Source organism: Marmota flaviventris, chromosome 6 (genome assembly GCF_047511675.1).
Source record: "Marmota flaviventris isolate mMarFla1 chromosome 6, mMarFla1.hap1, whole genome shotgun sequence".
Taxonomy (NCBI): Eukaryota; Metazoa; Chordata; class Mammalia; order Rodentia; family Sciuridae; genus Marmota; species Marmota flaviventris.
In genome coordinates this window covers 120,610,286-120,682,374 of record NC_092503.1, presented here as the reverse complement: position 1 = coordinate 120,682,374, position 72,089 = coordinate 120,610,286, and the positions used below count along the sequence as shown (strand labels likewise).

At 36.2% G+C, this 72,089-nt stretch overlaps 1 protein-coding gene across 1 annotated transcript; it reads right to left on the bottom strand.

Annotated features, from left to right (window-relative positions):
* Positions 1-43,924: 43,924 nt before the first annotated feature.
* LOC114099283 (butyrophilin-like protein 1) lies at positions 43,925-52,849 on the bottom strand. The gene is made up of 9 exons (XM_027943547.2): positions 52,771-52,849; positions 50,111-50,461; positions 49,279-49,560; positions 48,961-49,161; positions 47,477-47,497; positions 47,359-47,385; positions 46,954-46,980; positions 45,055-45,081; positions 43,925-44,442 (listed from the first exon to the last, which is right to left on the bottom strand). Exons 1-9 carry the CDS (start codon positions 52,847-52,849, stop codon positions 43,925-43,927), a joined length of 1,533 nt encoding a protein of 510 aa, XP_027799348.2.
* Positions 52,850-72,089: the final 19,240 nt, after the last annotated feature.

The window sequence follows — 72,089 nt, the reverse complement described above, 5'->3', positions numbered from 1 at the left end:
CACAAGTCCATGTAGTCTTTTAAGTGTTTGGTTATGTGAAAAAAATCTCCTGCAATTTGACCTAAAGATTTATTCCTGATGCACCTCTAAATGGAATAGTAAATATTCAGTCTGGCTTCTATCTTTAAAATCAGTTTGTTTGTTTGTTTGTTTGTTTTTTTTTGACTAATGTGACTTTTCCCTTAGGGGATAAAGCAATAGCTAGATTTTGAACTCAATTAAGTCTTCACATAGTAATACCTCCTTTGAAATTCTCTGGCTAAAAGGCAGTCCACCTTAGAAGATGAATCCACTCCACATTTTTTATGAGGAAAACAAGAGGAAGTCCCTATTTATCATAGTTGAGGCAAATCATAAAGTGAACAGTAGTACACAAAGGGTAATAATAGGCTAAGGAGTTTTTCCAGTGCTATGGAGGACGTTTATTTTCTTAGATCAGTTCAAATTCTAGAAACCAAAGAAGAAACCATTTCTATCACTCTACAGCAGAGTTGACCATGGGCTGTTTTCCCCCATATTCCTAGAGGAATCAATGAAAATGAAATAATGGATACTGAACTTGAAAGGAGAACAGGCGAGGACTGTAAATCAGTTGTATTAACGTCTCTAAGAAAAGGTTTCTGAGCAAGTGTTAAAGAAACATCAGAGAGGAAGGTGGTTCATACCCAAGGCTGCCATTTTCCTGGTATTGTCTTCAGTGGGTTCCAAGTCATCTGGATTCCTTTGTCAGAGGCAGATTAAGAGAAAATGAACAACTTAAAGTCACTGTTTCTGAGTAGTATAAACTTGGCTGTCAGGGATGTCCTTATAGACAAAGATACAGGGGATCTCTGAGGAATTGTGTGGCTCAGGTTAATCAGACCTAAGCAGGCTATGTGAGTGTGATCTATGAAGATTCCAGAATCTATGTCATAAGAAAGCATTAGAACTTCAGAGAGTTAAAAGGAAAGGGAGAGGAACAGAAGGCTGAGAAGACGTAAAAATACTTTGGTGAATCTTGGAACTTATATAATCCTATATAAGTTGGAAGAGAACTCATTCTACTGGGCTCTAGAATAATTCCTAAGTTTTTGGAGATTTTGAGTCCAGAGAGTATGTCTTATTCAATGTTGAAAACCTTTCATAGGATAGGAACTTTTTAAATGTTTGATGATTAAAGTGAAAAAAAATTCCTGTATTTAAAAATAAAGGCTTTGAAATAAATGAGAGTGAACCGAAGAAGCAAAGGACTTAGAGTTTGATGACAAGAGGTAAGAGTCTGCGATGCAAAAGAGTGAGTCAGTGAATGGGATTCATAAGACTATGTAATAAAGAGAAATAGATACTTTTTATTGAGTGTATATTGACAACAAAGCTCTGTAGTAGGTAATTCATAAGCACAAACACAACATAATCCTCAATATCTTTATAATGAAATTTTTTCAAGATGGAGACACCTGAAGTCAACCATATAACAAATAGCAGAGTTTCTGAATCCAAAGCTCATACCATATGCACAAAGCTATATTTTGTTTCAGTGTTGGAACAGCTCTAGATTATTTTGTTTTTTAAAATCAACCTTGATGGTTATAAATTCTTATTTTGTCTAGTTTTATAATTTAGGTTGATGAGAGAGGAGCCATTTAAAATTTTACATTGAATTTTAAATTACTAGGGTTTCAATAATCATTACATATTTTAATTTTATTAAAATTTATCTATTGACACAAATTCATTCTTTTTTTTGTTTGGTACTAGGGATTGAACCCAGTGGTCCTTTACCATTGAGCTATACCACTAGCCCTTCTTATTATTATTTTTTTTTAATTTTGAAACAGGGTCTCACTAAGTTGCAGAGGCTGATATTGAACTTAAATCTTCCAGCCTCAGCTTTCTAAATTTCAGGGATTATAGGTGTACACCACCACACGAAGGTACAGATTCCTTCTTTTATTAAAAAAATACTTTTATTGGTATATTAAAATTATACATAGTGATGGGATTTATTGTGGTATATTAAAATATGCACATAACATAATTTGGTCATTTTCATCCCCCAGTACCTCCCCTTCCCCTTTATTCCTCTTTCCCTCTGATCTCCATCCTCTGCTTTCTGGTCTCACTTCTATTTTTATGAGAGCTCCTATTTTTTTTCTCTAATTCTACATATGAGAGAAAATGTATGACCCTTGACTTTTGAGGTTTTTGCTTAACTTGACATTATCCAGTTCCATACATTTTTCTGCAAATGTCATAGTTTCATTTCTCTTTATGACTAGTACTCCATTGTGTGTGTGTATGTGTATGTGTGTATGTATCTGTGTGTGTGTGTGTGTGTATATATATATATATATATATATATATATATATATATATATATATATATAATTTTCTCTATCCATTCATCTGTTGATGAATACCTAAACTGGTTCCATTACTTGGCTAATGTGAATTGAGTTGTTACAAACGTGGATATTCATATAAGTCTACAGTATTCTGCCTTTAGTTTTATATCACTGAGGAATGATATAGCTGAGTCATATTGTGGTTCCTTTCTAGTATTTTGAAGAACCTCCATACTGATTTTTAAGTGGTTTTACTAATTGATAAAATCTCAGTGTAGTTTGATGTGCATTTCCTTGACTGCTAAAGATGTTGAACATTTTTCATATATTTGTTGGCTATTTGTTCTTCTGATTCTAAACTTAGAAGATACCAAAAACTATACCAGAAGACATCTAGAGCTGGAAAACAAATTCAGCAAAGAAATAAGATAAAAAAATTTGGCAGTTACTCCTCTAACAGAGAATTAATATCCAGAATATTATATCCAGAAATATCTTATCTCGATGTTAGTTTTGGTGGACCCTGCATGAATTCTGGAGACTATGACCTTCTATTTGTACCAACATTGGTCCTCATGGTTTGATATAGAATATCTGGTTTTGACCAGTGAATAAAACAATAATAGAATGATATTATCAGGGTTCTGTTGTGAAAATTTATTTCTTTACAAACATTACAAAAACCTGTCTAAAATTTTTTGGTACTATTCAGAACTCTAGTGCCAAAAATATTTAGAACTGTGACTTCACCTGTTAACCTTTTTTTTTTACATTTTTTAAAAATTAATTTTATAAAAAAATGACAGTGAAATGCATTACAATTCTTATTACACATATACAGCATATTTTTTTAATATCTCTGGTTGTATATAAAGTATGTTGACACCAATTCATGTCTTCATACATGTACTTTGGATAATAATATCTATCATATTCCACCATCCTTGCTAGTCCCCTGCCGCTTCCTTTTTCCTCCTTCCCCTCTGCCCAAATTGAATTCATCTATTCCTCCCATGTTCTTCCTCCCTACCCCACTATGAGTCAACCTCCTTATATCAGAGAAAACATTTGTTTTGGGAGATTGGCTAAATTCACTTAGCATTATCTTCTCCAACGCCATCCATTTACCAGCAAATGTTATGATTTTATTTTCTTTTACTGCTGTGTAAAATTCCACTGTGTATATATTCCACATTTTTTTATCCATCATCCACTGGAGGGCATCGAGGTTGGCTCCACAATTTAGCTATTGTGAATTGTGCTGCTATAAATATTGATGTTGCAGTGTTTCTATAGAATGCAGTTTTTAAGTTTTTTGGGTATAGACCAAGGAGAGTGATAGCTGGGTCAAATGTTGGTTCCACTCCCAGATTTACAAGGAATCTCCATAGTGCTTTCCATATTGGCTGCAACAATTTGCAGTCCCACCAGAAATATATAAGTGTGCCTTCTCCCCCACATCCTCGCCAACACTTATTGTAGTTTGTATGCATAATAGCTGCCATTCTGACTGGAGTGAGATGATACCTTAAAGTAGTTTTGATTTGCATTTCTCTAATTGATAGAGATTATGAGCATTTTTTTTCATTTATTTGTTGATTGATTGTGTATCCTCTTCTGAGAAGTGTCTGTTCAGGTCCTTGGCCCATTTATTATTGGGTTGTTTGTTTTTTCAGTGCTTAGCTTTTTTTTTTTTTTTTTTTTGAAAATATTTAAAATTTTTATTTTGAAATAATCTCAAATTACAAAAAATAATACAACTACAGTCTAAATAACATTTTTCATGAATTAGAGTGATTTTTTTGACATGGTACCCATTATTCCTAAATACTTGAACAAACAGGGACATTTTCCTTTATAACTGAAGCATAACTACAAATATCAGAAAATTAGCATTGATACAACATTATCATATTGTCCTCAGGTCCGATTCAAATTTTTCCACTTGTCCCAGAGATTCTTTATAGCAAAAGAATCCAGTCTAGCATTGTATAGACTTATCACACATCTTTAGTCTTTCAATCTAGAATATTTCCTTAGTTTTTCCATATTTTTCATGACTCTAACACCTTTGAAGATTAGGAGTTATTTGTAAGATGCTCCTTCTTTCTAGGTTTTTCTCTGGCATTCTCATTATTAGACTCAGGTTATTTATTTTTGGTAGAAAAATTGCAAAAATGATTCATTGAATTGCATTCTATCAAGTGAAACATTGCTTCTGATGTCAATGTTGATTAAGGTAATCACTGTAAAATAGCTCTTTTTCCATCTTTTTAAAAGTATTTGGGGGCAAGTTCATTAACTTTATATTTATTTCTTTTTTATTTTATTTTTTATTTATTTTTTATTGGTTGTTCAAAACATTACAAAGCTCTTGACATATCATATTTCATACATTTGATTCAGGTGGGTTTTGAACTCCCAATTTTACCCCAAATACAGATTGCAGAATCACGTCGGTTACACATCTACATTTTTACATAAAGCACTATTAGTAACTGTTGTATTCTGCTACCTTTCCTATCCTCTACTATCTCCCCTCCCCTCCCCTCCCATCTTCTCTCTCTACCCCATCTACTGTAATTCACTTCTCTCCTTGTTTATTTTCCCATTCCCCTCACAACCTCTTATATGTAATTTTGTATAACAATGAGGATCTCCCTCCATTACCATGCAATTTCCCTTTTCTCTCCCTTTCCCTCCCACCTCATGTATCTGTTTAATGTTAATCTTTTCTTCCTGCTCTTCCTCCCTGCTTTGTTCTTAGTTGCTCTCATTATATCAAAGAAGACATTTGGTATTTGTTTTTTAGGGATTGGCTAGCTTCACTAAGCATAATCTGCTCTAGTGCCATCCATTTCCCTGCAAATTCCATGATTTTGTCATTTTTTAGTGCTGTATAATACTCCATTGTGTATAAATGCCACATTTTTTTATCCATTCATCTATTGAAGGGCATCTGGGTTGGTTCCACAGTCTAGCGATTGTGAATTGTGCTGCTATGAACATTGATGTAGCAGTATCCCTGTAGTACGCTCTTTTAAGGTCTTCAAGGAATAGTCTGAGAAGGGCAATAGCTGGGTCAAATGATGGTTCCATTCCCAGCTTTCCCAGGAATCTCCATACTGCTTTCCAAATTGACCGCACCAGTTTGCAGTCCCACCAGCAATGTACAAGAGTACCCTTTTCCCCACATCCTCTCCAGCACTTGTTGTTGTTTGACTTCATAATGGCTGCCAATCTTACTGGAGTGAGATGGTATCTTAGGGTGGTTTTGATTTGCATTTCTCTGACTGCTAGTGATGGTGAGCATTTTTTCATGTACTTGTTGATTGATTGTATGTCCTCCTCTGAGAAGTGTCTGTTCAGGTCCTTGGCCCATTTGTTGATTGGGTTATTTGTTTTCTTATTGTTTAATTTTTTGAGTTCTTTGTATACTCTGGATATTAGGGCTCTATCTGAAGTGTGAGGAGTAAAAATTTGTTCCCATGATGTAGGCTCCCTATGTACCTCTCTTATTGTTTCTCTTGCTGAGAAAAAACTTTTCAGTTTAAATAGGTCCCATTTGTTGATTCTTGTTATTAACTTTTGTGCTATGGGTGTCCTATTAAGGAATTTGGAGCCCGACCCCACAATATGTAGATCAGAGCCAACTTTTTCTTCTATCAGACGTAGAGTCTCTGATTTGATATCTAGCTCCTTGATCCACTTTGAGTTAACTCTTGTGCATGGCGAGAGGAGGGGATTCAGTTTCATTTTGTTGCATATGGATTTCCAGTTTTCCCAACACCATTTGTTGAAGATGCTATCCTTCCTCCATTGCATGCTTTTAGCTCCTTTATCAAATATAAGATAGCTGTAGCTTTGTGGATTAGTCTCTGTGTCCTCTATTCTGTACCATTGGTCCACCCGCCTGTTTTGGTACCAGTACCATGCTGTTTGTGTTACTATTGCTCTGTAATATAGCTTTAAATCCGGTATCGCTATACCACCTGATTCACACTTTCTGCTTAGAATTGCTTTTACTATTCTTGGTCTTTTATTTTTCCATATGAATTTCATGATTGCTTTCTCTATTTCTACAAGAAATGCCATTGGGATTTTGATTGGCATTGCATTAAACCTATAGAGAACTTTTGGTAATATCGCCATTTTGATGATGTTAGTTCTGCCTATCCATGAACAAGGTATATTTTTCCATCTTCTAATATCTTCTTCTACTTCTCTTTTTAGGGGTTTGTAGTTTTCATTGTATAAGTCCTTCACCTCTTTTGTTAGGTTGATTCCCAAGTATTTTTTTTTTTTGAGGATATTGTGAATGGAGTGTTTTTCCTCATTTCCGTTTCAGAAGTTTTGTCGCTGATATACAGAAATGTCTTTGATTTATGCGTGTTGATTTTATATCCTGCCACTTTGCTGAATTCATTTATTAGTTCTAGTAGTTTTTTTGTAGACCCTTTTGGGTCTTCTAGGTATAGAATCATGTCATCTGCAAATAGTGATAATTTAAGTTCTTCCTTTCCTATTTTTATGCTTTTAATTTCTTTCGTCTGTCTAATTGCTCTGGCCAGTGTTTCGAGAAATACATTGAATAGAAGTGGTGATAGAGGGCATCCCTGTCTTGTTCCAGATTTTAGGGGGAATGCCTTCAATTTTTCTCCATTGAGAATGATGCTAGCCTGAGGCTTAGCATAGATAGCTTTTACTATGTCGAGGTAAGTTCCTGTTATTCCTAGTTTTTCTAGTGTTTTGAACATAAAGGGATGCTGTACTTTGTCGAATGCTTTTTCTGCGTCTATTCAGATGATCATATGGTTCTTATCTTTAAGTCTATTGATGTGGTGAATAACATTTATTGATTTCCGTATATTGAACCATCCTTGCATCCCAGGGATGAATCCTACTTGATCATGGTGCACAATTTTTTTGATGTGCCTTTGTATCCGATTCGCCAGAATTTTATTGAGGATTTTTGCATCTAGGTTCATCAGAGATATTGGTCTGTAGTTTTCTTTCTTTGAGGTGTCTTTGTCTGGTTTCGGAATCAGGGTGATGTTGGCCTCATAGAATGAATTTGGAAGAGCTCCCTCTTTTTCTATTTCCTGAAATAGCTTGAAAAGTATTGGTATTAATTCTTCCTTAAAGGTTTTGTAAAACTCCGCTGTATACCCATCCGGTCCTGGGCTTTTCTTGGTTGGAAGTCTTTTGATTGCTTCTTCTATTTCATCTATTGATATTGGTCTGTTTAAGTTGTGAGTATCCTCCTGACTCAGTCTGGGCAAATCATATGACTTAAGGAATTTATCGATGTCTTCACTATCTTCTATTTTATTGGAATATAGGTTTTCAAAATAATTTCTAATTGTCTTCTGTATTTCTGTAGCGTCTGTTGTGATATTGCCTTTTTCATCCCGTATGTTAGTAATTTGAATTCTCTCTCTTCTTCTCTTCGTTAGCATGGCTAAGGGTCTGTCGATCTTATTTATTTTTTCAAAGAACCAACTTTTAGTTTTGTTAATTTTTTCAATAGTTTCTTTTGTTTCAATTTCATTGATTTCCGCTCTGATTTTAATTATTTCTTGCCTTCTGCTACATTTGCTGTTGTTTTGCTCTTCCTTTTCTAGGGCTTTGAGATGAAGTGTGAGCTCATTTATTTGTTGGTTTTTCCTTTATTTGAGGAATGACCTCCAGGCGATGAATTTCCCTCTTAAAACTGCTTTCATTGTGTCCCATAGATTCCGATATGTTGTGTCTGTATTTTCATTTATCTCTAAGAATTTTTTGATTTCCTCCTTTATGTCTTCTGTAACCCATTGATAATTCAGTAACATATTGTTCATTTTCCATGTGATGTAGAATTTTTCCTTCCTTCTTTTATCATTGATTTCCAGTTTCATTCCATTATGATCAGATAAAATGCATGGGATTATCTCCACCCCTGTATATTTACTGAGTGTTGCCCTATGGTATAATATATGGTCTATTTTTGAGAAGGATCCATGTGCTGCTGAGAAAAAAAGTATATCCACTTGATGATGGTTGATATATTCTATATATGTCAGTTAAGTCTAGGTTGTTGATTGTGATATAGAGTTCTATAGGTTCTTTATTCAACTTTTGTTTGGAGGATCTGTCCAATGGTGAGAGAGGTGTGTTGAAGTCACCCATAATTATTGTGTTGTGGTCTATTTGATTCTTGAACTTGAGGAGAATTTGTTTTATGAATGTCTCAGCACCATTATTTGGTGCATAAATATTGATAATTGTTATGTCTTGTTGGTGAATGGTTTCTTTTAACAGTATATAATGTCCTTCCTTATCCCTTTTGATTAACTTAGTCTTGAAGTCGATTTTATTCTATATGAGGATGGCCACCCCTGCTTGCTTACGAGGACCGTGTGCGTGGTATATTTTTTCCCAACCTTTCACCTTCAGCCTGTGTATGTCTTTTGCAATCAGATGGGTCTCCTGGAGGCAGCATATTGTTGGATTTGTTTTTTTAATCCATGTTACCAGCCTATGTCGCTTTATTGGAGAGTTTAAGCCATTAACGTTTAGAGTTACTATTGATATATGGTTTGTACTTCCAGCCATGTTTGATTATTTATCTTCTTTTTTTTTATTTAATTTAGTTTGTTTCTCCATGGTTAGCTTTCCCCCTGCCCTCTGTTTTTATAGAGGCACTTCCCACTGATGGTTTTGGTTATTGTTTTTCATTGCTTCCTCGTGTAGTGTTTTGCTCAAGATGCTTTGCAATGATGGTTTTCTGGCTGCAAATTCTTTTAGCTTTTGTTTATCATGAAAGATTTTTATTTCGTTGTCGTACCTGAAGCTTAATTTTGCTGGATACAGAATTCTTGGTTGGCATCCATTGTCTTTCAGTATTTGAAATACGTTGTTCCAGGATCTTCTCGCTTTCAGCGTCTGTGATGAAAAATCCGTTGTTAACCTTATTGGTTTACCCCTGAATGTAATCTGCCTCCTTTCTCTTGTAGCTTTTAATATTTTCTCTTTGTTCTCTATATTGGATATCTTCATAACAATGTGTCTTGGCGTTGGTCTACTGTGATTTTGTGTGCTCGGTGTCCTGTATGCATCTACAATTTGTATATCTGTTCCCTTTTTTATTTCTGGAAAGTTTTCTGTAATTATTTCATTCAGCAGGCTACTCATTCCCTTGGTTTGAATCTCTGTACCTTCTTCTATCCCGATGACTCGTAGGTTTGTTTTTTTTATGTTATCCCATATCTCTTGGATGTTTCTCTCGTGGTTTTTAACCAGCCTTTCTGAGTTGGCTAAGCTCTTTTCAAGATGATATATTTTGTCTTCATTCATTATCTGACGTTCTGGCTTCTACTTGCTCCACTCTGTTAGTGATACTCTCAATTGAGTTTTTAATTTGGTTTATCGTTTCCTTCATTTCTAGAATTATTGTTTGATTTTTTTTATAATCTCTATCTCCTGATAAAGATGCTTAACTTCTTCTTTTATCTGTTTATGTAATTGATTTTCAAAGTGTTCTTTCACTGTTTGGATTTGCTGTCTCGTATCCTCTTCAAGGTTCCATTCCATCTGTCTAAGGTGTTCCTTGAGTTCTTTATATGACCATTTTTCTGCTGACTCTAGGTCCTCCTGAATATTTAGGCTGTCCTTCATTGTTTGTACCCCTTTTCTTCCTTGCTTTTTTATGCTGCTCATGTTACTTCTTGTTCTGCTTGACTGCTGAGTTACTGTTTACTCTTATAAATTTATTTGATGCTTGAGAAGAAAGATATTAGAAGGGAAGGGAAGAAATCACTAAAGAGAATGAGAGTAGGCAGGTAGAATTCAAGGAAGGGGGAATAAGAAAATTGAAAAGAAATGAAAAGACAAAAGAAACAAAAACAAAACACACACAAAAAAGTTAGAAAATAAAGAAAGAAAAGAAAAAATTCTTTTTTACAAAAATAATAATGATAATAAAAATAATGAAAATTAAAATTAAAAAAATATAATAATTAAAAAATTTAAAAAAATTAGAAACATTAAAAAAAGTTAAAGAACAACAATAAAAAATTGAAAATGAAAGAAAAAAAGAAAAAGAAAAAAAATGATAATAATAATAATAATAATAATAATAATAATAATAATAATAATAAATGCAGTCATAGAGTTTGATTAATTTCTCTTCCAGTAGGTGGAACTGTGCCCACTGGGTCAAGCTTCTCCTCTCACTAAGTGGGAACCAATCACTGTGTAGCAGCTCTTCTTCACAGACTGGGCGGGTCTCCAATCCTGAGTGCCTAGGGCCTTCTCTTGTGTTTCCTCAAGCCAGGCCGCGCTCACCTGTGACGCTCACCACAATACTGGCTACACGCCATGTCTGCTGCTCCTGGGAGCCCTGTTGCTCTGGTTTCAATGCAGTTATCTCCTCCGCCCGTGACGTCAGTTCTCTGCCAAGTTGGTATCACATGTAAATGGTGACCGTTCGTTCCCTTTGCCGGGTGACCAGTGCAACGGGTGGGTCCTGACTGTCTCTCCCAATCCCCGTTTCAATCCTATGGCCACTGCCTATGAAGGCTTGGTTGGTTTTTACCTCTGAAAGTTCCTAAGGGCCAACCAGTTATTTCAGCGGGATTGTTAGTGCTGAGTCACGAGAAGCAGGCGAACTGGAGCTTGGATGCAGCCGATCCGGGCTCAGTGTGTGTGTTCTGAGGGGCCCAGACTGTACACCCCAGATCCACGTCAGTTCAGCATTGCCTAGTTATCCTGGGCAAACAGCATTTTTACAGTTTACAGCTCCCTATGCCCGCGCAGTTGAAGAGGTCAGAGACTTGATCTCTCCCCGCCCGCTGCCATGTTAGATCTCCTCAATGATATTCATGTTTCCCTTACAGCTTCCTGGCATAAGCAAGTTCTTGGGATTACACAAACTGCTGCTTCTGTTTCTAGTCCAGATTTCTAGAAATTAAACCCTGCCGCCCTCGCCTCTTCCCCGGGGCCACGCTCAGGGGCGCCGAGCTCGTCCGCGACCGTAGCTGCGCCAAAGAACCGGTGCCCAGCCCCCAGGGCCCAAGCGGCTGCCGCTGCGGCTCTCCGGCTCCCTCCTATGAAGCACGGGTCCCCTCGCAGGGGCATGCAGAACGACCCCAGGGCAGGCTCTGCCCGAGGGTGCAGCAGCGAACAGGCGACCCAGGCGCTCAAGGCTGCGGTCCAGCCTTTGGAGGACAGGGCTCGGCACGCAGCCCAGCTCCAACCTCTAGGTGCGGCTGCCGGACAATGTAGCCATAGCCATCAAGACAGCTGGCAGAAAGCAAATGGCGGCTCCCACGGAGTGGATTTTCGGCACAGAAACCGCAGCCCAGCCAACGATCCCAATCCACAAACTCTCCCTGTATAAAAAATATTCAAAAAAAAAAAAAATGGTGGGGCACACTGAGCTTTCTTTGCCTAGGGTACTTACAATCAACTGCTGATTACACATTCACCTTTTCTGCCCGGAGCGAAGCGAAAGAGGAAGCAGCCAGTGCTTAGCTTTTTAAGTTCTTTATATACCCTAGAGATTGTGCCCTATCTGATATGTGAGTGTGAGAGGTAAAAATTTGCTCCTAGGATGTAGGCTCTCTGTTCACCTCATATATTGTTTCTTTTGCCGAGAAGAAACTTTTTTATTTGATTCCATCCCAATTATTGATTCTTGGTTTTAATTCTTGTGTTTTGAGAGTCTTATTAAGGAATTTGGAGTCTAATCCCACATGATGAATATTAGGGCCTACTTTTTCTTTTATTAGATGCAGAATCTCTGGTTTCATTCCTATGTCCTTGATCCATTTTGAGTTAAGTTTTGTGCATAGTTAGAGATAAGGGTTTAATTTCATTTTGTTGCATATGGATTCCCAGTTTTCTCAGCACCATCTGTTGAAGATGCTATGTTTTCTCCAGTGCATGTTTTTGGCATCTTTATCTAATATAAGATAATTGTAATTTTGTGGGTTAGTCTGTGTGTCCTCTATTCTGTACCATTGGTCTACCGGTCTGTTTTGGTGCCAGTACCATGCTGTTTTTGTTACTGTTGCTCTGTAGTATAGTTTAAGGTCTGGTATAGCGATGCCACCTGCTTAGCTCTTCCTGCTAAGGATTTCCTTAGCTATGCTGTGTCTCTTATTTTTCCAGATGAATTTAATGATTGCTTTTCTAATTCTATAAAGAATGCCATTGGGATTTTGGTCAGAATTGCATTAAATCTGTATAGTGCTTTGGAAGTATAGTCATTTTGATAATATTAGTTCTGCCTATCCAAGAGCAAGGTAGATCTTTTCACCTTCTAGGTATTCTTTATTTCTCTCTTTAGGGTTCTGTAGTTTTTATTATATAGATCTTTCACCTCTTTTGTTAAATTAATTCCAAAATATCTTAGTTTTTTGAGGTTTTTGTGCATGGGGTAGTTTTCCTCATTTCCTTCTCATAGGCTTTGTCACCAATATACAGAAATGCTTTTGACTTATGGGTGTTAATTTTATATCCTGATATTTTGCTGAATTCATTTACTAGTTGTAGAAGTTTTCTGTTGGAGTTTTTTGGGGTCCTCTATGTATAGAATCATATAGTCAGCAAATAGTACTAATTTCAGTTCTTCTTTTCCTATACATATCCCTTTGATTTCTTTCATCTGTCTAATTGCTCTGGCCAGTGTTTCAAGAACTATGCTAAATAGAAGTGGTGAAAGAGGGCATCCCTGTCTTGTTCCAATTTTTAGAGGGAATGCCTTCGATTTTTCTCAATTTATAATGATGTCAGCCTGAGGCTCAGCATAGATAGCCTTTACAATGTTGAGATATGTTCCTGTTATCCCTAGTTTTTCTAGTGTTTTTGAACATAAAGGAGTGCTGTATTTTGTCAAATGCTTTTCCTGCATCTATTGAGATGATCATATGATTCTTATCTTTAAATCTATTGATGTGATGAATTACATTCATTGATTTTTATATGTTGAACCAACCTTGCATCTCTGGGATGAATTCCACTTGATCATGGTGCACAATCTTTTTGATACGTTTTTTGTATTCAATTTGCCAGAATTTTAATGAGAATTTTTGTATTTTGTTCATTAGAGATATTGTCTGAAGTTTTCTTTCTTTGATGTGTCTTTGTCTGGTTTTGGGATCAGGGTGATTGGCCTTATAGAATGAGTTTGGAATTACTGTCTCTTTTTCTATTTCCTGAAATAAATTTAAGAGTATTGGTATCAGTTCTTCTTTAAAGGTCTTGTAGAACTCAGCTATGTATCCATCTGGTCTTGGACTTTTCTTGGTTGGTAAGTTTTTGATGGCTCCTTCTATTTCCTCACTTGATATTGGTGTGTTTAAATTGTGCATATCTTCTGATTCAATCTAGGCAAATCGTATGACTTTTAAAAATCTTCAATGTCTTCTATTTTAATGGAGTATAATATTTCAAAATAATTTCTAATTATCCTCTGTATTTCTGTAGTGTCTGTTGTTATATTACCTTTTTCATCATGTATGCTGGTAATTTGAGTTCTCTCTCCTTCTCTTCATTAGCGTGACTAAGGGTCTGTCAATTGTATTTATTTTTTCAAGGAACCAACTTTTAGTTTTGTCAATTTTTTCAATTGTTTCTTTTGTTTTGATTTCACTGGTTTCAGATCTAATTTAAATCATTTCTTGCCTTCTACTACTTTTGCTGCTGGTTTGTTCTTCTTTTTCTAGGACTTTGAGATGTTGTTTGAGGTCATTTATTTGTTGACATTTTTTTTTCTTTTAAGGAATTAACTCCATGTAATGGACTTCCCTCTTAGTACTTCTTTCATAGTGTCCCAGAGATTTTGATATGTTGTGTCTATGTTCTCATTTACCTCTAAGAATTTTTTGAACTCCTCCTTGATGTCTTCTGTGACCCATTGTTAATTCAGTAGCATATTGTTTAGTCTCCAGATTATGGAGAACTTTTTATTTTTTATTTTGTCATTGATTTCCAATTTCCTTCCATTATGGTCTGATAAAATTCATGGTAGTATCTCTACTTTTTTGTATTTGCTAAGAGTTGCTTTGTGGCATAGTATTTGATCTATTCTAGAGAAAGATCAATATGCTGCTGAGAAGAAAGTGTATCTGCCTTATGCAGGTTGAAATATTCTATATACATCTGTTAAGTCTAAGTTATTGATTTTGTTATTGAGGTCTATATTTCTTTTATTCAACTTTTGTTTCGAAGATCTATCCAGTGGTGAGAAAGGTGTGTTGAAGTCACCAAGATTATTGTGTTGTAGTCAATTTGACTCTTGAACTTGAGAAGAGTTTGTTTGATGAACATAGCTGCACCATTGTTTGGGGCATACATATTTATGATATGTCTTGTTGGTGAATGGTCCCCTCGAGGAGTATGTAATGTCCATCTTTATCCCTTTTGATTAACTTTGGCTTGAAGTCTACTTTATTTGATATGAGTGTGGAAACCTCTGCTTGCTTCCGCAGTCCATATGAGTGGTATGACTTTTCCCAACCTTTCACCTTTAGTCTGTGTATGTCTTTCCCTATCAGATGAGTCTCTTGTAAGCTGCATATTGTTGGGCCTTTTTAAAAAATACAATCTGCTAGTCTATGTCTTTCGATTGGAGAGTTTAAGCCATTAACATTTAGGGTTACTATTGAGACACGGTTTGTATTTCCAAACATCTTTGTTTATTTTTGTTATTTTACTTGGTTTTACTCTTTGATTAGTTTTTCCTTTAGTGTATTATCTCTCTCTGCTGATTTTCAATGCTGTTTATTTTCCTCTTCATGAAATATTTTGTCAAGGATGTTTTGTTGTGCCATTTTTCTAGCTCTAAATTCTTTTTACTTTTGTTCATTGTGGAGGTTTTTATTTCATCTTCAAATCTAAAGCTTAATTTTGCTTGATAAAAGATTCTTGGTTGGTACCCATTTTCTTTCAGAGCTTGATATATGTTGTTCCGGGACCTTCTAGCTTTCAGGGACTCTGTTGAAAAATCTGCCATTATCCTAATTGGTTTACCCCTATGTGCAATCTTATTCCTTTCTCTTGTGGCTTTTTTAAAATTCTCTACTTATGGGGCTGGGGATGTGGCTCAAGTGATAACGCGCTTGCCTGGCATGCGTGGGACACTGGGTTCAATCCTCAGCACCACATAAAAATAAAATAAAGATGTTGTGTCCACCGAAAACTTAAAAATAAATATTAAAAAATTCTCTCTCTCTCTCCTCTCTCTCTCCCCCAAAAATTCTCTACGTAGTCTGTATGTTGGGCTTTTTCATTATAATGTGCCTTGGTGTGGGTCTGTTGTGACTTTGTACACTTGGCATCCTGTAGGCTTCTTGAATTTGGATTTCGAATTCATTCTCATGTTTGGAAAGTTTTCTGATATTATTTCATTGAATATATTGTTCATTCCTTTGGTTTGTACCTCTATGCCTTCCTCTATCCCAATAACTCTTAAATTTGGTCTTTTTATGCTATACCATATTTCTTGAATATTCTGCTCATGGTTTCTTATAATTTTTGCTGTGTGGTTTACGTTCTTTTCAAGAAGATTTATTTGATCTTCATTGTCTGATGTCCTATCTTCTAAGTGGTCTACTCTGTTGGTGATGCTTTCATTTGAGTTTTTAATTTGGTTTATTATATCTTTTATTTCTAGGATTTCTCTTCAGTTTTTTTGCATAACCTCTATCTCCCTGATGAGGTGATCTTTTGCTTCTTGGATTTGTTTATGTAGCTCATCATCGAAGTAATCTTTCACTGCCATTATTTGTTCTCCTATGTCTACTTTGAGATCCCAAAACATTTTAACCATGTATATCATGAAACCTTTCTCTGTCTTTTTTCTGCTGTAGCTGCCAATCCTTCTAATGATGGATGTGTTCTCTTGATTTGTTTGTGGTAATTTCTTCCCTTGTCTTTTCATGTTGCTCATCTTCCTTTTCACCTCTGTGGGTCTGGTGTGTTATTGTTTTTACCCTATAGATTTGTAGTGCTCCTTTAGGGTTCTATGATCTCTTCTTTGTGGGGAAGTACAATGTTACCAAGTCCCAATATCAACAATATATCACCTATATTATTAAGACATTTACAGTTTAGTCTCAATGTCCAGAAATGTTGGTTTCAATTATTATTTAAAATATAATTAGTAGTTTCATAAAAAAGATTTACACTTTCTGGTAGTGGAAAATGAACTGGGGGTCAGGTGTAAGATGATATGTTGATGGGAGAAGATGTGAGGTTATAGAGTTAATATATCTTAGGAAATGTGAAGGAGAAATCTAGTGAAGAGGGCTAGTAGCAGGAGCATAGATAGGAGGTAATTTGTGGCAGATAATTATGTGGGAAGACAGGAGAGTACATAAAACAAACACACATATGTATTTAGAAAGATATGGGATATTAAAATAGTATAATTTGGAGGATGAAGGAAGAAAAAAGAGAAAAAAGGAGAGAAAGAAAGAAAGAAAAAAAGCAAAAAAAGAAAAAAAGGCTTATACAATTCCTCCATATTATATTATTCTGGTGACTCAGTCCTCAAAGTCCTATTTCATGCAAAGTTCTTGGTTTTACATATGTTGATGTTGTGAGGGCCAGAGGATAGAAGGGTAGAAGAGAAAGAAGAAGAGGAAAAAATAATCTTAGAGATCCATTTCTTTCTTTTCTCATCTAGTAGATTGGGTTGTCTCATCCAGTAGGTGCCTCTGCCCTCAGGATTGTTTAGGTAACCAGGGTGTGAAGACTGGACATGATATGGAATGTCTGGAAGCGGGGAGTGCTCCCCACCAGATCCAGTAGGGAAATAGCACCGCATGGCCCCTGGTATCATCTCCTTCTCTTAGCTGGAGATTTCCAAGATCCTAATCTCTCTCTTACTCTCCAGACTTTAGTCCCCTCCCCTCTCTTACTTATTAAGTCCCAACTGGGGAACCTCTCACCCCCAGGTGGGCAGGACCCTGTTCACACTGCACTCCTGTCCAACTGAGACCTGTTGTTGTGTTGGGTGGTGACTGTGCCAACATAACACCATTGAGGAGGGGGAGGAATTGGAAATCAGGTACCTGCTCAAATGGCGATACAATCTGATAGCCACACCCACCACAAAATGGTGAGGAAGGTTTTCCAAGATTGAGGTGGTCTGCTTCCAGCACCAAGGTGTCTTTAATCTTTGACAGTTCATCATCATAACTTTAATTTAATCTTTGATGGTTCATCAGACATAACTTTCCTATGTTCATATATGAATACATGACCAGTGAAAATCCATATTACATACAACTGTAAAGATGGGGTCCTAATCAGAATAAGTTATAGTACATGTATGTATAATATCTAAAAATATATTCTACTATCATGTGTATCTAAAAAGAACAACAAGAAAAGCATTCTGTAGAAGCTCAACTGTATCCCATAGATAGCAATGTAGAACAGAAGCAGAATGACTTCCCATTTTTATTGATTGAAAGACTTTATATTGTTAAGATTGCATTAGTCCTGAAAATTATACACAGGTTCAATGTGATTATATTGTTCAAATGTGTTCTGGCTCTTAGTTACTTGACAGGTATCACAGTCCTGACAGCTGAATGGTTAAACACTTGCAGCTGAGTGTTTTTAATAAATTCTCACAGGATAGGGCTTTCCTGAGGAAGCATGTTCTGAGCTAGGTCAAATTATGATAATGCCCTGTGAATGGTGATTCAGGGAGCTGTAAAACATGTCAAATATGACAATGCTCAGGTTGCTCTCAGGTGTCTAAGTTTTTCACCTACCATGGTTTCAAGACTTTTAAGGCAGCCATGGAGTTGGAGAGCAAGTGATGGGAGTAGACCAAGTTGATATGTATAAATGTATACTGCTTTTACAGAAGGTCAGCAAGTTTGTTGAATAAATTAATTGGATAACTACAGATATTTTGTTAATTTCCAGAGTTCAAATTTGAGAATTTTGTCAGTACCTTGCTTTATGGAGGCCTTCACTATTCAAGAAGTTCTACCCTTTTTGCAAATTTACACAGTGACATTTGAATATTTCTCTGACATTTCTAAATAATGACAGTGAGACATACCAAGAATAGGGCCATTCTTTGTTTTGGGTTTTGAGCAACTTGCCCATGAAGCCAGGCCATCCTGAGCACATGCATTCCATGGGGGAATAGAATTCCATACTTCATATATATGAAGCATGTCAAAGATTAATGTAAAAACACATCAATATGATAGGTGGAATGTTACATCTGAGCCTACCACACAGAATTGGCATTCTGTAGCTGTCAATGTTTTCCATTCCAAAGTTACAATTCTTTCCATATGCAAGAGCCACACAAAGAAACCAAGTCTGTTTTTTTGTTTGTTTGTTTGTTTGGTCTTTTTTTATAAGCTTGAGACTACAATGGCTGCTTTCCTATTGCCTGCTCTATAATGATCGTCAGCTAAATATTTCCTTTTCTTTTTTGTTACCTAAGATTGAACTGAGGGGTGCACTACCACTGAGCCACATTCTGCAGCATTTTTAAATATCTTATTTGGAGACAAATTCTTATTAAGTTGTTTAGGGCCTTACTAAATTACTTGATGCTGCCTTGAACTTGAGATTCTCCTACCTCAGCCTCCTAAGCTTTTGGGATTATAGTCATGCACCACCTTGCCCAGCTCAGTGAAATAGTTTTAATTAATGTTTACATAATATGGTTTCTGAATTCCTCAAGTTGGATTTTGTGGTTTTGTGCTTTGTAGCCAATTATAATGGTATATTGTTTGCTTTAAGTATGATTAGGAACTCCAAAAGATATTTGTTCAAAGTTTGCTTCCCATCTTTTACCAATATCAACTTTTGCTTTGGATTTTACTGTATGTTAATTTAAATTGAGTTTTAGGTTTTTATTGGTTTTATTTAATACTATTTGTTTAAATTCAATGTTTTTAGTTTATTTTTTAGAATAAAATTCACTTCATAAAATCATTCATCAATAATCATTAACTCCTAGTTCTTTCTAAGAATCTATACTGAAAAACACCATGTATTTATATATTTCTGTACCTTTAGGATTTTTAAATTTGTAGGTGCTGCATTCTTTCTTTTTTTTAAGGATATGAAAAGCTGTTGTCAGCAAACCAACTTTAAATATTGTAAAAATGTGTGGTAAAATTTCTTAAAATTATTCCATAAATCTTGGTTGAGAATTTACTATTTTACTCTTGCACATTCTTTATGAGGAAATGCAATTCAAGATTGTACTTAGAAATCTACATTTCTAACAACAGAGTATGAGGGTTCTCTTTTCTCTGGACTCTTGCCAACATTTGTTATCTCTCTCCTTTTTTTAATGATATCCATTCTTATAGATGTGAGGTAGTTTCTGAGGTAGTATCTCATTGTAGTTTTAATTTGTATTTCCATGATAATCCCTTTTGTATACGTGTGATGTTAAGCACCTTTTCATATACCTTTTGGCCATTTTTATGCCTTTGTTGGAAAAATGCCTGTTTAAGTCTTTGTCTATTTTTTTCTGAGTTTTAATAGTGTTTTAAAAATTTTGGATACTAAATATGTGATTTACAAATATTTTTTTTCCTAGCTTATAGGTTTCTTTTACATTTTTGTTGACTATTTCCTTTTCTGTGTAGAAAATTTTCAGTTTGATATAGCCTGAGATTTCAGTGTGATGACTGAAAAAAGCATTACAAAGGCCAATGTCAAGAAGCTTTCCCACTATAGACATTGTTGGTGGGAATGTAGATTGATACAGATATTATGGAAAGCAGTATGGAGATTTCTGAAGAAGTTTAAAATAGAGCTAACATGATTCAGCAATCACATTTTGGGTACACACCCAAAGGAGATAAAATCTACACTTCATTAAGTGTATCTGCAGCCCCATGGTTATGCAACATAACTCATAATAGCCAAGATGTCAATAAAACTTCAGTATTTGTTTATTAATAAAGAAAACGTGGTGTGTGTGTGTGTGTGTGTGTGTGTGTGTGTGTGTGTGTATAAAAGGAGATCTTGCCATTTGCCATCAAGGAATGGACTTGGAGGATATCATGCTAGGTAAAATCAGCCCAGACAAAGAAAGAAAGATATTGCATGACTTCACTTATCTGTGGAATCTAAAAAGAAAAGAGAGATAGGGAATAAAATAGTGATTACCATGGATAACACAGGTAGGGATGAAATAGGAAGACTTAGATCAAAGGACAAAAAAACAGTAGATGGTAAGATGAACAAGTCTAGTGATCTAATGTTCAACATTAAGACTACAGTTAATAAAAGTGTATTAAATTGTAGCTGCTCTTGACACAAAAAAGTAAGATGTGAGATGATGGATGTACTAATTCACTGTGCTATAGTAATCATTTTAATATCATGTAATATTTAATATGTTGTAAAACTCATATGTATCCAATAAAATTTATTATTATTAATAATGATGATAATTTAAGAATCTGACCTCTAATGTAAGGGAAGTAATTTTTCTATGAGAATATTTTTTAAAATGCTTCAGTGGTAGTGAACTCATGACCTTCTTTGCAGGCATGTTCAATATTGAGACAGGTTTCATCATTAAATTACTTCCATATATAGACTCAAATATGACTCTTTACAACTTCAATCAGTTATTTCTAATCCTTAACAACTGAAATAACTGAAGACAGATAGATACTAGTTTATACTATGAATTTTAAATAAGAGCATTCAGAACCTTTATAATTTGGGGAATTGTATACTTGATGGACTGCAGTTTCCCAGAATTGCTCTTAAATGGTATTACCTAGAATTAAATGAATGAGTTCCCATCAGAAATAAACAGTAAACAATACTGTGAGACTCACATACCTTTGTCGTCAATTCTGCTACTACAATTGGAGGGCAAATCCTGCTCATCTCTGTTTTTTATTGCTATTCAGGATCCATGTCAAAATCCATTACAATAGTAGACAGTTCCCTTAAGATATCATGACTTTACATAGTTACAACATACTACTTTCATGATGTTCCCTTTTGAATACATAAATAATGAAGAATACCATACAGCACTGGAGAAAGATATCTGCAATGACAATGTCTACATTTTCTACTTTGATATGGGATTCTGAACAATTAATGCCAGAGAATTTCCTTGTTAACATCCAGGCCAACATTATTTTGGTTTCAAAGTGGGAGTTTTATTCATAACATCAAGTAAAATTTAAGCATAGGACTATATTTCAGTCTGTGGAGATGGAGTTGAGAACCTCATTATTTCTAAGTAACACATGGAGGTAGATTATAGCAGTCACTTATAGAATTGAATATTTCAGGGTCAGATAGAGTTGAGAGAGATACTTCTTACATGGATTGTAAGGGATTTCTGGGTGTGGTCATCTCATGGTAAATGAAGGAGTTCATCTCAAGCTTTAGATCTGCTGTAGTCATTTTGCTGTTTTCTGGGCAGAGATTAGAAAGGTAGGTTCTCAGACCAAATCACGTATGATATATATTTTTAGGGTGTCTGTGATTTCAGAATGAATTTTATATTTTTAAATCATTGAAGAAATGAGAACAAGAGTAATGTTTCATAGTAAAACTTATATGAAATTCAAATTTCATTAATTCAGTTGTGCTCACTCATATGTGTATGGTCTAAGACCACTTTTGCACTAAAACAGCAGAACTGAGTAGTTGCAGCCAAGATTTCTATAGTACAATGATACAATTATAACTCAACATTATTTTGAGTAGCTCAACTATTGTGGCACCCCAATATCTGTTCTTATATCTTTGTCTTCTTATTACCACAGAATTCCAATCATGTCAAAACAAGAAGTTAAAATTGGACTTTCTAAGGGTATATTGGAGTGCAGATTAATCTATTTCTATGTTAATTGTATTTTTTATGCAGTGGCACTGTAACTAAAAGAATATAATAAACGCTCATCACAATATTCTCAAATTATTGTGAAACAACAGTAAAAAGTAAGAAAAATTATAAAATTGGTAGAATTTCTTCATGAAAATGAGGCTGCAGTAAAAGTAAATATTTTGGCTCACTTTTTAAACAAAATAAAACACTGACCAGTAGTGAGTTAAAATGTGTTTGATTGAAGCAGCCAAAGAAATATCTCCTGAGAAAATAAGCTTTAGTTTTTTAATGAGAACATTGTTTTTCCAGTTGAAGACTTTGGGAGAAATGTCATTAATCAATGAAGATATCAAGGCATCATTTTTCTCATCTCTGATTCTGATTTTTAACTTGTAAAGTCTACATACAAATATCTTTAATATAAATGCTGCACGTTTAAAAACAGATTTTTTTCTTCTGAAAACAATAATGTGCTTTTATGTGATATTCAGATTATTTAGTTGAAGGAACATTGATATAAATAATTGCAATAAATTCCAAGAACTAAAGTAATGGAGATGAATCTTTATTTCATCTGTCTGTAATATTACTCAGTAGTCTCTACTGCTCTCACTTATATTTTATCTTTCTTCTGTATTCAGACCAACAATTCTCTATTTCTTGGCCAAATTTCTGATGGGGAAAACTGAAGTTGCTTACATAATCACTGTTGGTACCATTTGAGATGGAGTCTGCTAGTCCTTTAGGTGTCCTCCTAGTGAAGGGTCCTCTCATAGATTGGTTTCTTTGGTTTTAAACCCAATCTCCTCCCTCCAAAAGTAACCAGATCTTATCTCTCAAGTACAGTAAATTTTTTCTCCCAGTATCATACTATAAATGATCTGGTAAAATTCAACAACAATGATCTATTGCTAATTCAGAAGCTCATTATTCAATTAATATTCTTGAAATTTCTAAAACAGTTGTAGCATTTACCACTCCATTCTTCTTTGAGTATAACATGATTTGTTTCTTTCCTACATTTCCTTTTACCTATCTAACTCGCATTTCTATGACTTATTTTTTCTACTTATATTTTTTCTACTACTGAAAATAACTAACTTTGCCATTGAACACAATGAGAAAATTTTTATTAATCTTTAAAATCAATATTTGCAATTGTTTTCAAATTCCAAACAATATATAATCATCACTGAGGAAGATAACATGGTGATTCTATTTCCTATTATGTTTTTATATATACGTACACACACACACACACACACACACACACACACACACACTTTTAGATTCAAAAGAGATTGATTAAAAATAGAAAGATGCCTCTGTGTAGGACATGGTCTTTGTACAAAAGAATAACACAAGAGAAACTTGCCTCTAGACTCCAACTGTTCTCCTGAAACAAACAAACAAACAACAACAACAACAACAACAAAAAACCCAAATGTTCTTTTCTTTACCCCAAATTCACAATTCTCTCTTAAAATAGTCTACTTTCATCCTTTTCCATTTGTCATTAGAAAGTCATTTACTTTAAAAATATAACCAGAAGTTGGTACTTGAGAAATGTGATATTGACTTTTTTAAAAAAAAGAAACTACTTATCTTTTAAACTGAGCTCCAGTACCAAGCAATTCTAGATCCAGTGTGATCAAAGAAAACTATAGAGCTACCCCTTCCTTGGAAATTGTTTCTGTATTGAGAAGCTCAAATATGGTCTTTATTATTCTTAACACAATGATAAAATGTTTTAGGAGGGGGAAAGGTCCCTTGAGATCATATAGAGGCTTATCATTTTCATGTGGTTCATTAGAGATGAAATAATAAAAAAAAGATCATGATCATAATTGCAATACTGATCAGGCATAATTTATTCCAACGTGTATATTTTATGGTTGATTCAAAGACCAAATTTATCAACCCAGATTCCTGTTAATAGGTAAATGGATCTCTCTCTCTCTCTCTCTCTCTCTCTCTCTCTCTCTCTCTCTCTCTCACACACACACACACACACACACACACACACACACACACACACACAATGGAGTTCTACTCCACCATAAAAAAAGAATGAAATTATGGCATTTGCCAGTAAATGCATGGAAATGGAGAATATCATGCTAAGTGAAATAAGACAAACTCAGAAATTCAAAGGTCAAATACTTTCTCTTATATGCAGAAGCTAGAGTAAAATAAAGGAAAGGGGGCAGGAAGAATAGGATAATATAAAGAAGCAATCAAATGTAAACTAATATATGAGTGAAAGGAAGTTGAATAGAGGAAGAATTGGAAAGGAGAAGTAGAATGGGAGGGAAAGAGGAGATCATGAAATCTGAAATTAATTTCCAGGCATGCGTGAGTTTGGATGAATCCAGCTATTATGCATAAATATAAAGCTCTAATGAAAAAAACCAGTGCTGCTGCTCTTGTTAGTTTTTCCCTTTCAAATGCTACACATACAGCCAAACTCAGGTATACTCTGAAGACCAGAAGTCCTCCATCTCTTTTGAGAGAGGGGACACTGAGGTTATTCTGTGAACAACTTGGGTAATTGACTTGTGACTTGGTGAGGTTTAGAAGGATCTCTTTTCCTGGGGTATAAAATGACCAGAGTTAGAAGGACAGGTGTTTTTTTCTCAGAGGAAGCTGTGAAAATACAAGCAATTGAGAGTTCGAATATCTAGGGAAGAATTGTGTGAAATCTTATGCTACTCTGCTGATGGCCAGAATTAAACTTCCCTCATTCAGAAGGTACATCTTATGATTTGGTCAAATGATGATTTATTTTCCAAACACAAAAGTTTAATAGTTCACTCACAGTTTCATATATCAGCTCTTTCAGTACTTACTTAGAAGCATAATCACTATAGACTGGAGCTCTACTTCACTCCTAAAATTTCACATTAAAATGTTTTTATCATGAGTATTAATAGTCTTTTAGAATTCCACAGTAATGTGTTCTTTAAAATAAGCTCTATTTTATCATCCTTCATGTTTGCAGCAGGTACAAGGGTGTCTGTTTTCAATCCCTGTTTTCCCCTGCCTTTAGAATGTCAATATCACAGTCCTCAAGTGCCAATTTCTGGTTGTATATTTTAAATAAATGACTTTCTAATGACATATGGGAAAGGATGGAAATACGATTACTTTAAGAAATTCAGAATTGTGAAGTTGAAGTAGACAAAAGAACAAAATTCAGATTATACAGGAAGCATCAAAGAGAGGAAGAGGAGAAAAATATCATATATATTTGCATGTATAAATTATATATATAATATATAAGATGCTTCTTGTCTTTGACACTATATTTTTTGTATGTGTATGTGTGTGTATATATATATTCTCTATATATACATATATATTTTAATATATATGTGTGTATATATATATATATATATATATATTCAAAAATTAAAGTGCACTAGTAGAAGTGAGGAAGGAGAGTAAGATGGAAGAGAAAGCACTATCTTATGGGAGACCACTCAGTGAACAAACAATTTAGAGACAGCTAAGAGAATGAAAATAAATGAGGTATCACATTGACCAGGATTGAGAATAACAGATTCAGCTCTCAAGTTCTGTACCTGAGATCTGTTCTTTGTGGTTTAAATGCTTTTCTTAGAGGTACTGGACATATAGGCTCATATATGCCTATACACAAGCACACAAGTAATAGAACTAAAATCTCATCTTCATATTTCCCATGCTTCATGGATAATTTCTGTGGTGACCTTTCAGCTGAGTCACCATCCCTGGAAAGAATCAGTGTCGCCCCTGGCCCTCGAGAAATTTCCACCTATGTTCTTATCTGTGTTCCCAGAGAGGGGAATATCTGTGCTCTCTGTACAAGCAGAAGGAAGACATCAGTGGCAATATCTCTGGTCCAGAAAAAAGCTCAGTCTCACAATCCAGGCTTTGCAGCCAAATGAAGTAAGGAATTAACCCACAAGCAGGGAAGGAGACTCCGGATTCTGGAATTCACAGGTCATCCTATTTAGTTTGAAGGATTTATTTGCTCATTTAAATGCATGTGCAAATAATCACACACACACACACACACACACACACACAAATCTCAATACATAAATGACAGATTTCTATGTTGTCTTTTTAATCTCCATGCAAATTAACCTTAATGGTAATGTCTAATGCCGAAAGAAGAATTTTTATGTTCACTTTATCATTAATGTGGACCTATAAAATCAAGATACAGTTCTATAGAATAACCAATTGATTCTGAATTCTTTCTTTTTTTCTCAAAATGTCATCCACTGATTCAATTCCCCTTGCCCCAAGACTACTCTTCTGCAGATTCTTTGACCTTCTATACCCTGAAGATTTACTGATCTTTTTTACTTACATTCTGTTTTGAACCTAGATTGTGCCTAGGGGTGCTGTTTTTATCTTTCTAATCCTTACATTAGCCTATGTGGCTCTTCAGTGGGATCTTCTACTACTTATCATTTAATTACCTGCTTTAACCAAACCAGCCTTCTTGTCATTCCATGAATATACCATGTTCTTCGTGCTCTCCTTTCCCTCTGCTTTGAACACTCTTCTTCCAGAATTTGCAAAACTCTTCCCTGAGTTCTCTTTGTCTTTATCCACTTCTCAGATTTTCTCTGGACAATCTGTCCAAAGTTGCCACCCTTTTTCAATCCTTATACTACTATAATTTTTTTCTTAGTGTTTGTCATCATTTAATTCTTTTCATAATTAACTTATTTAAATGTTTTTTTTGTCCTTTTCCTTCCATGAGAATTCCTTAAATGTTGGAATTTGGATCTGCTTCCTTCACTTTTCCATACTCACAGTTCCTTTATAGGGCATGACTCAATACATTTGTATTAATTTTTATTAATTAATTTTTATAATTTTTTTATTAATTAATTTTTATTAATCCAAATATTGGATTAATTTTAATTAATTTTTCTTTGATTTACTTATCTAGTCAGAACCTCTAATAGACTTTAGAATAGATAAGTCAATATTTGCAAACTTAATTTGTTTTTTGTTGATTTTGTTATTCACATCTGGATTATTCTTTTGGCCTTTGAGATTTCTGCTGCATTAAGTAAAGATTCCCAGGTCCAGAACTCAGGTCTTCTTTCCTTTCCGGCCAATCACAATCATGTTCGAGGGGCAAATTATAAAGAGCACTTAACACAGTGATGTTACAGAGCAATATCTCACAAAAATATTTGGATTTGTTAATAGAATTATGTGCTTATCATATTGTGCTTACTTATTTATTAGTATCTTTCTTAGTATTCTTAGCCCCATTTTAATTTCAGTAGATTTTACAGAACCTAAATTAATAGTAAAATAATAGTTTCATTAATGACTTCTCAATTAATGAAGGGTAAATAAAAATGCTCACATCAGATTTTTTCTGTTTCTTTTCTTGGTCTCTCATAAATCATGCTTATATCCATCAGTTCTCAAGGAAATTAAAAATAATCATGATGACCATTTGAGGACTTTTACTTTTTCATGTTGTCATGTGTACTGAAGCTAATTACAAGTTCCTGCCTCTTTTCTCTCCTTTTCATTGTTTTTTTTTTTCTCATATTCTCTTGCTTCTGATTTTGTTCAGTGATCCTGGAAAACAAGCAAATATTATATCTGTGAAATGAAAGATATCAAGGTTAAATGAAGAATTGGCCAGAGAGGGGGAATTATGCCTTAGAAATGTTGATCTTTTTCATTCTATAATTCTGTTGCATGTAAATAGTACACACCCTTAAAATGAGATCATAAAATTTCTGACACATACATGAAAAATTTTAAGTAGTGTTGTCCATGTCTTCAGTGACAATCAAGGGAAAGAAGATTTAAGGAGAGGGCCAAACAATGAAGAGGAAAGATGAATTCTTAAATTTTGTAGGAATGTTGAAGGAATTTTCTTTCAGCCCTCCATGTGTTATGTTTTAGCCCTCTCAGTTGTTCTCTATCTTTTCACACAGAGAATAACCGCTCTCCTGATTTCATGGTAACCACTTTGTTATGTGTAGATATATCTTTTGGAGTTTTAATGTAGTTTGTTACAGAGAATTATTTTTATAATAGAAAACTACCAGAGACAGAGGACCCCACAAAACAAGTTTTGGATCCTTGAATAGTTTTCTATGAAGTCAGTTTTTTTAGGGGGTGGGGTACCAGGGACTGAACTCAGGGGCACTCAACCACTGAGCCACATCTCCAGCCCTATTTTGTATTTGGAGACAGGGTCTCACTGAGTTGCTTAGCACCTCACTGTTGTTGAGGCTGACTTTGAACTTGTATCCTCCTGCCTCAGCCTCTGAACCTCTGGAATTACAGGCATGTGCCACTGTGCCTGGTTTATTAAGTCAATTTTGATGGAAATTTTCATATTACCCCCAAATTAAAAATATTTTAGTTACAAATTCCTCATTCTTATATATACTGTCTCTTTCCTTACCATGATAATGGTTTAGTTGGGTTTAACTTTGTATATTTTGTTTTTTTTAATTTTTGGCACCAGGGGTTGAACCAAGGTACTTAACCATTGAATCTCAACCCCAGATCTTTTAAAAATTTTTTGAGTCATGGTCTCATTAAGTTGCTTAATGCCTTGCTAAATTGCTGTGGCTGATTTTGCACTTGAATCCTCCTACTTCAGTGCCGCAGTCTGGCTGGGCACAAATCACGAGCCACTGAAGCAGGAACAAACTTTATTTTTGAACTGCAGGAAAACACTTCACACAGCTCCTGGGGAATCCTCCCGAACGCCACGCGGCTCGTCCAGGAACCCCCAGCCAGAAATATCTCTCCCGGAAATCCCTCCTCCTGCATTTCCCCAACCAATGGGAACTCTCGGGGAATCCCTAGAAATCCCCACGAGAACTCCAAAATAGTGCGAGAACTCAAAAGTTGCGGCAGAGGCGAATAGTAATGCCTCGCCTGTCAATCAATACTGTTGGCAAAATGCCAGGGGCCATACAGACTCGGCCCTGGCTCTCAGCATCTCCCCCTTTTTGTTTAATTAAACAACAAGCAATGTGGCTTAGGGACCGTGCCTGTTAGGTAGTCCAATTCAACATATGGTCCTTACCCGTCATTGGATGAACTGACCTCTAGGCGTCAGCCTCCTGTCTTAGGTTGGTACCACTGCAATTGGATCATACCCATCACTGACTACCGGTCCAGCATACAGCCATACTTGTGGATAGGCCTTTGCACCAGTGGGGGGGTGAGGTTCTTTGCCTCACCTCTGTTGGCCCCCAAATTTGGCCTTGGTGCCAGTGGGGGGGTGAGGTTCTTTGCCTCACCTCTGTTGGCCCCCAAATTTTAGACCATCACTAGTAGAAGGGAGGAGGATGCAAAATGCCATGACACTAAGCCAATTGAGGGCTCCTTTGGAAAATTGTACCACCGGTGACACCATCAGCAAAAATACTCCAGCACTACCACAATTCGCTGCACCAACAGATAGTTCACAATGCATACAAGTGATACATAGTCCAGGCAAGTTCTGCAAGCAGTTCAAAGCAGAGGAATCTGTCAATATGTCCATTTCCTCCCAAAGTAAATCAACTCCTTGATTGAGCATTACTTGTTGAGTTATTATTCATTGATGCATCAGTTTATACAGTTTGTTGTGATAACTATCGAAGAAGCTGTAGTTTAGTTTTATCTTTGTCTTCACCGGCACTGGGATGAAGATAGGAATTCTGGCAATGATGCTAAGAAAAAAATTATGTAACATTCCAACAGGCACTAAGAAAACAATTTTTTGAACAATTTACATTATCCTGAACAGAATTATTAAATATAATGAGAAGGAAAGGTGAAAGTAAACAAACAGATCTGTTAACCTCCTTATTTGTTCACATATTAAAACAATTTTCAACAGCTGTTTACCCAGTCTAAATTAAACCATTAAAATCACGTGAATAAAAAAATTCAGATCCATTTATTCATGAGCACTCCTCATATATGATATATGGACATACGCACATACAGACATACAACACAAAACAGAAGTGTGCACACATAACATACAACACATAAGACAATAGTAAAGGCCTTGTAGCATTACCTAGGTGAAATCTCCATTGCAATGCTTAAAAACTCCACAGTCAAAAAATAAAACTGATCAGAAAAACATTAACCTAGGTCTGTATGAGCTCAAAAATAAAATAGAACTTTATGATGTGGGAAAAGGCAAATAATAAAATAAATATTGAAAAAAGCATCCTGGTTAATCACTGTCGCAGATGTAAGAATAGCCAAACTGGAGTTCTAGATATCAGCTGTTATGGATTTGAGTCAAATCATCTTCCTTTTGGTCTGTAGAAATTCTTTTAGTTAATCTCTCTGGAATCCAAATCGGCTGCTGTTCTCCCTGTGGAAAAACACAAACAGAACCCCGACTCCAGACAATCACTGGGTCAGGACCTTTCCATTGTCCTGTTAGAATATCCTTCCAAAGTACCTTAGGCTTATGTATATTTTTTGGACACATATGCCTTTCCGCAGCACTAAGCCCTGATGAATCCAAATTTAAAAACTTTAGAGTAAAAAGGGTTATTTTAAGTTTATCTTTGGGTGATATATACCCCTTTCCAATTCCCTCTTTTTGATTTAATAAGTACATTTTAATAGTTTGATGAGCTCTTTCAACTATGCCTTGTCCCTGAGGATTGTATGGGATTCCTGTTATATGAGTAATGCCAAATGATGAGCAAAATTGTTTAAAAGAGGTAGAAGTATAACCAGGACCATTATCTGTTTTTAACTGTTTTGGAACGCCCACAGTGGCAAAATTTCATAAGCAATGAGCTATAACATCTTTAGTTTTTTCTCCGGAATGAACGGAGCCCATCAAAAATCCGGAAGAAGTATCAACTGTAACATGCAAATATTTTAATTTTCCAAATTCTGGCAAGTGTGTGACGTCCATCTGCCAAATATGGTTAGGTATCAGTCCTCTAGGACTGACTCCAAGATTAACTTGTGGTAACAAGGTCACACAATTTTGACATTGTTTTATTATTTGTCTAGCTTGTTCCTTAGTTATTTTAAAACGCTTTTGTAAAGTATTAGCATTGACATGGAACCTTTTATGAAAATGTGTAGCTTCTTCTAGTGTAGATAAAATATGTATGTCATGTGTAGTTTTATCTGCTAAATCGTTGCCCAAACTAAGGGCTCCAGGCAATCCTGTATGTGCTCTGATATGTCCTATAAAGAATGGATCTTTTCTGTCCCAGATTAGACTTTGTATAGCAGAAAACAAAGAGAAAACAGTAGAGGAAGGGGAAATCCTGCCAGCATCTTCAAGGGATACTATAGCATTAACTATATACTGACTATCAGAAAATAAATTAAATACAAAAGCTTGTAAAACTGCATTAAGCTCTACCTTTTGAGCTGATTGTTTGGGTACTAAAAATGTAAAAGTTTGATCAGGGGTAACTACTGCTGCTGTACCATTATTTGACCCATCAGTGAATACATTTGGAGCATTCATGATAGGGGTTTTTCTTGTCATTTTTGGAAAAACTACAGGATGCGAAGACCAAAAAGACAACAAAGGATTAGATGGTAAGTGATTATCAAATGAAACATTAGATTTACACATGATTATTACCCAAGTATTTAACTCATTAGCTAACTCATCAATTTGATCCATAGTATATGGAGTAATAATTTTATTGGGAGAAATTCCAAACACTCCCTTTGCTGCTTTTATTCCTTTGAGTATTAATTGTCCTACAGCCTCAGGATACCTAGTAAGAATAGTGTTAGGAGAATAAGATAAATGTATCCACAATAATGGACCTTCTTGCCAAAATACTCCTGTAGGAATATTTTTTGTTGGTGTTACAATAAATAATAAAGGCAAAGTTATATCAATTCTATCCAAATGCATATTTTCCATATATGTTTCAATAATTTTTAATGCCTTTCTTGCTTCAGGCGTTAACATGCGGGGTGAATTTGGATCTGATGGACCTTTTAGGATATCAAATAAAGGTCCCAACTCTCCTGTTGGTATGCCTAGATAAGGCCTTATCCAATTTATGTCTCCTAATAACTTTTGAAAGTCGTTAAGTGATTTGAGTTGATCTACTTGTATTTGAATTTTTGGTGGACGGACCATGGTTGAGGATAATAGAACTCCTAAATAATTAATTGGAAAATTTAATTGTACTTTATCTATTGCTATCTCTAGATTATAATTTTTAAATAAATTTGTAAGTGTGGCATAACATTCTAGCAATGTGTTTTTATCTTTGTGTGCTAACAATACATCATCCATATAGTGAAATATTTGAAGTTTAGGATTTTGATTTCTAAGTGGCTGGATTGCTTTGTTCACATAAATTTGACACATAGTTGGGCTGTTAGCCATCCCTTGAGGGAGTACTTTCCATTCATATCTCTGATCAGGACCTTCATGATTCAGTGCAGGGATAGTAAATGCAAAATGCGGACTATCCTCAGGATGAATTGGAATTGAAAAAAAAACAATCTTTAATATCTATAGCTAAAACGTACCAGGTTTTTGGCAAAGCAGACAATTGAGGAATCCCCGATTGAGCAGGTCCCATAATAACCATTTCATTATTAATGGCTCTTAAATCTTGCAATAATCTCCATTTACCAGATTTCTTTTTAATGACAAAAATGGGAGTATTGTAAGGAGATATGGAAGGTTGTATATGTCCCTCCGCTAATTGTTGTTTGACCAGGTCATGGGCTGCTTGTATCTTTTCTTTAGTCAGGGGCCACTGAGGAACCCATACTGGTCTTTCTGATTTCCATGTAATTTTTATTGCCTCAGTGACCCCTTCTGAAAACCCAGTCCATGTCTATTTATTCCTTGATCTATTTGAATTGGTGCTGCTATGCCTTGTTCTCCTAATCTTTTTTCTTTCCTGAAACCTTGTCTAGCCCTAATAGTGGGCGCATTTGGATTGATGTTATTTGTTAATGTCAAACCTAATTGATCTAGGACATCTCGTCCCCATAAATTTATAGGAAGATGATCCAATACATATGGCTGTATAGTTCCTTCACATCGTTCAGGATCCTTCCAATCTAATACCATTGCACTTCTATGGGGATTAGTTGCCACTCCTAGGCCTCTAAGCGTTTGATGAGCTTGTTGTAATGGCCAATGTTTTGGCCATTCTTGACGAGATATGATGCTAAGGTCTGCACCTGTATCCAGTAGCCCATTAAATTCATATCCTTGAATATTTAGTTTTAGCATGGGGCGAGAATCTAAATTTAAAGACAGCATAGCCCAATCTACACCTGTGGAGCCTAATCCCCTGGAACCTCTTTCTATAGTACTACTGGAAAATTTATCATGTAGGCTGGGTATTATTAATAACTGTGCTATTCTATCTCCTGGTGAAATTACTGATATACCCTTTGGAGAACTAGCTATAATTTTTATTTCACCTTCATAATCAGGATCAATTACCCTGGGACTTATCATAAGTCCTTTTAGCGTAGAAGAACTGCATCCTAACAATAAGCCTACTGTTCCTTGGGGAAGAGGTCCTTTTACTCCTGTGGGAATGATTTGAACTCCCATCTCTGGAGTTAGTACTGCTCTGGCGGAGGCGCAGATGTCCAACCCTGCGCTCCCTCTGGTTCGTCTGATGAGAGATCTGATGGATAATGTGTCCTGGGCACTACCCTGATGGTGTTGCTGGGTTCCTCCATGGTGTTTCTGGGTTCCTCCAGTGCCCTGTACATTTGTGGTCGTGGGCCCTGGAGCATTGGGCCCCCCTGTCCGTTTTTTGGCAATGGAGCCCGATGCCTTTCTCCATGATATCGTGGGTAAACACTTGGTCCTTGTCTGTTTTTTGATAATGGAATACCCTCTATGGTGGTTTGAGAATGGCATTCATTAGCCCAATGGTTCCCTCTACGGCATCGTGGGCAAATACCCAGTATTCTATTCCTTTGATACCTAGCTTTGTTAAACCCTCCTCCTATGGGGCAACTCCTTTTAAAATGTCCTGTTTGATCACAATTATAGCATGTTTTTGGCCTGGCATCTAAAGCCTGTTGTACTGCTGCTAAGACTTTCCCTTGTTCATTAATGTCTCTACATAATTTAATATATGTGTTTAAATCTTCATGTCTCCATGGTCTAATGACCTCTCTGCAGCAACGATTTGCTTGGTCATAAGCCAGTTGTTTTATAAATGGCATTGCCTGTTCTGTATCCCCCAAAATTCTGGAAGCTGCTTGAGTAAGCCTATCTACAAATTCAGCATAAGGTTCATTAGTTCCTTGTATTACCTTAGATAATTGACCTTGTAAATCTCCATGCCCCTGTAAAGTTTTCCATGCCCTAACCGCATCTACAGCAATTTGTGCGTATACACCAGGATCATATTCAATTTGTTGCCGTTGACCCTCATAAGGTCCTTTTCCTAACAACATATCTAGATTTCTTTGAGGGTAACCGGCTGCTGCATTTCGCCTAGCTGTCTCCCTGCAAAATTCCTCATTGGCAACCTTCCATAACAAATATTGTCCTCCATTCAGCACAGATTTACACATACTAGCCCAATCTGCTGGCGTCATGTCCAAGTTGGTAATGGATTCGATCATGCTTACAGTGAACGGTGCTTGAGGACCATAGGTTGTTACAGCCTCCTTTAACTGCTTCACTATTTTGAAATCTAAAGCACGGTGAATTTGCTGCCCTCCTGCCTGCTCAAGTACAGGGCATGCTAATCTTTGAGGTCCTGTCTCAGGATCCCATCTATCAACTACAGGGTTTGAGGGCCACTCAGCTATCTCCATAGGGGGAGCTGTTGGTTGAATTACGCCCTCTGGTGATAGAACAGTGTTAGTAGCAGCCTCCTGTTGTAGCTTTTTCCCTAATAGCTGTTTCTCCTCTAAGCTTTCTTCCTTTAAATTTTCTTCCTCTGTCTGACTAGCTTGAGAGACCTTCTCTTTTGCTTGATCTAAAATGTCTTTCTCCATGGTCTGAACCTCTAACAATTTACTTAACACTCTTTCAGTTTGTTTTTTACTAATTTCTAATCTGTTATAAAGATAACGCAACCCAATAAGATAACACAATACAAAACTAAAACAGAATGAAACAAAAACGGAACAAAAAATCGTTGTATTAATTTTCCTATTTTCTTGATATGTGCATTTGTGGTCTATTTCTATCTCTTCCTCAGGGGCGAACAACTTCAAACCTTGAGCCAACCATTTTTCCCAATCTGCCTGAGAAAATTCTAGGGATAGGCAGCTTGAAACAAACACAAAACAAATCAAAACAAGAACACATTGTTTTTTAAAATGGTCACCCATTCTCTCGCCTTCCCTTAGGGGCAAGCAATTTCACTTACCCCAAAGCTTCAGACATTCCCCGCATGGGCTGCCAATTGCCGCAGTCTGGCTGGGCACAAATCACGAGCCACTGAAGCAGGAACAAACTTTATTTTTGAACTGCAGGAAAACACTTCACACAGCTCCCGGGGAATCCTCCCGAACGCCAAGCGGCTTGTCCAGGAACCCCCAGCCAGAAATATCTCTCCCGGAAATCCCTCCTCCTGCATTTCCCCAACCAATGGGAACTCTCGGGGAATCCCTAGAAATCCCCACGAGAATTCCAAAATAGTGCGAGAACTCAAAAGTTGCGGCAGAGGCGGATAGTAATGCCTCGCCTGTCAATCAATACTGTTGGCAAAATGCCAGGGGCCATACAGACTCGGCCGTGGTTCTCAGCACTTCAGCCTCCCCAGCCACTGGGATTACAGATGTGTACCACTGTTCCTGGCTTAACTTTTTATATTTTAACAACTAGCTATAATTTGCCTATTATATGTAATTAGAGAGGTAAGTTTTAAAATGAACTATAATTTTTTTTGGTACTGGTGATTGAATCCAGAAGTACTTAACCATTGGGCCTCATCCCCCCTTTTAATATTTTTATTTAAAGACAGGGTCCTGCTAAGTTGCTTATATCCTTGATAAATTACTGAGGCTGTCTGAAACTCTCAATCCTCCTGCCTCAGCCTCCCAAGCTGCTGGGATTACAGGCATGTGCCACCGTGACCAGCTTACAAATTTCTTATACTATTTAAAACTCAAGTGGTAATGTTGGAGGAAGTAGATGTACGCTCTGATAAGGCAGCAGAATACAACAGACACTAGTATGGCAATATGTAAATCAATGGATGTGTAACTGATGTGATTCTGCAATCTGTATACGGGGTAAAAATGGGAGTTCATAACCCACTTGAATCAAAGTGTGAAATATGATATATCAAGAACTATGTAATGTTTTGAACAACCAACAATAAAAAATTTAAAAAAATAAATAAACAATAAAAAGTGTATGCATATATTGAACCATCACATGGTACCTTAAATATGAACAATGTTTATGTTTTATATATCAGCTAAAAAATAGGAAAGATTAAAAGTTTTTTTTTTTCAAAAAGAACTATACTAAATAAGAAAAAATACTCTCAAGTGGCATTCTAAGATATTTTTTTAATCCAAAAAAGCAATCACTTGAAACCTATGATTGCCTTTATCTTCTTGCTTGGTGATTCTGGGGGTTTAGGGCTTAACTTTCTGGCAGGCACCCAGATGGGGTGAGGATCCAGTTAACATATGCAAACCTTCAACCCATGGTTTAGGAGGGGCCCCGGACCATCCCATGCATTTATTTTGGGATCCTTCATGAGATCATAGGTAGAAGGGAAGGCCCTGTGAGAGGGGCACAATGCTTATAGGCTGCTATTTCCTTAGAAAATTTTGAAATTGAAAGAAAATTTAAAGCAAATAAAATTTTGTTCAAGGCATTGTGAGGGGACTTGGTATAGTTCCCCACCCCTCTGATTTGTAGCATGGTCTTTAAATTACTTGTGTGCAATTTCTATGATGCCTTGAGTCTTAGGGTTTTAGGGGATCCTGGATAAGTGCTGTATATGCCAATCATTGCAAACCACTTTAAATGTCTTGCTAATATAGGCTGGCCCATTGTGAGTTTTAATAGACATGGGAACATATGTAATTCCAAAACATTTAAGTAGATGGGAGATGACCCTTTCTGTGGTGTCTCCTGTGGAGGCTGTGGCCATTACACAGCCTGAATAGATATCAATGACTACATGAATATATTTTAAATTTCCAAAAGATCCATAATGAGTGACATCCATTTGCCATAAAGCATTAGATTTTAACTCTTGGGGATTCACTCCAGCAGGTTGTAAAGGGCCAATGGGAAGAAAAAGTGCACATTTTTTTTAAGTCTCTGACTAGCTGTTTGTAAGCCTCCTTAGTCCTGCTTTTATGCAAATGTCATGGCTTAGGTCAGCAGAGAGGCTTGAGCTGCTAGTGTCCCTATATCCTGAGTGGCCCAAATCCAGTCATCCAGTGTTCCATTGCACACTGGCACCACTGCTGCTCTATGCTCCTTATTTAGTCCATCCCAGATCAATACCTTGGTTAGGGCTTCCCTAGGTCCTTCATGAGACACTTTCCTTTCTACCACCTTGCTTACTCTGTCAATAAACTATGGGAATTCCTCAGTGGCTTTCTGCCTTATGCCCTGTATAGAAACTGTATCCACCCTCCAAGCTGGTAACTTTCTCCAGGGTCTTAGAGCACAGAGCCTCATGTGATTGGAATAATTTGGTGGGCCTGTGGCTTGTACTGCAGGGGAACAGTATATTCCTTTTCCCAGAAAGCATTTAGCTGGGAGGCTAACATTAGTGGTGTGGTTATGATACCCCTGCTGTTCACATTCACCATAGGAGAATGCCTTCCACTTAAAAAGTGCTGTGGGCTCAAGAGCTGATCTGACTAGGTCTTTCCATTCTTGAGGGCAATTAAGTTCAAGACTGAGTGATTCGAGCATTTTCTCTGCAAAGGATGCCTGGGGCCCATCCACTTTTACTGCCTTTTTAACTCCCTCGGGGTACCCAATGCATGTGGATACCAAGTGGCAGGGCGCTGTGGTGTGGGGGCCATGTTGACTGGGAAGGCTTGCATTCCCTTACCTCAATTTTCATCTTTTACCTTATATAGATCTTCAAAAGGATCTCTGGCCTCCTGGAATGGGTTTCTGGGAGACTATGGCTTGGGCCTGTCCAGCAGCCTGATAATTTCTAAGCTGTTATAGTCCCTTGCTGGCTTTGGCATTGCCTTACCAGGAGGCAGTTGCTATTGACTCTGGGAAGGATATAATCTTTGCCTGTCAGTAGAAGGCGCACTTGACTATTTGTGGTCACCTCTTCCTCCACCATGAAGGCTAGTGGTACCATTTTCTGCCTCTCTCCCTTTTGCACCTATCATAGTTTCTTGCTTTGAAGTAAATTTTTCACCCCTGCGTTTTCCCCCTTGTCTGTCTTTCACAGCTTCATCTTCCCTCAGGGCCATCATTTTATGACAAGGGTCTATTTCAGGGCCTCATACACTTTGCTGCATGGCTGCCACAACAGGGAAAAAATGTAGTGGTAAAGTATACCCCTGTATCACTTCAGCTTGCTGCACATTTGCCATTATCTTGTCTTATATCATAGGATCAAAAACATCAGCAGCATTGATCCAGGGGTTAGTGTTTATATCCCAGAAATTCTGAGCTTTTCTCTTATTCAGGGTTAAACCTTTAGTATCTAAAGTGTGCAGCACTTGCAGCTGCGATTCTTTGGTGGAACTCAGTAGGTTCCCCATTTCCCTTTCCTCACTGCTCTGAGAGGGGCCACACTGTCTTCCCTCAGTCCCTGTTCAGGCACCAGTTGTGTGGGCTCTCTCTCATCCAGCAAGGAGGTCCACAGAACAGGGTGAGGAGACTGTGACTGCAGAGTCACTAATCCAGACCTCCAGAGACCAAGCAGGAAGCAGGTCTGATTTTATTGGGCAGTTATCACGTATATATACTCAGGCAGTAGATAAACAAATTACAGACAGCCACCAATACAATTTCTTGCTAACTGTCCTTGCAATGACCTGTCAAGGAGCAGGCCACAGAGCAAGCACAGGGACTGCACCACATGGCCTCATGCCCAGGATTGTGCCTACTAGGTAATTGGCCTGCCACTCATGTACCTAGCACAAGGGGAGTGGCCTGCCATTCAGACGCCCTTAATGTATGCCATGTATGCAGTACTCCATGCCTTGTCCGCATACCAATTATCCCACTCTTTGGCATATATCTAAAGGATTTTAAGTCAGCATACTGCTGTTATGCAGCCACATCAACATTTATAGCAGCACAATTTACAATAGCTAAGCTATGGAACCAACCTAGTTGCCCATCAACAGATGGATAGATAAAGAAATTGTGTTATATATACACAATGGAATATTACTCAGCCATTATAGCATTTGCCAATAAATGGATGGAACTGGAGGCCATCATGCTAAGTGAAATAAGTCAATCCCCCCAAACCAGATGTCAAATGTTTTCACTGATATGTGGAGGCTAAACCACAATAAAAGGGAGGAGGGAAAAAAAGTTCAGTAGATTAGACAAAGGAGAGTGAAGGGAAGAGGAATAGGAAAGACAGTAGAATAAATCAAACTTGTAGACATGAAAATGTACACATAAAAATACCTGTGAATCACACATCATGACCATGTACAAGAATGGGGTCCTAACTATAACAAGATATATTCCATGTTTGTATAATTTTACCAAAATGGATTCTGATATCATGTATAACTAAGAAGAACCAACACAAATTGTATCATATCCATACAATAGAAGTCCTATTTTATTACTCTCTTCTTGTGTCAGTAAGATATATTTTCCTCCAGAAAAATATGCCAGTCTCTTTATCTTATATGGTAAAAAAATAAAGGTGCAGTGGTAACTAGGCAGACTTAAACCACCACTACCACCACCACCACCACCAATAACAACAACAACAAAAATACTTTCACACATTAATGACCAATTTAATCAAACTAAAATCATGCATGCTGAAACCCTGTACCATTAACCCTAATGGTATTCATATTCCCATTTAGATCCCTTTCACACTATACCAGGAATGATCTGTAATCTGTATGACAATTGAAAACAGCAGAAACAAAGATATGTTATTTCCAAAATTAGATAATGGAAGACATTGTAATCTCTTTTTTCTCTTCCCATTTCTGTCTCTCTGTATCTTTTTGTTTCTCTCTGTATCTCTATCTTATCTCTCTCATCTCATCTCTTGTTCAGTGGGAAGCCAGATGCCATATCATGGGTCACACAGTAGTGAAGATACCCACTTGGTGAGGAACTGAGGCCTCAAATCCAGCCCCAGCCAAGCCTTCAAATGACTAGCAAACAGAGCAGTCCTATATTGCTTAGGAGATAATTATAAGGAAAATGAAACAATGACTAGACCTAAGAGACAATTTACAGAAAGGAAAAAAATATTTGCAAAGTGTATATCTGACAAAGGGTTAATATTCAGAATTATTTGTTTTATGACTTGATAGCATAAAACAAATAATTCTATTTATAAATAGGACCAAGCAAGGTGGGGGCATGCCTGTAATCCCAGCAGCTCAGGAGGCTGAAGAAGGAGGATCATAAGTCCAAAGCCAGACTCAGCAACTTAGTGAGGCCCTAAGCAACTTATCAAAACTCTGTATCTAAATAAAATATAAAAAGGGCTGGGGATGTGGCTTATGGTTCAGTGTTTGAGCATTACTGGGTTCGATCCCAGTATGAAAGAAAGAAAGAAAGAAAGGAAGAAAGGAAGGAAGGAAGGAAGGAAGGAAGGAAATAGGCTAAATACCTGAATAAACATTTCTTAAAAGAAGAATTAAAAATGACCAACAGATACATGAAAAAAAATGTTCATATCAGTAACCACTGGGAGAATGTAAATCTAAACTACAGTGAGGTATCAGTTCACTCTAGTAAGAATGGCTATCTTCAGAAGTTCAATAGATTAGACAAAGGGGAATGAAGGGAAGGGAGGGGAGATAGGAAAAAGAAAGACAGTAGAATGAATATGATGTAATTTTTCTATCTACTATGTCAATCTCACCATCGTGTACATTTACAAGAATAAGGTCCCAATTAGAATAAGGTATATTCCATGTTTGTATGATTACATCAAAATGGATTCTACTGTCCTGTATAACTAAAAAAAAAACATTGTCATATGTAATGTTACTCAGCATTTTACACTGCTGTTTTGTTGAACTCTTCTATTTTTGCAAGTTAAAATACACAAAAAAAGGCTATTTTCAAAAAGACTAAAGATAACAAGGGCTGGCAAGTATTTGTAGAAGAAGGAACTCTTTTTCAGTTTTATTTAAAAATTTGTCTTAATTATTAACATTAATAGTACAAATAATTGGTTTCACTGTGACATTTCTATGAATTGATTGTGGTTTGATCACATTCAACCTCCCTTATACTCTCTCTGGCCCTCCCCTCCCCCCCATTCCTTGGACTCTTCTTTCCCAGTAGTCTCTGAAAGAGGAACACTTATACATGGTAGGTGAAAATGTAAATTAGTACAATCGTTAGTATAGTCATTATGGAATATAGAGTGCAGAGGTTTTCCCCAAAATTAAAAATAGAACTACAGTACAATCCAATAATACCATTACTGAGCATATGCCCCCCCCCAAAAAAAAATGAAGTCAGTAAATTGAAGAGACACCACATTTATTGTAGCACTATTCACAGGAGCCAGGATATGGAATCAACTTAGGTGTCCCTTGATACATGAATGGAGAAAGAGATTGTGATACATATACACAATGGAACAATCTTCAGCCATTAAAATCAGGAAATTCTAACTTTTGTAACAACATGGATGAACTTGAAGGACATTATGTTAAGTAAGTCAAACACAGAAAGACAAACACTGCATAATCATCTTCATGTGGAATCTAAAAGGGTAAATCTCATTCCTATGCTAGGAAGTGAAAACAGGTAATAATTGGCAATTTCATTTTTTAAAATTGATGGGATTGATTTAAAATAGGGAGAATGAAAAAGAATATATAAATGAAGAATTATTCTGGACCAATAGAAGAGAATTATCCAGTGATAAGGAAAGTTAGAGATATTTATATTGAAAAGACTCAATAGATGGCCAGAGAGTAATGGGACAGGGGAGAAATTATCACCAAATAAATATCTATGAGAAAAATGCCTAACAAAAAGACATTGTGTTAGTTTTGTATTATTATAACAAAAATACCTGAGATAATCATTTTTTTTAAAAAAAGGAAAGTTTTAATTTGGCTCAAATTTTGAAGGTTATAGTCATTCTATGGTAGTTTGACCCTGTAGCTTTTGGGCCTGTATCTAGGTAATATATCAATGCAGGAGTGTGTGGTAGATGAAGCTAATTACTTCATGGGATCCAGGAAGCAAAACAAAACAGGAAGGAGTCAGGGTTCCAATATCCCCTTCAAGGACATGCCTCAGTGATTTCACTTCCTTCCACTGGGCCTCAACTTAAAGGTTATGGGCTTTAATAGTGTTATGGGCTGAGGAGCAAATTTTTTGCATATGGGCTTGGGGAGGAGCTTGGAACTGAATTATAGCAGATATGAATTATACTGGCATCTCATTTCCTATCAGCATGTTATATAAAAGATAACAGCATAGCAGTACCCTTAATTTCTTCGGTGGTTAAGAGTTGAATATTTATCTGAAATATAAGTGTTTGGGGAGTGTTTTTTTTTTCCAGTATCCAAATTCCAGGTCTGAGTACCCAACATTGACTAAATTTACAGGTTTGGGCCTTAATAATAGGAACAATGATCCGATGAGCACTGGGCACTGTTTTTCTCTAATTGTTGAATTTCATTATAATACATAGTTTTAATTGGAGGGGTAATATACTAGAATTCTCTAGAATGTAAAGTATTCATTTCCCTTACTAAGATCTTAGGCAAAGCAATAAAATTTCCCTCCATCCAACAAAATAAATACTTAAATATGCTTTCTTTCACTTTTGCCCTGCCCTCTGCCCCAGTTCTCCATCATGTTGACATCATCTCGTTTGTTGGAATTAAATTGTGTTTGATATTTATTCTTTCCTAAAATTGTCTTTGCATTTAAGATAGAGCTTAACTTGTTACCAAATTAAAGTTTCTTTTTTCTCTTTTAACACTCAAAATAGTACTCTTCAGTAATTTTAATTCAGTGCTGCTGTTTTGCTGTTGAGAAATATGAGATTTATTTAATTTTTATTTCTTCAAACATTGCTTTAGCAGTGCTACTCAAAGTGTAATACAAAGACCAGTAACTACACATAAATTGTTTCTTAACAGTTCTTTATGAGAGAGTACAGAAATAGAGTGTTACAAAACTTTTAGAGAAAATCGACAGCTATTTTTCTCATGTTGAATCTAATAATAAAGTAATTGTCACTTGTAATAGCATATCTTTGTTTTTTATTCATGCCATTTTTGAGTCTGTGATATATTCTTTTATATATATATATATATATATATATATATATATATATATATATATATATATATATATATATATATATATATATATATATATTATATTATATCTTGCTTTATAGCAAGAAGCAACACTTACAACAAAACATGAACATGGGTCTTCTCTTTGGATTATTTGAGAAACACAGCTTGATGTCATCAGAAACTCTGATTATGGAGACTCATGAAATCTGAGACGCTTGGGTCTCATAATCAGTGGTGCCAGAGACCACTCATCAGGACCAGAGTCCTGGAGCCTACCAAGAACAGGCTACTCAGTGTAAGATTGTTTTCTATATCACTATTAAACTTATGCAGATGGGGAGAGCTCCATGGATTTAAGTTTGAAGTAAGGATAGAGAATGGCAGAGAATTTGTCCTGGGTGAAGGAAAAGATGTGCATACCATCAATCATGTTATAGAAAGAAATGTCATTATCTTCATAATCCAAGAAAACCACAATCTTCTTCGGACACTCTTCTGTAAGAGGCTTTTCTAGAAGAACTTTTTGTGAATCACAGGCAAGAGCCCTGAATTCACCTTTCTTCTTCTCTAAGACTCTGAAATTCTTCATTGATGGTTTTTTTAATGGTGCCATCTTTTCTTCGTTTGTTTCATAAACACCTAGCACCCACTCATCATTGTCCTGGACATCTACCTCCCAATAATATCTCCCTGTTGTGAAACCTTTCCCATCAAGAGTGAGGAGGTTGCAATCTCCTTTATTATCAGCAAGAGGAAGATCCTGTGTTTCCTCTCTGCCATCTTTTTTTCTCTTTGGATCAGAATTGTTCTGGTGAAAAAGTTCATGATTTAGATTCACAGGAGCTGAAAGAAGGAAAAAAATATATCCACCATCGTATCTTTCAGAAAGCTATTGTGAAAGTGAATCCTTAAAGAAACAAAATGTGGAGCTGAAGGAGAAACAGCATCTCTGCTTTGGGTGTGTGTTGGGAGGTGGCTCTGTTCTGACCATGCATTCTAGGCTACTAGATCCATTTTATCTGTTCTTGGTGCACTGGCAGAGTGCCAGGCTGATCCAGGGCTTGCATTGATTACTTGAGAATATTATTATTTCCATGTTCTCTATAAATTAGAACCATGTTCCTCAATTAGCAACAGGTTGCACATAAACTAACCTCTTTTTAAAAAGCAACTGAATACTTTTGCCATTTTGAACACTTTTTACTTAGGGTCTCCACAGCTGACACACTATGTTCATTTCGGTTTCCAGGAACAAGTAGATCCCACAAATAAGAAACCTGGACCAACAGGTGAAGGTGGAAACAACCAGAGTAGCTAATTCTAGCAGCAACTTTCAGTTTACCTGAATAATGGTGACTTTCTCTTTTCAGCTGGAAGATGGTAATGTGAAAAGAAGACAATAGATCAGAGGGCAGGTTAGAAGGGAGCCAAAAATATAAAACAAAAGGCACTTACCAGGCTGGAAATATTCCTTTCTCCAATCTGAAAAAGAGCAATGTAAATTGAGCCTGGGAAGAAATGTATCCATGGAATGAAAAGGAAAAAATACTTCCCACCCTGGCTCATTATTTTCTCCTCCCAATTCTCCTTACTACATTCACTAATCCTCTCAAATTCTGCTAATATCCAAAAACTAGGACAAGTTACTGCTTTCTATACTGCCTCAGTTAGAGACTCTGCCACAATGCAGCCTGGTGCTGGGGGACTAATCTTCTCCCACCTGAGCCAGGTTTGAAGAACACCTGGAGTAGCTCCTCAAGGTATCCAGGCACTGTGATCTGAAGATCTGTGTAACCCCCTCACTGCAGATGGGTGCCATGAAATGTCCTTTTATTCTGTTTTATTTGTTTTTTTTCCAGCCTATGACCCTTTCAGAGTAGTGCTTTAGCTTGTGGCTAAGGCCTTTAGATAGTCCCCTATTATTTTCACCACTGTAGTCAGATTTTTACATTTTTTCTCCAGAATCAGATTCTTCATGTGGAATAGAACTACATTTTTTTTCTTCCTAGGGTTGCTTCTCTCATAATGGGACTGGTGATTTTATTTATAGATTAGATATATTCATGAATCTTGGGACAATTGACAGGTAAGGACTTATCCATAATTCTTAACAAGTGAAGTACTGTGATATTTAGAACCTATATGCCTCATGAAGAACATCCAATACTGTGTATTCCATCTTCGTCATCTTAGAGACAAGGGGATTGAAGTCAAGAAAGAGAATGACCTGATTCCTCAGTTGTAATTGGTAAGAGTTGTAACTAAAACTCACATGTCCTCCCCCTTAGTACTTTGTTCTCTCCTTAAATCATAAGAACACTTATTAGGCTGTGTGTGAAGGTCTGATTTCTAGCTTACCTTTACCCCAGTGGACCTTTAATTTAATTTCCGTAAGATCAGAGATAATGGCTTATACCACCAACACATAGCACAATGTTTGGCACATAGAAATTGCACAATAATATGTTAAATGAATGACCTAGCATGTTTACGAAGTCTAATTCAATATTACACTCACAATCACATGTTCACACATACACACACTTGTAAATTCATACAATACATAGACATGGATATTAGAAGTTATAAAATTAGCTAATTCCCCCAATAGCAGATAAACATATTTTTACAAATGATATTAAAATATTTTGAAAATGATTTTCAAAGTTTTAAAACCTTAGTTTCTATGCATTTTTACTTTATTTTGAATAGGCAAAATAAGTAAAATAATAGTGTATTTTCTCCAAATTTAAAATGTATTATTTGCTCTTTTAAACATTATTTGCAATATAAAAATGCTGACATAATTGGGTATTCTTTATTCTTCTCAAATCTCATCAAAATCACTCAATTCTTATCCTTCCTTCTCCTAGGTGGACTGATTAACAATTCATGTCAAATCCTACTCCCGCCAGGTTGCTATGGACTTTACCATTAAAAGTTATTTCTCCTTTTTTCTTAGTTCTAGAAAACAATTATTGGAACCTACAATACAAAGTATCACACATAGGTGCCAAATACATTTTCACAACTTACAAGTACACAGATGTGCATGTGTGTGTGTGTGTGTATGTGTGTGTGTTTATTTATTTATTGTACTGGAGATTGAACACTTAACCACTGAGCCACATTCCAAGCCCTTCTTAATTTTTTTTTTGAGACAGTTTTCACTAAATTGCTTAGGCCCTTGCTAAATTGCTGAGGCTGACTTTGAATTCATGATGGTCCTGCCTCAGACTCCCAAGTTGCTGGGACTACAGGTGTGTTCCACCATGCCTGGCTCTTTTGTCTCTATTTATCATGCTCATAATAACAGAAGCACTTGGGAAGATTTACTACCCATGATTAACTTACCAGGATATATCAGGGCCTTCTTCCAATCTAAAAAAAAAAAGAACAAATCCAAGTAAAATAAGGGTGGGAGGACATTAACCTGTGACCTCACATTTTTTCCCTTTTCTCCTATTTTTCTTCCACTACTCATCCTTCAGTCATTTGGTCTTTTCCTCTAAGGAGAGGGAGCTAAGGAAGTGTTTGTTCTTTTAAACATTATTTGCAATACAAAAAATGCTGCCATAATAGGGTATTCTTTATTCTTCCCAAATCTCATCAAAATCATTCAATTCTATTCCTTCCTTCTCCTAAGTGGATTGATTAACAATTCATGTCAAATCCTACTCCTGACATCTATTGACAGGCATCTGGGTTGATTCCATTGGCATTGGGGCCTCAAGTGGTGTGGGAAACACTGTCTCTTACCTTCGCGGTACAATGCCCTTCGTCGTTCTGAAAGAAACGACATTCAGTGAGAGATCCAGAAGAGATGTGGAAAGGGGAAACAAACTTTACAGTAGACATGGGAAGAAGCAAGACTCACCAAGCTCTTCCTTGAGTTTTTCTAAAAGAGAAAAATATAAAATCCATCAAATTGAGTTTAGCTGCCCCTGAGTTTGGGAAGTAGCTATATAAATTAGGTTGGGCTTTTTAGGGCCCCATGATTTTTTTTAGTATAACTTTTTTTTTATTAGAACTTCCTGGTTATATGTAGTAGTTGGGTTTATCCTGAAAAATTCATACATGCATGGAAATTGATTTTAGTTCATGATCCCCCCCTTGTCCCTCCCTCGTTTCCCTCTCATCCTCTTCTCCTTTCTCCTTCCTGTATTCTATGAGTCTTTCTTTCACTTGTCTATTAATTTGTATTTGAGTGGTTCTTTAAGTTATTTTATCCTTCCCTCTCCATTTATTTTATTTTATTCTAGTTTCCACATATGAGAGAAAATATTTGCCTTTTGAGTTTTTGAGTTCAGCTAATTTCACTTAGCACAATATTCTCCATTTCTATCCATTTATCTGCAAATGCCCTAATTTCATTCTTTATAATGGCTGAATAGAACTCCATTGTATATATACACCACAATTTCTTAATTCATCCATCTACTGACAGGCATCTGGGCTGATTCCATAATTTAGATACTATGAACCTTGCTGCTATGAATATCAATGTGGCTGTGTTGCTGTAGTATGCCAATTTTAGATCTTTGGGGAAAATACCCAGGACTGAGATAGCTTAGTCATATGGTGGTTCCATCCCTAGCTTTTGAGGAATCTCTGAACTGCTTTACAGAGTGTCTGTACTAATGTTTCCATTGATGCAGTCCTACAAACAACACGAGTGTTCCTTTCTCCCTACAACCTTGCCAGAATTTATATTCTTGTATATTCAGAATTTGTATTCTTGATCATTTCCATTCTGCCTAGAGTAAAATGTAATCTTAGTATCATTTTGATTTGTATTTCCCTGATTGCTAGATATGTTAAACATCTTTTTTTTCATATATTTATTGACCTTTTGCATTTCTTCTATTGAGAAGTTTCTGTTTACATCTTTTGAGGGACCCATAATTTATATGAAGCAATTAGCAAGCATGTGTGTCCAATCTAAACTGATCAGCACTAAGAAAAGTTGCATGGGAGGTGCCATAGGGTCACAGAGGAATAAATGTCCATACTTCATGGGTGTTTTAGAATTGTTTATGTATTTCTAAAGCTTATTCCTGAAGGATAAGTAGGAAGAGAAGCTAGGGAAAGACATTTGCACAAGGAGAAACAGACAGGCTTGGTAACAGGCATGGAAGAGCAAGGTATAGTTTGAAGTTTGAGAAGCCACACTTTAGAGGCCTGATGTTCACTGCCAACTGATTTTCTCATGTGGCTTTCTCCTTTGTACAGGACTCCTAGCCCTGTGGAATGTTTGATATCCTGTGTTTCCCTTGAGGTCCTTTAATAAACTGTGAATTCCCCATCCACCCTATACTGTAGCTCCTCCATGAACTGATTTTCCCTGCTGCCCCAATTTACCTCGAATCTTAAGTGCCTCTTCCTTTTCATTCCTTATCTGTTGTATTTTCTGAGATTCGTTTTCCTTTTCCTTTATTTCTCTGTCTTTGGCTTGATGTTCTTTCCAACCAATGTAGCTGATCCCAATGAGCAGAAGCACCAGGACAGGGACTGTCCCAGCAAGGGCTGCTTTCCATGGAGACATCCTGGGGAAGAAGGGCTCTGAGGGGAGTATGTAGACCCAGTCAGAGGCTGTCCTGGACGAAGCCCTTCCCTCCTTCCTAGGCTCCTTTCCTTGTCCTCCCTTTGCTTACCATACCCTCCTTGGGTTTCACTAACCTGGGAGGAAGATGGATGACACCTTTTCCTGACCAGAGAGAGGATTTTGGATGGAGCAGGTCACATTGCCCAGGGAGCTGTCTGTGACCACAAGGGATGATTTCACATGGAAGAGCCCATCCCAGTCTTGGGTCTGAGACTCAGAGAGGGATGGTAGCTTGGCTCCTGCCATGTCTTTCCATTGTACCTTGGGGCTTGGGAACCAGCCCCCTGAGGAACACAGCACTTGGATACCACCTTCCTTGGGTCCTGTCATGTGAACATGAGGGATGGAGCCCAAACCTGAGGAGAGAAGGCATGTATGTAAGGCCTGTGGTCCTTGTGGCTGAGAGGCCCTGAAGCTGATAGCTGAGTTGTCCTTCACTAGCCTGATGAGAAACCTGGAGCAAAGAGGTCAGCATTAGGCTGACATGTGACTCATTTTGGCATGCACTTCCTACCTTTGCACTATGCTTGGACTGAAAAAGCTTTTGGGTCATTCTAGGAAGAGAAAAGAATAAGAACAAGTAAAACTAGAAAATAGTTCTAGTTTTATTGTTTACTTTTATCTCTTGATTGGGTGAAAGTTAATGTTTCAAGGCATCAATGTTTATTACTCAATAAATTTTCTGGGGTCTTATAGAATGTCAAAGGATGTTCAGAAATGTTAACTTCTTTAATATTTAAAAGCTAATAGAGTTCACAAGTCTTATCCTCATTGTATAGTTTAGGAAACTGATTGTCTAAAATCAACATATCCAAGATCCTAAACCACACCAGGTTTGGAATCTAGAGGCCCTCACCTTGCCTTTTATCTTACATTATCACCTAAGCTACTCACCAAGTTACATACCTATGACAGTCAATTCTATAATGGCCTCCTGTGAGATATCACCATCTTGAAAACGACACCAGTACTGGCCATTGTCAGAGGCCTTCACGTGCTGTATCAGCAGGGCCACGTGCCCCTTGCTGATGGAGTCTCCCACCAACTTGGTCCTACCGCGGTACTCCAGCATCTGTTCTCCACTTTGTTCCTGTCCATTCTGGACTACCAGCACAGCTGGGGAGATCTGGGCACGGTACCACCAGATGTGCATGCGGGCTGCACTCTGTTCAGGATACAGCTGGCAGGGCAGGGTAACATCCTCCCCAAGCAAGGCCATGATGGGCTCAGCTGGTCCATTCACAGAAAACCCAGATACTACATGGGGATCAGAGACAGATTGGAGAACGAGTTAGGGTGGAATGAAAGGAAAAACACATTTTCTTATTTAGGGACTCAAATATATTTCTTCTTTGTATTATATTCCAAAAAAAGTAAGATATATTTTAAATTTATATATATATAAATTTAAATTTATATATGTATATATATATACATGTATATATACACACATATTTAAGTATATACCCTTAATATATATACCTACTTAAGTATATACATTTAAATATAAATCACATCTTTCATAAACTAAATTGAATATATCTGTGTGTGTGTGTGTGTGTGTTTGTGTGTGTTATCTATCTTCTTCAACTGTATTTCCCTCACTCTCTACCAACAGATTACATTAATTTCTCTGGAAGTAACAACTCTTGTTAGATTGACATTTGGAAAGATATATATTTCCTATACATTTACAAATAGTAATTATTAATAACTTCTGCAAAATCTATGTCAAAGCGATTTATTGAGAAATAAATGTGGCAAAGTAACTCATCTATTTCTCTCCTTACTCATTCCTTTGTCTTCTAACACTCTGCTTCTGGGAAGGTAAGAAGTCATTTCTGACCCTGAGATTTAGGTTGCTGTATACTGGTACAGTAGATAAATTATCCCAAGATAAAAAGTGGAATTTTAAGGTGAGGTAAGCCTTTTTGTTTTGGGAAATAACAATAAAGGCTTAGAATCACAGAGAATTATTTTAATTAAAATCACTTTCTTGTGATGGGTGGACTTAGAGGCTTCTAGCTTAGGTATTAAGAGTCAGGCACCTCTTGCCAGTAAGGACAGTTGGATTCCTAAAGGAGGAGAGAAGAAGAATGAGGGCCAAAATAGGGACCTTGTATGAATGATACAATATGCTCTTTCCTCAAGTCGCTTCAGCTGTTTGCCTGAAAATTATTTTCTGTAAAAATCTACAATGGCTGAAAGGTAAGTGGTGCTCCCTGGGCAAAAGTGACATTGGCAGAGGCACAACATATTATGGATATTGTGAGCGGTCAGGACTTATGGGCCTACAATGAAATGTTGTGATCTGGGATGGGATAAATTCACTAAGGGTAGTTTTATTGATGGCCAGGAGGCCTTAGTACAAAAGGCAAGGGCATATGAAATTAGAGGAACTGGCCATGGCCATCTTGTCCCAGAGAGTGTGGGTGTGGCATTCCTGGGCAAAGAGCATTGTAGGGGTTTTTGTGCTAGACTGAGGCCACACTCTCTTTTCCATTCTTGCATAAAACCCAGGGTATTATTATAACACAAGGGATATGTGTTCATTGCTGCCTGATACCAGGGTGTTGGCATAAAAATTATGTAGGCAATTCAATTTAGAAAAGATTATGTAAGGGGCTGGGGTAGTGGCTCAGTGGTAGAGCACTTGCCTAGCATGTGTGAGGCACTGGGTTTGATTCTCAGCATTGAATATAAATAGATAAAATAAAGGTCCATTGACAACTAAAAAATATTTTTGTTAAAAAAGAAAAGAGTATTTAACATTATGTGTAGCCACAATGTGGTTAAAAAAAATCATTGTTCCATATAAATGGGATCGTTATATATCAATTTCTACAAAAAAAATGGACTTTCAACCATTTTGGTACACATAATCAGATGTACTTAATTGTTTTTTACAGACTATTCCATCATGTTCAAGATTTTCCTATGTGGGTGCACATTTACATTACTTCCAACTTCTTATTACTACAAACAGTCCTGTAGTAAGTATAATACACAAACACATAGAAAAGCACTTCTATAGAATAATCATAGAATTACTGGGTCAATGAGAACAGACATAAAAATTTTGATATCACCTAACTGACATCAAATTAAGGAGATTGACAAAAATGTCATTCTTGTGATCTCACATGTGGCTTCTCTCTAAACCAAGAGCCTGAAAATTTTATCCTGAGAGGTTCTTTCATCTTATGAAAGAGGGACTCATGTCTCAGAGAGAATAAGTGATTTTTCCAAGATTATAATTCAGTAGAGCTCAGGAAACTTGAGTCTAAATTCTGTGTACTCCATCCATCTTTCTTGGCAGTGTGAATATTACAGAGTACAGCTCAACAAACAGACACATCAAAAGCCTACAGCCTAAAATCACCAATATTCAGCAAAGATTTTGATCAATATTATAGCTCTGAGATTCATAAGGTCTACCCAAAGAAGTAAGGGGCTTTGATATGAGGGAGTTTTCTTGGCCAATGAATGACCAAGTGTTTTTCATTTATGTCACAGGCACCTTTGAAAACAAGCCAATAAATAAAAGCATGAGGCAAAACACTGACCTGTTGAGCACTGTATGGACACCAGGAGAAGGAGAGAGAGGAGGGAGCCAGCTGGAGACAAACCTGGAAAACTCACCATCTTAGAGCAGAAGGAAAGGTTCACTGTGACCAGCAGATACTCTGTAGGAGAAGGTGGTGAGAAGGTTCTAAGGAAAAACAAAAATAAACAAACCCTCCCACACACACACAAAAAAAAAACACCTCCTCTGTTCAAAGACTTAGCTTTATCCACAGATTTTTGACTGTTTCTCCCTCACAGACCTGAATACAAATGCCACCAACTCCCATTTCCTCCCCAGTGGGTTTTCCTTCTCCCTCTTTCTTCTGAAAACCGTTTCCCCAGCAGCTGTAGTAAATAGCAAATCATTCTGGTATGCTCTGTTAACTCTCTTGCTTTTCTGTGGGTTCCTCTTCTCCCCAGGTCACTTTTGCAATGGAAAACCCTGAGTTCAATGCTGAGAAACAGTCAGTCACAGAACTATTCCCCTTAGTTAATCTATCTTCAGTCTTCTTGCATTTGTTTCTTTCTTTATTTACTTACTTGATTTTTTACTACAAATAGCTCTTGTGTTTTAATTCCCAAGAGAGACCTTTTCTCACTATATGTCTCCAAATTCAAGCCCCTCTTTCTTCAGGTTCGTACCCCCCACTGACACCTATATATCACCACACATTTCTCTCTTACCATCTCAATGAAGCTGATGGACTCCAGGAAGCTCTGATCCCCTGAGCAGCCTACAAACCTTGTTCCACAGACTGTCTGCACCTGGTTATTCTTGTGGTCAGCACCCAAGCAACAGTTTTCCAAACCATCAATAAAGAGGGAAAATACTCTTATAAAGAGGAACACACAGGGAAGCCAAGAGTTCTTCTAAAGTGTGCTTCTAAAGTGAGTCTAAAGAGAAAATCATAGTCCATCTCCTTCTTCTCAGTTACTTTGAAAGTGGAAGTAATAAAACTCACTTCAGGGACTTTGGAGTGGGTTGAGCTACAGAATGATAGGAACTAGAACTTGTGCCTTTGTTGAAAATGCTCAGTGTACTTCCTTCTTCCACCTGCATAATTCTGAAAGCACAGTTTTCAAGAAGGAATTATCCTGTGTGTGACATTCAGATCTGTGGTTCATCAATGATTATCTCACAAAGTTAATTGATTAATAAGTAAAACCAAAAGAAAAATACTTCTTACCATACCATAATTGACTTTGGAGGGTATACTCAGAGCTGTGCAGAGGAAAGTCAGAGCTCAGAAATGGAGATCTCTGTGCTTTAAGAAACTTAGGGGTCCCAATAAAAGAATAAAAGTGATAACACAATTACAGTGATAACACAAGTACAGTGTTGAACGTAGGATGTGCTCAAAAGAAGTTTTCTTTCCATTTTATCTTTCCAAGTTTAATTCACATTTCTTCATATCATCAAGGATTACAGATAATCAGAGACACAGATAGCAATTGCATAAATACTAGTGTTAATCCACTAATAGTCTTCCCAAAGTTATACCACAATCTTAAATAAACTCTCTTCTTATCTTTTATTGATTTTATTATTTTTTAAAATACATGACAGCAGTGAAATGCATTAAAATTCTTATTATACATATAGAGCACAATTTTTCATATCTCTGTATATAAAGTATGTTGACACCCAATTCAAGTCTTCACACATGTACTTTGTATAATGATGTCCCAGTGAGGTACTTTGGGCTTTTTATGAAATCAAATTCATACAGATATAATTTGCATACAATGGATGAAAATGCATGGTTTTTGTTCAGATTTCAAAAATGCTTACACTAATGCAACCACCATCTTGATCAAAATATGGAGCATTTCTTTCTCTTGAAAATTTCCCTCATGTTTGCTGTCAGTCAATGTAACTCTGAAGAGACAAACATTCTGATACAAATTATGATACAAATCATGGTAACTTTGTCTTGCCTAAAACTTCAAAAATAACAAAATAGGAGCAATACATATGTGTGCATTTGTATTTGAATTTTGGAAAAACAAAATGTTTTTTGAGATTCAATCATGTTGTGTGTATCAGTATTTTGTTTGTATTTATTGCTGCATAACATTGCATTGTATAGATATCCTATCATTTATTCCTTTACAGGTCTCTTCAGGGTTGCTTTCCTTCCTGATTCATAGCCTCCTCCCTCAATTTAGGTACTTTCATATCACACTAGGTAGCCCTCCTCCCCAAGGCTACCCTGTCTCCCTTGGGTTCTGACACCACACCTAACAGTTTTATCTCTGAAATACAGAGCAATTCAAAGGGAAAACTGAAGGAGTTAATACATTATTTACCTCTTGTTTGTTTTGAAATGTATAATGAATGTCTATGTGCATATTCTATTCTAAAATGTAAGAAAAATAATACATATTTCCAACAAAGATGAAAAAATAAACTTGAAAAACTCATATTCAAATGTTAGAAATTTTCTCCAATAATGGGGAACTAGGTAAAACTGAGTTATCTGTGGGGAATATTGAGGGAATTACCCTGAGTACATACGTATCCAATGTTTGTGTATTTTAGAGAGAAAGATGTTGAAGAAGATCAAGATAGAAGAAAAATTCTACAAATTTTTATTGATTTCAAAAATCAGCAGTTTTAAAAAACAGTATGAATAGTTTTTTTTCCTATTTGTTTAAGAAATATGGAATAATAGACTTCTAGGCCAAAAAAATGATATTTATTTCTGGGAGGTGAAAATATGGATGTTTCTGCCTGTAATTTTACTTATCTCTAATTTTCAGATTTTTCCAGCACAAAAATTAAAGAATAATGAGTATAAAACAGATTTTTACATATATTCAAATGTGAATGTTCCAGTGCAGTTGTCTCTCAGGGAGAGTTTGAGTCTGATTTAAAATTTTAAATTGTTTTCCAGAAGCATAATGACACCATCTATACCCATGTCAAATCCCTTTGTGGAAAAGTAAACCCAATAAGATTAGATATTTAAACAAGTTTTAAAAGGACTACTTGAAATGAATAAATATTTGGGTATTTACTTATATAGGCAGACCTGGAAAAGCTTTGCTATTCTAAGCCCAGTGGAGGAGGGGGTTAGACGAGCTATTGTGTCTACTAACCAATCTTAATTGCTTTAAAAGGATTTCTGTTAACCAAATGCTATGAGAAACTGTTGGATCTTATCAAGCCATGAAGTAAATATTTGATATAGCATAGTTATTATACTATTTAAAACCTCTATAACTTCACTTATCCATTCTGTAATGATACTATTAATTTCTGCTTAATTGTGATTTTAAATTTCTTTTTGAGTTCCCAGTTGATTACATTTTTGCATTCTGCTATTATTGCAAGTTATCTGTTCTTAATGAATATCCATGTTTTCCAGGGAAATCTTGTTACTTTGAATGCTTTATAAAATTTATTTTAATTTTAAAATTAATGTTATTCCACATATGATTTTGTTAGAATATGTCTAGTTTGTATTTATTTAATTCATATTTTGCTGAGTCTCTCTCTCTCTCTCTCTCTCTCTCTCTCTCTCTCTCTCTCTCTCTCTCTTTAAGAAAAAAAAAGGAAAAAGAAGTTTTATTACCTGGCTAGCAAAGGAGAAACACAGGGGACTCCTGTCCCAGAGACTGTGATTCTTTGCTAATCTCTTATAAACTACTTATAGATATTCAATCTTATATCCAGAATTTTAAATTACCCTGAGTACATACGTAATGTATGTAAATAGAGCTGTCTTTATTTTTCTTCCTTCCTTCCTTCCTTCCTTCCTTCCTTCCTTCCTTCCTTTTTTGCAATACTGTGAATTGAACTGTGGGACACTTTACCACTGCATTATATCCCCAGCCTTTTTATTTTTTTTTTATTTTCAGACAGAGTTTCATTGAGTTGCCAAGGCTGTACTTGAAGTTGTGATTTTCCTGCCTCAACCTCCCAGATATCTAGGATTATAGGCATGTTCCATTCTACTCAAGGAGCTTTCTTGATTATTTCAGAAATGAATCAAGAAATTATTTCTTGATTATTTCTGTCATTAAAAAGAAGGAAGAAAAACATTATTTTAGAGTTCATAGGATTTTAAGGATTACAAAACAAAAATGAATTTTAGAGACAGAGGAAAGCAATTTCATCCTTACCTCTTCTCATTGTCCACAGCATGGAAGGAAGATGAAAGGGTTCAGAAAATATTTTGAGGGCTATTATTAATGTTTATGTTTTACCTGGTTGAGGTGGATTAAAAGATGTCAGTGGAGGAATTTTTATGCCTGGGAGGAGAGTCAGAAATTTGGACTGTGTCTGTCTTTTCAATTCTATAATGAAATGAGGTTCCTAAAAGGTAGATGAAAATATATCACCAGAATGCCAAATATATTCATGTGAATTGAGCTGGACTTTTTAGTAAAAATTGCTAGTACTTATCGAAGCATATGTGCTATGGAAAGTAAATGCTTTACATGCATAAATTCATGTAATCCTCATTAAAAACTGAGGGTATGTATTGTTACTGAATTATTATCAGATGAGGAAACTGAGGCCCAAAATCATAATCAGGATTTTAACTAAGGGGGCCAAGTTCTATTAATATAAATCATGTATTACTTAAAAAAAAAAAGGGAAATCAGTTGTTCTGGATTCTCTCTATACCTTGAAAATATGTATTTATTAGATCATCCTACAAAGTTGTTCCTAATGATTAGTTCCTTGGAATACACTGTGACCATGCTCCCCTGCTGTGTCCCCAGAAATGAGTGTGAAGAACATGGAGCTACAGTGATTTCACTCCCAGTTCTCAGTGGCTGTGCACATCTATCAAGATGGAATGGAGCGGGCAGGAGAACGACTAGTAGATTTCAGAGGGAGGGCAGAATTGGTGAAGTACTGCATATCTAGGGAAGAGTAGCTTTGAGAATCTACATTCTCCAGGTCTTCCCTGACCCTTTTTTTAAGGCAATCATTTTAAAGAAGCCATCTTGGAGCTAAATGTAATAGGTGAATAATTATCGGAGAATACAGACCACTCTCAGAGGAATGCAAGTATTCTGTATTTGATTTGGAAGGGATGATAGTGAACAGGACAGAGAGGCAGGTATGTTTGGAGCTGGTCAACATCCTAGACACTGAATTTAACCCCAAGGGCTCTTGATCTATTTACACATTTGTTTTGATGTACTTTATTTTTCTTAGGGTAGCAAATAATATTTTATTAATTTGGGAAAATATCACCTATTAGCCACTAAAAATGAAAAGTGTATTTATGTATAATTACATATGTAATAGATCAATATAAGTTCAGTCAGTCATTGAAGATAAAGCTGAAGTCTGCCATGACTACTTCTATAGTTACTTCTCAGAAATGATAGCTATCATCAGTTTGGTGGGGATTTTTCCAGAACTAGAACATCTCCATGCATATTTATATCTGTAAAATACAGGATATCCTTTGCCCTTCTTTTGAGTTTAAATAGCAATAGTATACATACTTTTTGGCAATTTGCTTTTTCTTTTCTCCCCAAATGTGTTTCATACAGATTTCATGTGAGTAATATACTAGCTATATCATTTATTCAATAATTCCTCTACTTATAGATATTTAGGTTATTCCCAACTTTTAAAATTTGTTACTTTTTAATATATATGACAATAGAGTGTGTTTTGATGTATTATACATACATGGAGTATAACTTATCCTAACTGGTACCCCATTCTTATGGTTGTACATGATGTGAAGTTTCACTGGTTGTTTATTCATATAAGAACATAGGAAAATTATGTCTGGTTCATTCTACTGTCTTTCCTATTTCCATCCCCTCTCCCTTCTCTTCATTCCCTTTGTCTAATCCAGTGAACTTCTATTTTCATCCCCAACCCCGAATTGTGTGTCAGCATCCACATATCAGAGAAAAAGTTCAGCCTTTGGTTTTTCTGTAACTGGCTTATTTCACTTAGCATGATAAACTAAACCACTGGTATAAATTTGCACTACTATAAAAACAGGTACTTTAAAAAAGGTACTTATTTCCATTCATGTTTCTCCCCATACATTTTGAAGGAATATATCATGATTACCAAAGTGTACCATTTCACCTAGAGACCAGTCCCTCCCCTGCACTGGCTTCTGAGTGTCATCCGGGAGCATCAGTGACTGGGTCATTATTATATTATTTGGTGGAAGTAACTACAAGGGTGGTGACAGGGTGGACTGATGCGATAGGAAAATATCATCAGCCTAGGGTGGAGGTCAGAAAATAATCCATCTTCAATAATTAAGTGAAGCAGAAATAGAAAAAAACATTAGCTGAGTGGCCTTGGGGGAAATAAGTGGAAAATGAAAAGAGGGACCAGTGTGAAAATATGAAATAGACTGAGGAAGAGTGCTTAGGATACTGGATTGACCACTGTAGAGTTTTTCATACTTGGTGTTGTTTCTTTTATAAAATAAAATCATTATATCATTACCAACTCAGGAAAGTATAAAATATAAATCAATAATCCTCCCTTTCCCTCCAATAAATTTTTTCTCTTCCAATGTAACTGTTACTACCAGCTTGTTCTATGCCCTCCTAGACATCTATTTCTTTATATAACTATAGATTTACATAAAATATATTATTCTCTGTTAATAAACTAGTCTTTAAAAGTATTTGTTAACCTGGATAAAAGCAAATTAAATATGATTCCTCAGCCAAGAAAGCAGGAACTAGAGTTATGTGTTAGTTTTCATTGGAACATCTTGTTTCTCTTTCCCTTAAGGAAAATGATTGTGCTAAGATCCTTGGGGTGTAATACAGCCCATAGCATCCAGCATTGGATAGTACTCCAGAGCTGGTTTCTCACTGGTTAGTACTAGGATGCTTATCATCCAGGGCTTTGTTATATCACTCCTCTATTGCTTCCATGAATGTTAACTCCAAATATTGATAAAGCCTTGATACAACTCTTCAAAAGGAACCTGAAGCTGGGTGAGATGGAGCATTCCTATAATCTCCTCCTGAAGCAGGAGGATCATGAGTTCAAAGCTAGCCTCAGGAACGTAGGGAGACCCTGTCTCTAACTAGAAATATAAAAAGGGATGGAGATGTGGTTCAGTGGTTAAGTACCCCGAGTTCAATTTTCAGTACCAAACAAAGAAAAACAAAAACATAACCTGAAGATCTGTGTGCACCTTCTTTAGGTTTTGAGAAACCTCCTCCGCACTTTCTCAAAGCTTCTTTCTGTTCCCCTTAAGGAGACTAGCTCATTAACACGTTTTCCCCCATAAATATTGTACAATTGCTCTAATTAATTCATTCGACAATTCATTCATGCAGTTTTTACTTAAAGCCAAAGAAATATGCCCAAGGCTCAAATACCATAATTAAAATCAAGAAAGAGAAAACTCTAGAAGGACTCTCAAGTAATAGTTATCAAAGCAAAGTTAATAATACTATTAAAAAGTCAAATAATCGCCTGTCCCACAACACTTACTAAAAATATCATTCCATAACACTTATTTAAAATATCTTGCAATATATTCTTTCTGCAACTTGCCCTGTCCTCCTTAACAACATATAATAGATAAATTACAAAGATTTTGTTATTTTATGCTTGAAAGTATATAGAAATTCCATAATTTATGTGAGTACTGACCTAATATTGTTATTTTTAATTTTTAAATCATGACAAAATGATGAAATACATATATTAACCCATAATTATAGTAGTGATATATAGTGTTCCTCACTTAAGGAATTTCTCAATTATTAAGTTTATATATTCTAGTTTAACAATTCAGTTTGAAAATAATCATAAAATTTCTTTAAATGTATGCATAATTCAATAATAATTCCAGTTTACATTTGTAACAGAACTATGTGAGAATAAACATTTCTTCACACCTTTGATGACACTAAATAGTCGGGGTTTTTTTGTTGTTGTTGTTGTTTATATTTTTTCAAGTCTGATAGATAAAGATATCCTCCACCATTTTTCTGGTACCAGGGATTGAACCTAGGGGCACTTATCCATTGAGCCACAATCCTGGGCCCACCTGCCCCCCACATATATGTGTTCCACAGAGTTGCTTAGGGCTTTGCTAAGTTGCTAAGGCTGGCTTTGAACTCATGATCCTCCTGCTTCAGCCTCCCTACCTGTTGAGGTTACAGGCATGTGCCATCTCACCTGGGAAGAAATCCTATTTTAATTACTCATAAAAATAAATTAGAAACTTTTTCTTATCTATTTGATTTTTTTTTTCTTCTTTCAATTTCCTGTTTATGTTCTTTAGTTAACTGTTTTTGGAGGAGGAAGGGGATATTTTTCTGGAATTTTTTTTTCAATTCATAGTTGCTCTTTTATTCTTATAAATATTAAAAACACTTTTTCCTATTTTTATTTGTCTTATAATTTTTATGGCACCTTTTATGTATAAAAATTTCTAAAAACTATATGAACAGAACTGCCAATGCTATATTTTACATCTTAGTTTTATAGCACCCTTTTATATCATCACCACCAAAATATGTCACCTTCCTGTCTTCTACTACTTTTTCAATAAAATATATTGAAATGTAACATAAGCAGAGAATTAAATGGTGACTTTAAATGCACCACTCTATAAGTTTTCAAAAATGAATAAACATGAAAACTAGCACCCATATCAGGAAACACAACTTCTAATATTCAGGAAAATCCGATTTTCCTCTTCAAATCAGTATTTCCCCAAGGATAATGGCTAGTTTGATTTCTGACCTCTTATATTAATTTTGCTTGTATTTGAATTTCTCTCTCTCTCTCTCTCTCTCTCTCTCTCTCTCTCACGCACACACACACACACACACACACACACACACACACATATTCTTTTACTCTGGGTTTTATTGCTCAACATTATGTTTGTGAGTTTTTTTTCTATGTAGTTAATTGTGTCTAGTTGTTATTCATGTTTATCTCTTTCTAATTGTTTTGATTTTTAAATTTAAAATTTTAATTTATACAAATGTTGTTTTGATTTAAAGTTTTGTGGAATTGCTCAATTTTTTCCAATGTGTTTTCACTTATTGCTATACCATTAGTGAATGACTAATAGCAGCAAATCAACACCAATTTACACAAGCATTATTTTCCATAAATTTCTCATATAAGTACCAGTATAAATTCTAAATTTTCTATGTGGTTATTACAATTTATCTACCCATTTCTTTTATAGTATCATTCTGCTTCAATTTCTAGAATTATACTCTCTGGCTAAGACAAATATGTAGTTTTTTTTTTTTTTCAGTTCATGAACTTCTACTCTTTTAAATACACTAGACCTATCTTAAGTTAATAGTTCTGAGTTGATGCTGACAATATACCTATAGGCTCATATCACCCATCTTCTTTAGACTTCTTTTAAGAGGAAGAAGCCAAATCCACTAAATCTTGAAGGAAAAGTAACAAACTCTCCCAGCCATGTTCCTGTGATCTCAGGATCATCTCAGGAAGAGGTCAAAAATCTCCTACAATCCCAAAACTAACCTCATAAGGCTCACAGTATTTTTAAATATCTTTTCCATATCAGTTAATAGGGTATAAAGATAAATCTGACTTTCACATGCTTGTTGATTATACACCCGTACTTATCTTCTATTTGGTTAACCTTTGCCTAGTTGATTGATTATATACCCATACTTATCTTCCATTTAGTTAACCTTTGCCTAGTTGGTTGTTTATAATAAGCCCATACTTATCTCAGTTCAGTTAATGTGAACATCCCTTCCTTGTTTTCTTAGCAGAGTATAGCTTTTTTTAAAAAAAAAAGTATATTCTTTTAGCAAATTTTGATAACTTTATTTTATTTATTTATATTTTTAGATGGTGCTAAGGATCAACCCTAGTGCTTCACACATCCTAGGCAAGTGCTCTATCACTGAGTCAAAAACCCAGCCCAGGTATAGCTTTTATCTACTTGTTTCACTGGAACTTTAATGGTTATATTTCTCTAGGAGGTACAAGGTCTATTTGGTCTGTTAGTTCTTGCTTCCTAAACTTTGATTTGCTGTGTTTTTCTCAGGACAAGTTTGATATACATATTCTTTTCCTTTGTTTAAGAAAGTTGGCAGCTACTCAGACAATTCTGAGAAGATGTGTTTTCTTGCAGATTTCTTTCTGTTTTTCAGAAGTATGTCCTCCCTAGATGGTGAGAATCTGGTAGTAAAGAGTGTTAACAATTTTATAATTTTAGCCAAAATAGTATGTAGCCAGGTATTTAAATATATTCCCTAAGGCTGAGAAATTTGAGGTGGAATCAGACACAAGAGGTTCATACAATGTGATATAAAGGCAAAATAATATATAGTTTTAGAAGTGAGGATATTTATTGTTCTCAAAGAAACAGTTATTCTAGCACTCTCATTTTTTTGTTTTCATATGGATGATGATTATGTGGAACCACTAGAAGACCCTCTTTTGTGATGAGTTGAAGAGGAAAGGTGATGGAAAGGGAAGAGAAAGAGGTGCAGGTAAGAAAAAACAGGCACCTTGACTCTTTCACGGACTCACTTCATCAGACTACCTTTATCTTTCAAATAATCTCTACCCAGAGGAAGAAAGAAAATTTGCAAAAATTAAAAAAGGAAGATTAGGACTTGACTATAAAAAGCATAATTTTAAACACATACAGATCATCCTCTTTGGGACTTCAATAAATTGAATAGATAGATGATTACATATGAGGTTTTTTCTGAAAGAACCCAACATTGTAAAATTTTACCCTCCACCTTTTCTATTCTCCTTCTAACTGCTGGGTGTGCTTGGATAGAAATTGTGTGACAGGCCTTGATATAATTCTTAGTATCATCTTCAATTGTTCTGTAATAATTTTTTAAATTATTTAATTTTTTAATTATTCATTTATCTCATGGGAAAAGAAAAGAAATCCTCTCTTAATCCTTTCTTAAGAAAAGAAATCCTCTCTTAACACCCAGAATGAAGGTGCTTCATCACCCCTCTCCTCATGCTAGTGCTGCTGTATAAGATTAGGGATTTCTGGACAAAAGTCATCCAGGTGTTTGGTGAATGATTTTCTCTTTCAGATCTTGATTCTAGTCCTCATGTCCTCATGGTAGATCCAAAAGATGAAGGAATAAAGATAATATGCATAGGCAAGGGACGGTTTCCCCAGCATGGGGTATAATGGAAAGATGCAGAAGGAGAGAAAACACCATCTCCTTCTGAAGATGAGACCTACCTCTCCTTTTAAAAGAAATACTTAAGAAAGAATTTCATAAGCTCTCCATTTTCTTTGCCTTTACAGAGGAAGGGGAGTATTTCCATAGTGGGCATTTGGCATCAGGCAGTTATTTCTTTTCAATCAGAATGAAGGGATTATATCAGCAAGGTGAGTTCTATTATGTTACAATTGGGCCAACCATTTTGTCTGCCCCTCTCTTCTGATCCCCTCTTATTCACCCAGTTGGTGAGAGAGAGATCCTCCACCCTAAATTGCACAAGATAACCAAATGCATTATGCCCAACAGTGGACAGATGAGGTTGACAGCACTTTATTAGCTACATACCCTGAGGACTAGGGAAGAAGAATACTGCATGCCAAGCAGGATCACACAGGGTTGTAGTTTGGAGCTGAACAAACCAACTAGGGATGTAGGTATATGGTGAAGGAATAAGAGGTTTCCATCTGAGAAAAGGGAAAATTAAAGGAATCCTCCAAAGCAATTGTTATTTAAGCTGAAATTGGAATAATGTAATGGACTCATTCATGTGAATAACATTGGCAATGGGTTCAGTCAGGAGGAAATCTATTGTGTAACTACCCCAAAGCAGAGGAGAGCTACCTTAGTCAGAATGGCCCCTGATCATCTTAGTCTTTCCAGGTTTGTGGGTTGATTATCAGTTTCTACTAGTCCATGCTACTTTATTCTACATTGTAGTGACACGCCCCTCCTCTACCAATGCATCTCTTAATTTAACTTCTCCAGAGCCCTCACCACAAATATTCTTGTTAACAAAATAATAGTCAAGATCTCTGCTGAAGGGCTCCATGTGGTTATATGCCCTAATTCTTGTTGCTGTTCTATCTTGCAAAAACTAAATTTAACTGTAGACTTGATGGATGTACTCTGTTTTTGTGGTATACCCTGTAAAATCCCTCCTGACTGTTCTAAGAAATGGGAAAATAGGCACCTTCTGAGACCCTTGCAAAAATGTACACCTCCAAGCCCCCGCCCCACCACTGGGTATAAAGTTCAAAGAATTTCTAGACTAATGATCCAGAGAATGTTTTAGGTAAAAGCTCCATTTGGACCTGCTGCATCCAATAAACCTGCTTTCTGCTAATTCCTCTGGTGTATAGCCTCTTCTGTCCTACTTCAACATATCATTGTATCCACATTTCCTAATTAATTTAATATACAAAAATTCAAACATTATGATCCCCATATTCATATCCTTTGTGGAAAATCTTTATTGATGACATTTGGTTTTTAAAGAAGCAGACTGATTACTACTAGTTATTAGTACTATTATACTGGTATCAATGTTATTTGTAAGTATTAGAAGCTAAAATTTACCACGTGTTTACTAGGGACAAGATATAGTACTCAGTTTTGTATACAGCATCTCATTTATTTCTCTCTATATTCCTGTACTGAGGCACCTTAATAGTGTACATCATCATGAAGGTTAAATGAGGTTGAGAGAAGCAAAGCAACTTCACCACAATCACTGCCACTAAGGTGAGGGTTATTACCAAAATTCAGAAATCTCTGACTTACAGACCTTCATATCTCAATGATTAGAAACAGAATAAAGGGTAGTACAAGAAGAGGATGACTTAGTATATAAGCCCAAAGTAAAAATGATTATGAAGAGTCTTAAATGGAAGTAGACACACCAGGATTAGAAATATGACAGGATAATAAAAAAGCAAGCTACAAAATTTTAGGTATTTTTAAGGAAGATGGAGAGACCCAGTCCTGAAATGCCTGACCCTGACTGTTTCAGATGCAACAGCCATCCTGGCTAGATGTTTCTCAGTCTGTCTAGAACAGATGGTTACCCAAGGTCCTGTACAATCCTGGCCTTTATTATTTATACACCATGTGTCTTCTAGGATAGAACACAAGTTATTTCTGCTCTTCCTTTTGTCTTCCTCCAATGTCCTCGCTCAGCATTTACATCTTTCTTGATACCAACAAGACTCCATAATGCACTGAACTCCCTCCCGTGCTACACTTCCAGTAGCTATTTGTTTGGATTCAAACACAGCTCATTCCAACCTCATCCTATATAAGAGTAAAATAAATGTTTCTTCAATAGTGAGTGTTGCTCAAAACTGTGATGCTCTGGCATATCAAGGGTGAGGGGAACCTGAAAAAACCTTTAGTGTTCTGGGTCAGAATTGCTTTACCCCAGGGAAACATTATTGGGAGGTAAAAGTAAATATAGGGACATAATATTGACCTGCAACTAGGTGGGCTCTGGGTGTTTTCTCAGATATAGTGAGGAGAAAGAGGTGGTTTGTAGAAAGTCCAGATAAGAAATTCTGGGTAGTGTGAGGAATGTAAAAGACATGGCTTTCACCACTCATCCAGAGCCTCTTTCACTAAAGCAGACCTCTCATAGGCTAGGAATTTTTCTGGTTCTTTACAACATGGTTCCTGGGCCCCACATCTTCCTTTGCTGGAAACACCTTCTGTGAGACTCTCTGCCCTTATTTTTGCCTTTATGTAGACCTCTGAAAAATGTGAATAACGTTGAATAACAAATGCTAGCACCCTGAAGATCTATGATCATCTAGATCTATGACTATCTGCTTAGCTTTAGATCACACAGAAAGTATTGCTAATTCTTCTCCAAAGACCTCCATGACTCTCTTAACAAATGGTACAGAAGTTCCCTAGGAAGCAAACTCCCTTTATCCCCATAAGAAGTGAAATGTTGCTACCACCCAAGCTCCTTATAGTCTGTTCTCCAAGAAAGTTGTCCTTGGAAGGTAAATAGATCAATGAAATCACTTAGTGTGATTTCAGCCTTTTTCAGAGAGTGAGAGGCAGAAAGAGCAACAAGAGAACTGGAAAAAGTCCACGGGGATCTGCTCTAGTTTTACCATTGGGAAAATGCAGTCTCCTTATGGGCAGCAACAATTCATTACAAGAAAATTCTGAACATGAGATCTCTCTCGTGTTTTGGTGCTGTGTGTTGAAATAAATACTTTTGACTACATTTAAAGAGAAATACATATTTTTATACTTTTTGTTGCTATCAAACCATGTAGGAAGGGTGGTGTTTGAAGGAGGGATTGTGATCAATTGTTCAATGAATTTTCAGTATATGCTCCTTCTGTTGGAATTGCAAAGAAATCTGTTCAAATGTTTTGAAAAAGCTCAGCTTGTCAATTCTTCAGCCTCTGTTGTCCCATTAACATCTAATATTGGATTTTTTTTCAAGGGATGGAGCAGTCTGGTATGTAACCATAAATCTTTTGAGAAGCTCAAGATTTCTGGAGAGAAAAGAGTGCTTATTTTTAAAAGGTTCTCACTGGTTAGCAAACCCAGTTTGTGTGCCATCTGAGAATGTAATTGAAAAAAAATTGCTATTGTAGTTCAAGTTTTCAAAGAGAAAACGTTAGGTAGGAAAGGTGAAACATTTGTAGTCTTCATGGAGAAAGAGTCATTGTTAACATTGGTATTTTCTTTTTCCTTTCTAACCACATTTTTCCACATTGCTTCCCTTTACTATATCTAGTTTTCTCCAGTTCCTTATCACAAAATTTATGTATTTGAGGATATAAAATATGAGTTTCTCCTCTCTTTCCCATATGGAAAAGATCCACTTAGATTTTTCTAATACACCAACAGATGTTTAAACCTCTCACAACTTCTCTTGGAGATGTACCTACTTGGTGATATTTCCCCTGGCATACAGTCAATGAGTAGCAAAGTTATTGATTGAACCTTGGAAGAATAAATCCAGGGCCCAAAATCTTGAATTTACTGACAATAAAAGAGGGCCTGTATGATTCAAGAAAGAAATAATGAAGGCAGAAAGGGGGTAAGCAAGTGGTGGGAAAATATTGGTAAGTACAATCAAATGGACTGGTGGGTGGAAAGGGATTTCTGGACATGAAAACTCTATACAAGGGAGTAACAACAAAACAAGAACAAATGGAAATGGAACTCCTGCTACAGAACAGGAGATAGTGGATGTGGTTTTAGATATGTTACTTCTGTTGTACACTCAGGACATTTATAAGCATGAGGTTCCCAAATGAGTTCTAAGTATCTCTCCTACAGTACCTAAATTTGTGGTATGTTCTCTAAGAGTCTTCTGTCACTTCTCCACTAATTTTTAATGAGTTTTTGTCCTTCTTAGTTTAGAGATTGGGGAGAAATGGCTGAACATGGACAACAAATGAAAATGAGAAGGTTGGTGGTCTGTTAGAATCAGAATTGTAGAAATGTCAGGACTAGTAATGTTCATCTTATCCTCATCTGTACCTGTCAGCAAATCAATATGCAGTGAAGGGTCTCCATGGATTCTGGCAAAGTAATGACTTTGAATTCACTATCTGATCTCATCGATTAATTCTTTATTATTAGACTACCTTGTAAATCCCATTTTGAGTAAAGTTTAAAAAAGTATGATAAAGACTTGATTAGAATAAAGGAATACCTGAGGGCAGAGAGTAGGATTATATCTCTAGTACTAGCAGTAGTGAGTTCTACAGTGCTCAAGAAATACTTATCTATGAAATTATTTATGCATTTCATAAATGTTTATTGGTCAATTAATATAAGCTGCTTTTGAGGTTGGAAGGATACACAAAAAGGAAGAAAAAAATCATTGCCCTGATGGATATTTATATTCTACTGATAAATGAGGGGAAAAAACAGAGTGGTTAATTAACTTAATCTTTTAGTTTCCTCCCTGAAACTGAGATCCACTCAATTTATACATCTATTGTGCAAGTCACCCTGCTCTGCATGACTACATCCAGCTAGTCTACACATCAGGAATGAGAAGGAACAGATCCTTGATGGACCAATCAAATTGCTTATTCATTAGCCAGTGGTTGGTACTGTCATCCTCAAGCTGCAATCCTACTTCTTCCCTATAGTTTTTCTAACTGTAATTGGGATTGATAAAGTAAATTAGTCATAAATTTTGGAAGCTAAAAGTAATTATGTTCTTTTATGTATAGCAAGGGAATTGGTGTGATAAAACATACACATATACATTTTCATGAGTCTTTTCTCTAGCTGATCCTACACATTTATACACACAGCCTTCAAAAGCACAGGATAGTAAGCAAAAAGCTGGATTAATAAATTAAGATGAAACATTCCTTGCCTCCCACCAAAATAGCAGTTAACTTTCAGGCATTATTAGTAAAACATTTTAAATTACTTTAAGTCAAAATAGAGTAACATGCTGAAATATTTTCAAAGATACAATGTTTACTAATAAATATATCTTCAAAAATATAAAGGGTGTATCAATGTATCACAAAGCATAAATAATTTGTCAAACCTTTTAGAATGTACAATTCAAAATATGTGCCCTAGCCTGGCGCAGTGGCACATGCCTGTAATCCCAGGAGCTTGGGAGGCTGAGGCAAAAGAATCATGAGTTCAAAGCCAGCCTCAGCAAAAGTGAGGCACTAAGCAACTCAGTGAAACCATGTCTGTAATTAAAATACAAAATAGGACTGGGGATGTGGCTCAGTGGACGAGTGCCTGAGAATTCAATCCCTGGTACCAAAAACCAAAAAAAAAAAAAAAGTGTGCCCTAATGTAAACTATGGACTTTAGTTGAGATAATGTATTAATATTGGTTCATCAGTTGTAACACATTAGGAGAATATGTTAATAATAAGGGAAACATAGTGTTGGAAAGGTGTATGGAAAATCTGGATTTGCTATTCAATTTTGCAATAGAACTAAAACTGTTCTTAAACATAAAGTCTGTTGATTTAAAAAAGGAAGTAAGTATTCATTATGGCTTGGATGAATTTTGAAGATATGCCAAATAAAACAAGACACACACACACACACACATGTGCATGTGTGTACATTTTCTGCAGGACAGTTTTCTGGGTGAACTGATTCAGTTCTCCCCCTCCCTTATTTGCAGTTTTCATGAATGACTTTAGAATATTCTGGGAGTGCAAAATCCTGATAAGAAAGTACATGAAGCAGACTGGGCCTTGCTCCTGTTCCTCTTGGGTATGTAATATAATGAGTTAGGGGAAACTGCCCAGGACAAAGTGTTGCTCCTCTCATCACTAGAAGGATGTCCTTTAAACCTTTGCCTAGTGAGTCGCATGGTTCTGAGGTATGCAACCCTCGGTACGCTGCCTTTCCAGGTCCTGTAGCTGTGGTGCAAGTGAGACTCAAGCAGTCAAGGATCCATCCACTTGAGCAGCTTTCTGGAGCATTGGGGCACTGGCTTATGATAGATCTGAGACTTTTTGTGTCCCTTGTTGCCTATCTGTAGGCAGTAAACCTGCTTCATATACTTTCATATAGATCACTCACTATCTTAAAGTGTGAATGATTTCATAGCACAAACAAACAGGTAATCAGTGCATGGTGGAGCTAAACAGTGTCCTGATACAGTGTATAGACTCCTGCTTCTGGCAGAGTGATGATCTTCCTCTCCTCTAGGTGATGGGAATTCTCTCATGGGATTGGTAATTAGCGAACCTGCTTTACATGTTATGATTACATTTGTATAAAAAATCCAGAGTATAGAAACAGTATAATTTGTAGAGACAGAAAGTAGAATAGTAGTTGCCAGGGACTTGGAGCAGGGAAAATGAGTAGTAACCACTTAGTAGGTATGACATTTCTTTTCTGGAGTTGGCGGGGGAATGTACTGAAACTATATAGTGAAGATGGTTGTACAACATTGTGAATGTACAGAGTGCTACTGAATTACATGCTTTAAAATGATGAATTTTATTCAGTATGTACTTTACCACAGTTGAAAAAATAAAATAAATTTGTAAATACTTGAGAGACTACCAATTTCAAACATGAGCTTATGAGTTTAGAAACAGAAAGAAAATGTTATGACCCAAAAGATAGCCTCCAGAATGCTGTAGATGAATGAATGATCCTCAAAGGACAGTGACAACTTTGTGATGTTTGCATCCTGGAAAGCAGCAGTGTCATTGGCAGATATCCCTCATTCTCACTTCATGAGAATTTAAGACTCTTTTTTAAAAGATGTAACAAAACAATTTATAACTACATTTTATATAGTGTAATATTTAATCTCATACAGTACTTTGAAGGAATATATACTGGAAAGTAGGCCACCCCAACCCATCACCTTCATCATTGTCAATCTTCTCTAATTTAACTGTTAAGACTCTTTCTTAAAAATCTTTTTTAAAAAACAACATTCTTTCTTCTTCCATATAAAGTTTCTCTTCTTTAACTTATTATCACTTTACTGTTTACTACTTGTTTCATTTATTGCTTACATTTATAATTATTAATTTTAAATTGTGCACTTTAATTTGCTTTAAAAATTAAAATGATTTTGTCATACACATGATACATAATTAATTTTTCTCTTGGATTGGTATTTCTAAAAATTTTCCTTACTCCTCGTTCTCTCTTAACTTTGGAAAAAGTCTGCAGTAGAGATTTCATAATACAGCACATTATAATTTTAAGATTATATCTTAGTGATCATATTTTTCTCTTTATATACAGCTGTTTTCTCTCAGTGTTCTTTAACTGTATTTTTTGTTTTCTCAGCTTCACTTACATGATCAATTTAATTGCCACCACCTTAAAATAACTGATCGGATATTTCTTGATTGCTTTCATTTCCTTCTATGTGCTAAATTGCATTTCCTATTGGATTTTGTAAGGATTTGGTCATATGATATCAGAATGTAATCAGGAGTTAGAATATCACAGAACTTGGACTAAGACAGGCCTCTGATGGGATCAATGGTGACAAGAGCCCCCTTCCAGCAGTTGGTAAAAGGAGGACAGTTCCAGGACTCTCGTTATCATCCTGTTTTCCAGAATTCAAGATTGTTGTTTCCCTTGGAGATGTTGAAGGGGTCCTTCTGGGTGCAAATATACAGATAACCTATATCAGGGGACACAGGATGAAGAGTGGGTGCAGAATTCCAGAGAAGAAAGTTTGGGGAAAGGTGTAGAGTGGGCTCTTGTTGATCATGTTACAAAAGAAAGATGTCTAGAGGCACAGTCAGGGAGACTCTGACCACCCAGGGGCCACCTCAGGAGGAGAAGGTTTGGAGGAGGAGAGGTGATGGCCCAGTACACATTTACATAGCAACTATTGCCCAAAACCCATGATGGTCAG

Coding starts and splice junctions, on each gene's coding strand:
- LOC114099283 (XM_027943547.2), bottom strand. CDS start 52,849: ATGGTGAGTTTTCCAGGTTTGTCTCCAGCTGGCTCCCTCCTCTCTCTC. Junction 49,162..49,278: donor GTCATCCATCTTCCTCCCAG/GTTAGTGAAACC, acceptor TACTCCCCTCAG/AGCCCTTCTTCCCCAGGATG. Junction 46,981..47,358: donor AAGGGCATTGTACCGCGAAG/GTAAGAGACAGT, acceptor TTTTTTTTTTAG/ATTGGAAGAAGGCCCTGATA.